This window comes from Glycine soja, chromosome 2 (genome assembly GCF_004193775.1).
Source record: "Glycine soja cultivar W05 chromosome 2, ASM419377v2, whole genome shotgun sequence".
In the NCBI taxonomy this organism is placed as follows: domain Eukaryota; kingdom Viridiplantae; phylum Streptophyta; class Magnoliopsida; order Fabales; family Fabaceae; genus Glycine; species Glycine soja.
Window position 1 is genome coordinate 29690800 of NC_041003.1, and position 72089 is coordinate 29762888.

The window sequence follows — 72089 nt, forward strand, 5'->3', positions numbered from 1 at the left end:
AAATAAAACTAATCTAAATTAGAAGAACTAAAAAGATATTTATAACTTAAATTTATCATCTATAATACTTGCAGAAGTAATACCATCATTTCAATTCATCAATTAAAAAGTCCAACAAAAGTTACATTATCGTTTAAATTTATCATCTGTAATGATTTGCAGCATCTGAAAAGCCTGTAAGTGGAACAGAAAATAGAATATCCGTAAGAAAGTTAATGTAGAACACATGATGACATATTTTCCGTAACCTACGGGAACAAAATGAACAGCAGAAATCTAGATAAGTCATTACGTCGGTCCCACGCTAGCCAAGTCAATTTATGGCTAGGCCAATATGATAAAAGACAAAAACACTACAAAATAAGGATCAATATTTATTGTTGCTGCAGTACTGTTGCCAGTATACAATATTTATTGCTTTGCGATAGAAATGGGAAAAAGATAAAAATGCAAAATAAAGAATTTAAAATAACGCCCGCCTTTAAAAAATTATAGTAGTTTGTTCAGAAAAATCATGAGAAAGAACCAACCATCTAAGTAGCATTCGATGAACAAAGCAACAAACTTCAATGATAGTTCAGTAATAGTTCGTTCAATGATTTTACAATCTAAATCAATCAATCACTTGAAAGATTGAATGATTACTATAGTTAGTATACATAGTGATAGTAATATATTAAATAAAAATAGCATACCAATTCTTCTTCCTTGCTGGCTGAATAAAATCCAGGTTTCCAACTGACTCTGACAAAATAGAGTTAGGGAAAACCTGCTGAATGTTGAGGCTGCTCAAATCATGACTAATTGCTAATACTATATTTGTTATATACACTAATAGGCTAATTGCTACTGGTACCACCACCTTTGTAGTTTCCCTTTAGAGCTCCATCTTCAACTGATTTGAATGCAGAGATACTGTATCACAATTTAAGTTGTTAAATTCAGATTCAAAAGTATTTTACCAGAATAAGAAAAAAAAATCAGATTCAGAATTGCCTAGCACCCTAAAAATTTAATAACAGATCCGCAGTTGTATATGCATATTAATTCCTTTTGTGCAATTCATAACTTTTAATAGTAAGTTAAAGTGGCTTGAGTTATTTATGAGTATTTCTCTCAGATTCGTTTATGCTTTTCAGAGATCCATGGAAATTGGAAAAGATAGATAGCACCAATTCTTGTTTATTTATGAAACCCAATGCCAATTAAAGTAGAAACCGTGATGAGATTAAATTAAAAAAAATTCTGTGTTGTCTTTTGGGAGGAGATGTGTGCAATAGAAGCTTAACTCTGATCTACCTGAATTTGCCGATGAGTCATAACTCAAGAGTGAGTTTTCTGGAGTCATGAAATTAGTGTTGTCTTCTTCCCTCCCCCAAAGGGGTTGGTGGAGTGCATCAAACGGCCATGGTTGCTGATATTGTTGTCTGTTTCCGTTCTGTGGGATTTCTGGCCACATGACAGGTGCAACTGTCGGAGGGAAGTTACAGTCCATTGGAGTCACTCCCTACAAGTTACCAACAACAATTTTATCAGCAGAAGGAAATTAAAATAAAATCAGAACTTCAATGGAAAATGCTGAACGGGCTCTATCCACAATAACACACGCCCTAGAGCCTATACCAGGTCCAACTGAACACATCAAAACACTATTTTCAAATCCATATATACCCCAGACCTTGATATAAGGATGGAGGTGTGAGGAGTTCAATTACAATGAGCCAGAGAATTTGTAAATAGTAATTAGGTAAGCAATCAAGTGCAAGAATCCGTGTGTTCACATTGTTAATTCTTGTTCAGTGTCTACAGTTTTCATGGTTGGTCTCTAAGAACATCCTACAGAATGAATGAATGACAGTTACTGACTTCAAGGCAACGCTTTCACTGCCCCATTTTCAAGTTCACCATTTCCGTTTTTGGGCAAGTATATAGGTAATGCAAAACGCAATTAGGTAGACAAGTTTTGACAGAATAGTAAAATTTTGATCAATTGCTAATCCATGTGGAAAGTGTTTGACAGAATAGTCTAAAACTACATCAGGTCTTCTTAATACTGCACAAGTGCCAATGTCCCAATAAAACTGGAACTGAAATTACTCCAGAAGGTGTTGACAAATATTATTCCTCAAATGTTTTAGAATCAAGCCAGACAAGTTCATTTGCTTCAGGAGTGGATCCTCTCATGTCAAGTATTGTGTAATCTCTCACTTGGTAGACAATAAATCGGTGGGATCTATCTAATATTTATTTCAGAAAAATGATAGATACATTATTAGAACAAGACCTATCAGGTACATGAGAGGATCCATAACCCATGTACTTCAGATTACTCCCCAACAAAGATGAGAAAAAAATTTGTACTTACTTCAGTAGCCAGTAAGCTGTCGAGGTTGAAATCAATTACTGGGTTAACTGCTGCCAGTTTCATTGATAATATCTGGAATCAGAATGTAAATCAATAAGAACAAAATCATATTGATGAAAATAACTCATTACAGCACTGCATTCCAACAAAAAGATTATGTGAAATCTTCCCAATCTTTAGATATCTTCATAATTGCAGTTCACTTGCAAAGCAAACTTACTTTGATAAAATATCATTACAAAGAAAAGTTTATCATTTTATAACTTCTAAATATATACATAACCAAGAAATGCACAATTCTGGGAGCATTCATTTTCAAGTCTCGAGTCCACATTAGGAAGATAGGAGTCAGAACCATTATTAGATGAAATCTAATCCCAAGTTTTTAGAAGGATGACACTTTATAATAGCATATAGTACAAAATAATAGGACCATGATGGCTTTAATACTTATATGTGGCAATGTTTTACTTGTTCTGATGACTGCCGTATTCCAGAAACTCACGGTAGCTTTTTACAGGGCAACATATCAATTTCGAGGGATCAGATAAAGATAATGAAGAAAGGAGCACCAGCCACTTCTTTTAAAAGTTTTACGCACTATCCACAGTAATATTGAGAAATGTCAATCAGATTGATTCTAATAACTTTATCCTTCTCATCGAGTCATTGTTTGTCAAAACAATTGGCTAGAGTACAGTATCAATGATATGAAAGTCTGACCTCCACTTCATTCTGTAGAGATTGCACATGGTTGATGATTTTATCCAGAACCAATGCCGTTCCCGATATCTGTAAAGCAAACATTGTCATGTCAGCTATCTTTGACTTGCTAGATCAATTGTTTTTGAGAAAAATCAGATACAATCTAAATGCATAAAAAAATCCAACATTTATAGTAAATAAACATAAATAGGTCCATAGTAGCATTGACAAAATTTGATCAAACAAGTATAGCAAACCAGTAATTAGGTGAAAAGGAGGGAGATCAATTTGGGGCGACATCTTCAACCAGATTATATTTCCCAAGTTGAGAAATATCCAAAACTAAAATTATTCAAAATAACACTTTAATATAATCGGAAAAGGGGCATGCAAATATCGTGTATGGTGGTTTCAGAAAATATTTAATGATTTTCATTTCCATCTTAATAAATAATTACAAAAGATACCATTTTTATTTTATTTACAAAGATTTGTTAAAAACAAGTTTTTGTTATTTCCACTGTTTATTGTACAAATTTTTGAAAGGTGAAACAAAGTAAAAACGTTATATTTTTTATTTATTCATAAAAACAAAAATGTTTGTTTCCAAATCAGTCAGGCATAAATTTCTCTTAAGGCTGAAGACAGGTGGTGCAATTGAAGTTGAAGACTCTAGGAGAGTCTTGAGGTGTGTATCTCGCTTAAGGCTGGGCAGTGTTAATGTTGATCATGTAGAATGTTCAAAGCCAGTTAGGTTTATATCCGTTTGGTAGATGCACACTGCAAAAGGAATGCTTTCCTTTTTCACCCTATTTTCGTCATCCCATAAATGATTGATGGATACCAAACTCCTAAAGAAGATGGAACCATCACCGTCACAAAAAAGGATTCATATTTCAATTGCATAGGGGACCCATGCACACTAGTCTCAATACACCCACCTATGTGTCTCTCAATTGTTTAAAGGCAGAGTCAAGCTAAAACAACCCCCCTTCCCCTTTCGCCCCACACGCCCACCCTTCTTTCTCTTCACTAAGTCTTTCTGGCTGGAGAAAGGGACGAGGGGGGATTACCTTAATTGTCCTGAACAAACCATGACTCATATTTTTGTTTGTCCTTTTCAAAAAAAACAATTACTAATTTATGGCCTAAAAAGAAAATAAAGAATCACTATGTTACTTTTGTGTAACCTTATTGTCTTGATGTCACTTTTTGTACAGGTCTTGAACAGCTTCTTTCACATTGACGTCCAAAATTCAGAGTCAGAAACCAGTTGAGGATGGAGGAAAGGCTGGCTATTACTTACCTCAAACTCTACGCAACATCAATCGAATATGTATACAAGGCTAGTAGTGTGTTTGGATTTCAGTTGATAACCTCTAGTTTACGGCTTGCCAAAATCATGATTTGGGATTTTCTTTAATGAGAAACCAACACAAATTTCTCAATATGCACTTAAAAGTTAAGAGTGTTAACATCACACACAGACACACTCCAATAACTCTTTCTAACAAACCATTTATTAACGCTATTAAAATTTATTAAGGAAAACTACAAAATCATCAATGACTCATTAAATTCGTCCAAAAAAAAAAATCAATGACTCAATAAACACACAAAATTTTGCAATTTTTAATAATTTTAAGCAACACGGAAAAAAAAGTATGTTTAGAGAGTTTGTTACTAACTTTTCTCGTAATCATTTCTAAGAAAAGAAATTAAGAACATAAATGAATCAAATTTTTTCCTTAAGTTACATAAACTTAAATTATAAAAACTCTTTCTTTTCATTTTTTTTCAAAAGTGAATTTTAAATTTTACATAAGGTAATTTTAACTTATAAAAAAAACTTTTTTCATTTTACTTTTTCATCTTTTCTTATAAATATCTAATAAAAAGTTTGTCCAAACAATTCTTAAGTAGAAGAACAAGATTGGAATGGCAAAGGCTTTATTTTTTTGTGGTGTAACGGAATGACGGAGATAACCTTGGAGCAGTCTTGTTAAGTACGTTACAAGTTGTAACAGATTCAAAAAGCAAAACCAGAGAGAAAGAAGGGAGGGGGGTGTAAAGTTACGAAAATACCATGTTCTCACACCCAGTGCAAGTGAGCACTTTTCTTGATACAAAAGCATGCACTTTTTTTAGGTGAAAAGGTGACAATGACACCCAACCCAGTTTACAAAACCCCATAATTGCACTTTTAGGAGACAAATCAGACAGATAATCATGGCATAATCATGATATTTGAACAAATCACAATTAATTAAACCCTCAAAAAGAAGAAAAAGGGACCAACCTTGTTGCAACCCGGGACCAGCTCTTGTAAAAGCTTCATCCGAGCATTTATCTTCTCTCTCCTAGCCTACAACACAAATTTTAAACAAAAAAAAAAAATATTTATAAAAATATTCATATTCAACTTAACTTTTTTGACATAATATTCAACTTAACTTTTTTGACATAATATTCAACTTAACTTTTTTGTTTCTTTTATAAATAACTGTGATTAGAATAATTAATCAGTGGTTAATTAAACAGGTTACCCTTTCTGCTAAGCTATGGCTATCAGTGGCTTGACCTCGACGAACTCGAACGTGAACGTACGGAAGCTTCTCGCCGTCGCCGGAAATCTCGTCGGCGGCGGCGACGCTCTTGCTCTTCTTCGACGACGCTTTAACCTGCGTTTCACGGAATCATCATTCAATTTCGTCAAAAAAGTAACGAGAATTGAAACCCTAATTTTCGGTCGCGATTCAATTGCGAGACGTTTACCTTCTTCTCTCGCTCCTTCCTCTTCGCAGTTTTCAGATTCTGGTTCTCCACGGCGAGATCGGAGACGGAGCCTCCGCCGCCGCCGCCGTGAGTGGAGCTCGGGTTGGAATCGGTCTCCGGCAGCTCTCGCTTCACCTCCGGCGAGTTCGAGTTCGAGCTCTGGCCGGCGAAGACGGAGAACCTGGCGGCGCGATCGATCAGCGCGGCGTTGGAGGGAAAGGTGAGGTTGGCGTTGGCGGTGGCGGTGGCGGGGGCGGATGCGGAGGCGGCGAAGGAGGTCAACGGATAGGATTTGGGACTGTGGCGCGGCGGTTTCCCGGCGCGCTCCGGCGAGTGGAAGAGTTCGACGGCCTGCGTCGGGGGAAGCTCGAGCAGCGCGGTGAAGGAATTGGCGGTTTCCGGCGCCGGAGCAGCCATGAGACCTTGGATTTCCTCGTTGAACTGAATGGCTTCGAGAGTGGTTTGCTCCATGATCCAATTGAACCGGACCGAACCGCACCGGACCAACCGAACCGGATTGGAGGAACTGTAGAGAAAATGAGGCACAAACACTGGAATTGGTTGCTTTTAAGTTCTTAAAAGAGTATTCTTTTCCTTTCAGTGTTGCCACGCTAAAGTGAAAAATTGAGAGAAAGAGAGAAAGAGAAAGGAAATGAGAAGAATATGTTTGGGAGTGATAAAAAAAAGGAAAGTGGGTTTTAATGGCGGTCAATGTCTTTTTTTTCTCTCTCTCTCTCTTTGTTTTCTTTGTTTGTTTCTCTCTCAGTTCAATTTGGCTGTCTTGTGTGTGTTTCTGTGATTGTTGTATCCGTTAGATTGCTTCTCCACCATTTCAAGTACTCCGAAAAAGCAACGCCGCTAAGCTACTACGGTTTTTAGTGTCTAGTCTTCTTTTTTTTTTTTTTGGTGCAAGCTAGTCTTCTTTTCTTTTCTATCTTTCTTGCCTCTTTTTTTCCTCAATTATTTATACGGGTATTTTGGTACGGTTGTAACGGTAGGGTAGTGTCGAAATACGGGGATATGATATGTAGCTTGTGAGCTGTGAGAATCTGACTTTGTTCCTTCGTCGATCAGTTTATATAGGACTACAGGGTCGACACGGGTATGGGTCAATTGGATTACTCATCATTGTGAAACAAATTTGATGCCGAGAAAAATTAGGATAGATAATCAATGTTCTCCCTATAGTTTTCATTCTGTGATTATTTTATTCTTTTATTATGAAAACAATCAATTTAATTCACAAATATATAAATATATTGATAATTTAGTTTAATTCTTAATTTATTTTTGTTTTTGTTAATATGGAATGTATAAGCGGACGTGACAAATTCACATGTGTAAAGGACATTCCACATTAGTTAACAATATTTTGGACTAAAATGTCAATGAATTTTTTTTTAAGTTGATTTTTTCTATTTTCAAACCTAACAACTACTTTGAAAAAAAGTTTCTTCTTCCTGAGTTCCTGCTAATATGTTATTACACAATGATACTTTGGTTCAATAAATATAGTTTAACGATAAAATGGTACATGACACTTTCATGAATTAGAAACGCGCATTCAAAATTAAACTTAAGATTATGTTCATAACATAGTCAAATAGTAACAAATTTTCTAATATGACAATACTAAAAAAAAACACCAAATTACGGATGTTAATCCATAATTCTACCAAGAAGCCTAACATAATATTATCACAACAAAAATTTCAAAAGAACAAGTTAAGAAAGTAATTAGTTCTTAATGAAAGAACATAACAGAAGGAACGACAACTTATTCATCACAACCTAATCATCTAAAATATCATATTGTTTCCATAAATCACTTAGAAGGAGGTTAAGGATGCTGGAAACGTAGTGTAGGAATGTAATTCAAGAAATCTGGTTGGTTCATTGTTGGAGATGGTCCACTTAGAAAGGGAACTCTAATCATAGGAGTTGCAGGGCGGATTGGAGGGGGTTTAAATGCAAGTGTTGGTACAAATGTTGAGACATTTACAACTTCAACATGAGGGGTAGCTTGTGGTGAAACTTCAACTGCAATTGGTTCAATGACGGGTGTACTTTGAGAGCAAATAATTCCCTCCTGCAATGGATGAATGAAATTAATATAAATTAACAAATAACAATCTTCTAAATAAAACATCAGATATATTGAGTAATAGTATATTGTTGTCTCAATTGTTGCTTGTACATTTTTAATTAATGAAAAATGTCGTGGACTATTTTGTCATTAAGTTATATCTGTTGGGAGACCAAAGTGTTGTTACATAAGACCGTATTAGCACAAAATCAAGAAGAAGAAACTTCTTGATGTAGCTCCATGTGGAGCTTGTTGGCCTTGGATCTTCTTCATTAATGGAGTCATTTGCTTCTTGAAGTTCAATGGCAACGGAATGAAGAAGGAAGAAAGATTACTGGAGACGCCACTTCAAGGAGAAGATGAGTCAAGAAGAAGTTCACCACCATAGGAAGCCACGAATAAGAGCTTGAAGGTAAGAAAATATGAGTGGAGGGAGAAGGAGAGAAGGAGCACGAAATTTTATGCCTCAAATGAGTTTTGAACTTTGAAGTGTAATTCTCAAATGATCAAAGTTGAAAAAATGCACACACATGACCTTTATTTATAGCCTAAGTGTCACACAAAATTTAAGGAAAATTTGAATTTCTAATCAAATTTCACTTGAATTTGTGGAGCCAAATTTTGGAGCCAAAATTTCACTAATTATGATTAGTGAATTTTAGCTATGGTTCATCCCACTAATCCAAGATCAAGTTCAAGATTCTCCACTAAGTGTACTTAGGTGTCATGAGGCATGTAAAGCATGAAGGACATGCACAAAGTGTGACTATATGATGTGGCAATGGGGTGTAGCAAGCAAATGCTCACCTCCCCCTCTAAAATTTAATTGGATTGGGCTTCTCCCAATTCAATTAAATTTATTTCCCAACACACACATCAAATATTCACTTAATGCATGTGAAATTACAAAATTATCCCTAATACAAAAACTAGTCTAGGTGCCCTAAAATACAAGGGCTGAAAAATCCTATATTTCTAGGGTACCCTACCTATATTATGGAGCCTTAAATACAAGGCCCAAAAATAATGAAATCCTAATCAAATATGTACAAAGATAAGTGGACCCAACCTTGGCCCATGGGCTCAGAAATCTACCCTGAGGTTCACGAGAACCCTAGGGCCTTCTTCAGTAACTCTAGCCCAATCCTTTTGGAGTCTCTTGCTCATGGCTCTGGTGATTGGTCCCTTCCAAGGGAGGATTGCATCACTTTTTCTCAAAATAGTCATTAGGTTTGAAAATAGAGAAAACAACATTTTAAAAACATTTCACTGATATTTTAGTCCAAAACATTATTGATTGATGTAGAACGTCCCCCTACACACGTTGCTTTGCCATGTCGACCTTCATGTGCCGCGTCTGCACTCAATAATTACGAAAACATAGATAAGTTAATAGTTGGACAAAATTGTCGGTATGTTTGCACATTTGTGGACTAAATTTTTCATTTCCATGGCACAGAGACAAAATTGTCATCGAGTGAAAACTACAAGGATGAAATTGGTCATTTATCTAAAATTTAGGCTAGTTGTGATCATCAATTAAGTTTGAATGTTAAAAAAAATTATAAATTTAATGGAGTATCATCACTTTCTCAAATATTCTCTTATCAAATATGTTTTTATTATTAATTAAAATCTATTGAAAATTATAAATTTTTGAGAATTTTACTAATTTATTTTTTATTCATCAGAATGTTAAAAGATATATTATACATCCTAATAGAAATAGAGCCCACTGCATAAGCTAAAATTGCTAAACTAAGAGAGGATGGGCAAGCCTCCCCAAAAAACAAAAGACAAGTGTGATCAAGATCCTTCTTTAGCGAACCAATCTGTACATGAATTAGCTTCTTGTAAGGTTTGTTGAATTAGAACCTACCAAGGTTTAGTCAGGAAGGCATGAATCATATTGATAATGACAACATGTGAATGAAACATAGGCATATGTTGGACCTAGAGTTGATAAACATTCAAGGAGTCTATTTCACAAATCAAATCCAAATAACTAGCTTCCCAAGCTATTTTCATACTATGGTTTATAGCTAACAGTTATGCATGGAGGTTGGTGGTCACTCCACAATAGCCTAAATAGCCACTAATCCATTCACCAAGAGAGTTTCAAAAAATTCCACCGAAGCCTGATCTACCTGGGTTCCCTCTTGAGCTCTGATAACTGTTATGTATAGGTATATTTTGGGATTAAATTATATAGGAATTAGTAATTTTTCTCTCTTACCTCTTCCTTTTTGTGCAAATAATTGGAATTTTAACATCATTTAAGTTTTTGTGCAGAAAACATTAAAAGTTGATGAATTTATGATGCTTGGTGAATAATTGGCGCAGAAAAACAAAGTAAAGCCCAAGAAGCAAATTGAAGATATGAAGTTGTTCGCTTAGCGCGTTTCAGGCACTTAGTGCAATGCACAGGCTTAGCGGACAACACACGCTTAGTGCCAAGAAGTATAGATATTTCTGGAAAGTGAAGGCGCGTTTAGCACGAGACACACACTGAACACGAATACCGCCGTACTCGCTAAGCGCAGTAATCGTGCTTGGCGCGAAGGTTGCATGAAAACCAAGCTGAACTGCACCTATAAAAGGAGGAGAGGGAAGAAGAAAAAAAAGACATAGAAATCCCAAGAGAATACAATTTCCTATAGAAGGCAAAATGCTAGAAGAAGGAGAAGCAAGCATTAGGAATCATTCCTTTCCTCCACTCCCTTTCTCAATTACCCCATTTACTAAATATTATCCTCTTGCAATTGTAAAGTCTCCTATGACAATGAGAGACTAAACCCCTTTGTTGAAAACTTAGCAGCCAACTACTTTTGATATAATTTCTCTTCCTATCTTTTATGAATATTATTTTTGCATTATCCTTTCTTGTGTTTAATTTTATTGTTTATGGTTTGATCACCCATTTGCATGGTAAGTTTTAGGAGTAGCATTGGGAAGCGTTATTCTCTAAGAGTGTGTTTGGATGGGGGAATTTAAAATTCTAAAGAACTTTAAATTTTAAGAATTTCAAATGCTTCAATTTAAATTCTTTCATTTTCAAAATTCTGTGTTTGAATAAAAAATTAAATTTCTTCATTTTTAAAATTTTGTGTTTGGATAAAGAAATTAAATTTGTTCATTTTCAAAATTTCTTATTTTGATAAAATAATCAAATGAATTCTTTTTTAAAATTTTATATTTGAATAAAACAGTTTTTTTAGTAAAAACAGGATTAAGCTTGTAATAAAAAAAAGAAGCAAAATTAGTTATAAAAACAGGATTGAAACAATTTCTGAAGCAGAGAAAGAGCATGAAGCAACCACTCTTTTTCTCTCTCCACTATTTTCCCCTTCGTCCAACCCAAGAACATCCCATCAACAACCCTTCAACCAAGCAAGCTCAAAGTCCCAACCCAAGCCTCATCCCTCACACACCTTTCTCTCTCCACCACCACTCCTCCTCCTTCCAAAACCTCCTTCAAATCCACCAATCCCCTCCACGCCCCTCTCTCCATTGCTCCCCACCGCCCCCGCGACCCTCCCAATGCCACCCCCCTCCGCCGCGCCGCCCTCATCTGGTTCTGCAACGACCTCCGCCTCCTTGACAATGAGTGCCTCACCGCCACCAACAACGACTCCCTCTCCGTCCTCCCCATCTACTTCTTCGACCCATCTGACTACGGCAAGTCGGCATCCGACTTTGACAAGACTGGGCCCTATCGTGCCGCCTTCCTTATCGACTCTGTCTCCGACCTCCGCCGCAGCCTCCAAGCGCGCAACTCCGATCTCATCGTGCGCGTCAAGAAGCCCGAGACGGTGCTGGTGGAGCTCGCCAAGGTGTCGTATCCTAAGTGTTGCAAGAAAGAGAAGAGGGATAAACTATTGGAAATGATGGAGGTGCGAGAGAACGTAACGTGTTCCTATCCTAAGTTCACAAAAGAATTTCAAATTCTTTCATTTTTTTTAAATAATTTGAAATCCTAATATTTAAGTTAATTAAAATACCTGAACAAAATATTGAAATTTTAATTTCTTTTCAAATTTTTTATCCAAACATCTTATTTCACTGGAAAGTAATTAAAATCCTTTAAAAAATTGAATTACCCTATTAAATTTCTCCATCCAAATAGACTGTAAGAGAATTGGGAAAGGGTATCTAAATAACTTCATCACTAGGGATAGGTTGATTTTATCTTGTATGTTATACATCTTTATTCTTAATGCAATTTAACTATTTTATCTCTTAAAGGGATTTGGGAGAGAAGATAGATAAGTTAGGCTTTTTCACTTGAGGGATATTTGTTAAAGTATATGAGTAGATGCAGGTGTAAATTAAAATAATCACTAATAGAGAAAAATCATTAATATTACATCAAGAGTAGCTCTGGTAGGCTAAGTTTCCGACATTCTCATCTTCTAAATTTAACTTCTATAATAAGATTGAATTTTCTCATCTTTTCTGTTTTAATTAATTAAATTACTTTTATATTTGTTTCCTTCTTGTTTAATTCAAATTAATTTTATGCCAATTTATTTTACTATTTTCTTCACAACCTTTTAAACCACTTTATTTATTGCTTGGAAATTATATATTCACCTACCTAAGTACAAACAAAGTCTCTGTGGATTCGACACTCAGACTTCAATTTTAACTTTACTACTTAGTGACAATTTGGTGCACTTGCTAATCGTTCAACAAGTTTTTGGCACCACTGCCAGGGACTTTGTTCTTTGTATTTGGTAATTTGGATATTCTAATTTTAAATCAATCGGTTTTTATTTTCTTAATTTTTTTTTCAATTTTTTTTTCTTTATTCACTCTTTATTTTTAATTTCTATTTTAATTCTTTGATACCCTGCACAGTAGTTGATTTCTTTCTTGTATGCGAGGTATAATTTCAGGAAACGACCTTGCTCCTTTGGATTTAGAGATTGAAACAACTTGTAGAAGAAACAATGTCGTAAGAAGAAAGAGAGAACAACAAGAGGTACAGGCCAATCAAGGACCACCATCGTTTGTATCATCTTCCTTTTTCCATATGATCAACCCACATCCGAATTTTGAAGAGCACATCATGACAGAGGACCAGCAACAGAGGATCACTCTAGAGGACTACTCTAGTTCCTCTACACCTCAGTACTTCACAAGCATAGCTCAACCTGAAGTTCAAGCTGCCAACATCACTTATCCACATTCCTTCATCCAGCTAATTCTAGGCAATCTCTTTCATGGGCTGCTGAATGAAGATCCATAAGCCCACCTTGCTACATACATAGAGATTTGCAACATGATGAAGATAGCAGAAGTTCCAGATGATGCCATCCACCTCAACCTATGTTCTTTTTCCTTGGTTGGTGAAGAAAAAAGATGGCTACACTCGTTCAAAGGAAATAGCTTGTGGACATGGGAAGAGGTGGTGGAGAAGTTCTTGAAGAAATATTTTCCGGAGTCCAAGACCGCTAAGGGGAAGGTGGAAATCTCTTCATTCCACCAATTCCCTGATGAATTGTTGAGTGAAGCTCTTAACCGCTTCCACGGTTTACTCCGGAAGACTCCTACCCATGGGTTCAATGAGCCAGTTCAGCTAAACATATCCATTGATGGCTTGTGACCCCATTCCAAGAAACTTCTCAATTCCTCTGCTGGTGGAAAGATCAAATTGAAGACACCTAATGAAGCTATGGAGTTTATTGAAAATATGGTAGCCAGCGACCATGTCATCCTTTGTGATTAAGCTTGCATGCCTACAAAGAAGATTCTTCTTGAGCTCACATCTCAAGATGTCATACTAGCTCAAAACAAGCTCCTAGCCAAGCAAATAGAGACCCTCACAGAGACGCTAAACAAACTTCCTCAATAGCTACATGCAGTGCAACCTACTCATCCTTCAATCATGCAAATTGGGGGATGCAACATTTGTGGAGGGGCCCATGAGTCAAGCATATGCATGGCTCAAGACAATGCATCCAAAGAAGTCAACTACTTGGCTAATCCCAATCGTCAAGGGTTCCATCAAGGAAGACCTCCAAGATACAATCAGGGGGGAAATTTCTCTTAAGGCCAAGGCTGGAGATCTCATCCTGGGAATAACTTCAACAAAGATCAAGGTGGTCCATCCATCCGGCCTCCCAACCAAGGGCCTAATCTCTATGGGAGGACCACCAAGCTAGAAGATACTCTAACTTAGTTTATGCATGTTTCCTTGTCAAATCATAAGAGCACAGAGTCAGCTATCAATAATTTGGTTGTATCTTCATGATTCACATATAAAGGGACTCATTAGGTAGGTTTGTTCTTATTTTTAGTTTCAATACAAACTTAGGTGCTCATATGGGACACCTTAGGTTTGTTGTACTTTTTGGTAGGAATAATCAACATGAAAATACAGAAAATGTATGTTTTATTGCATTACTTTCCTTAATTTTTTTAAATAGTAATCAAGGGGTTCCCACGAACCCTAGGAGAATAAAGGTCATTCTTGAGTGACTCATTCCACCAAGTATAAGGAAAATTTGGGGCTTCCATGACTTAACAAACTTTTACAAAAGGTTTGTCCCATATTTTTTTATACTTGTAGCACCACTCATTGAGTTGGTGAGGAACTATGTTCCCTCATGGGAAGATGCCCAGGAAATGGGTTTTCAGACATGACCTTACTCTAACATACCAAACACCACTAATATATATGTTTTTATTCTTTTTATAGGTGTTGAGAAAAAAAGCCCAAAGTTTCAAGAACCTCTGGTTTCGAGGTCAAATCCTTTTCAAGGGGAGGGAATGATGCAATCCTACCCCCCAAGGGCATTGGATAGAAGACTCTAAGAAGATTAGGCCAAAGATGCAAGAGAAGACCCTAGGGTTCTCATGAACCTTAGGGTAGATTTTGGGCCCATGGGCTAAGTATGAGCCCAATTATCTTTGTACATATTAGATTAAGGTTTCATTATTTTTTGGACCTTGTATTTAGGGTTCCATAATGTAGGTAGGGTATCCTAGAAATGTAGGATTTTTCAGCCCTTGTATTTTAGGACACCTAGACTAGTTTTTGTATTAGGGATAGTTTTGTAATTTCACACGCATTAAGTGAATATTTGATGTGTGTTGGAAAATAAATTTAATTGAATTGGGAGAAGCCCAATCCAATTAAATTTTAGAGGGGGAGGAGAGCATTTGCTTGTTACACCTCATTGCCACATCATATAGTCACACTTTGTGCATGTCCTTCATGTTTTACATGCCATATGACTCCTAAGCACACTTAGTGGAGAATCTTGGATTAGTGGGCTGAACCATATCTAAAATTCACTAATCATAATTAGTGAAATTTTGGCTCCACAAATTCAATTTCAAATTCAAGTGAAATTTGAATAGAAATTCAAATTTCCTTACAATTTTCTGTGACACTTAGGCTATAAATAGAGGCCATGTGTGTGCATTTTTTCAACTTTGATCATTTGAGATTTACACTTCAAAATTTAGACCTCATTTGAGGCATAAAATTTTATGCTCCTTCTGTCCTTCTCCCTCCACTCATCTTCTTCTACTTTCAAACTCTTATCCATGACTTCCTTTGGTGGTGAGCTTGTTCTTGACTCATCTTCTCCTTGAAGTGGCGTCTCCAATCATCTTTCTTCTTCTCCATTCCATTGTCATTCATCTTCAAGAAGCAAAGGACTCCATTGATGAACAAGATCCAAGGCCTGCAAGCTCCACATGGAGCTACATCAATGAGTAATGAGGAAGGAGAGAATAAAAAGAGAGAGAAAAGTGAGAAAGAGAAAAAGAGAGAACAGAGTGAAAAAGAGAAAAATAAGAGTAAGGAGAGTGGTGATGAGTTCTTAACCACTAAAACCAAGAGTCAGTTAGCTGGGGAGGCTAGGAAGGAGATACTCGTGGCCCCAGTGAAGGACATCCCATATCCCTTGGTGCGTCAAAGAAAGAGAGGGAGCGCTACTTTGCTTCTTTCCTTAACATATTCAAGAAGTTGGAGATCGACATTCCATTTGAAGAAGCCTTACAACAGATGCCTCTATATACTATGTTTTTGAAGAACCTGCTCACGAAGAAAGGCAAATACATCAACAATGAGAGCATCATGGTGGAAGGAAACTACAATGTTGTAATCCAGAGGATTCTACCACAAAAGTTCAAAGACCCAGGAAGTGTGACCATCCTGTGCTCTATTAGGGATGTGCCAGTGGGTAAAGCTCTTATTGATTTGGGGGGAATCATTAATCTGATGCCCCTATCTATGTTCTGGAGAATTAGGAATATGAGAATTTCTCCTACTAGGATGACGCTTCAGCTAGCAAACTGCTCTATTACCAGACCATATGGTGTAGTTGAAGACATCCTTGTTAAGGTTCGCCAATTTACTTTTTTGGTGGACTTTGTGATCATGGACATAAAAGAAGACTATAATATTCCTCTAATACTGGGCCAACCATTCATGCTTACTACAAAATGTGTTGTGGACATCGGGAATGACAATTTGGAGATGAGCGTGGAAGATAAAAAAATCACCTTCAACTTGTTCGTAGCAATAAAGCATCCCAGTGATAGTAAAACATGCTTCAAGGTGGAGGCAATAGAGAAAGAAGTCGATCTCACTATGCAACACCTGACCATTCACTCCCCATTGGAGAAGGCCCTAATAAATGTTGTTGATTGCTTGACTAATGAGGAAGAATAAGATCTCAGAGACTATCTGGAAGACTTAGACCAATTAAAGGAGATTCCCTCAAGGGAGCATGCTTTTGAAGATTTGAAGAAAGACAGTCCAGCAGAGAAGCCCAAGAGTTGAAAGCTTTACCTACTCATCTAAAGTATGTGTTTCTGGAAGAAAATGAAGCCAAGCCGGACATGATAAGCAACGACCTATCATCAGATGAAGAAGCATGATTGCTAGAGGTTCTCAAAAACCACAAAGAAGCTATTGGGTTGCATATCTCTGATCTCAAGGGAATCAATCCTTCCTAATGTATGTGCACAAGATTATAATGGAAGAAGAATACAGACGAGTGAGACAACCCTAGAGGAGGCTCAATCCATCCATGAAATAAGAGGTGCGAAAAGAAGTTCTCAAACTACTTGAGACTGGACTTATCTACCCTATTTCTAACAATGCTTGGGTGAGTCTAGTCCAAGTGGTGCCCAAGAAAGGAGGAATGATCATGATCCACAATGAAAAGAATGATCTCATTCCAACTCATATTGTCACTAGATGGAGGATGTGCATCGACTACTGCAAGCTCAATGATGCCACAAGAAAGGATCACTTTCCTTTGCCATTCATGGATCATATGTTGAAGTGGTTACTAGGACAAGTCTTTTACTGTTTCTTGGAAGGCTATTAAGGGTACAATCAGATTGCAGTAGACCCCAAGGACCATGATAAGACAACATTCACATGCACTTTTGGAGTCTTTGCTTATAGAAGAATTTCATTTGATTTATGTAATGCACCAACCACTTTTTAGAGATGCATGCTAGCTATTTTTTCCGACATAGTGGAGAAGTGCATCGAAGTTTTCATGGATGATTTCTCTGTCTTTGTTGACTATTGCCTAACCAATCTAGAGCTAGTGCTGAGACGTTGTGTTGAAGCAAATTTGGTGCTAAACTAGGATAAATGTCACTTCATGGTCCAGGAAAGAATAATGTTGGGCCATAAGATCTCAACTCGAGGGATATAGGTGGACAAAGCAAAGATTAATGTCATTGAAAAGATACCTCCACCAGTCAATGTTAAAGGCATTAGGAGTTTCCTTGGACATGCAGGACATTTATCCTAAATGATGCACAACTAAATTATGCAACCACTGAGAAGGAGATGTTGGCCATTATCTATGCATTAGAGAAGTTCTAGTCATACTTGGTGGGCTCCATAGTAGTTATCTTTACTGATCATGCAGCAATCAAATATCTTCTCACAAAGTCAGATTCAAAGCCAAGGATGATTAGATAGGTCTTCGGATTCAAGAGTTTGACATAGTGATTAAAGACAAAAAGGGCTCCAAGAATGTAGTGGCCGACCACCTCTCCAGGTTAGTCAATGAAGAAGTAACTCAAGAGGAACGGGAAATTCGAGATGAATTTCCCAATGAATCCCTTCTATATGTGCATGAAAGATCTTGGTTTGCAGACATGGCTAACTACAAAGCCGTAGGTATTATTCCAATAGACTTCAATTGGAATCAGCAGAAGAAGTTCTTCCATGATGCTCATTTCTATGTCTGGGATGATCCCCATTTATTCAAGATTGGAGCAGATAATCTGTTGAGAAGATGTGTTACCATGGAAAAAGCCATAGGCACATTATGGCATTGCCACAATTCTCCTTGTGGTGGATACTACAGTAGGGATATGACAGTTGCTAAGGTGCTACAAACTGGATTTTTCTGACCTTCTGTCTTCAAGTACGCCCATGATCATGTGCTTCATTATGATCAATGTCAGAGAACATAGGGAATTTCTCAGAGAAATGAGATGCCACTACAAAACATCATGGAAGTAGAAGTCTTTGAATGTTGGGGCATTGATTTTGTGGGCCCTCTACCATCCTCTTATGGGAATTAGTACATCTTGGTTGTTGTTGATTACGTGTTTAAATGGGTAGAAGTTGTCGCTACTCCAAAGAATGATTCCAATATTGTTATTGATGCAATCCTCCCTAGGAAGGGGCCATTCACTAGAGCCATGAGCAAGAGGCTCCAAAAGGATTGGGCTAGAGCTGCTGAAGAAGGCCCTAGGGTTCTCATGAACCTTAGGGTAGATTTCTGAGCCCATGGGCCAAGGTTGGGTCCAATTATCTTTGTACATATTATATTAGGATGTCATTATATTTGGTCCTTGTATTTAGGGCTCCATAATGTAGGTAGGGTATCCTAGAAATATAGGATTTTTCAGCCCTTGTATTTTAGGGCACCTAGACTAGTTTTTGTATTAGGGGTAGTTTTGTAATTTCACATGCACTAAGTGAATATTTGATGTGTGTGTTGGGAAATAAATTTAATTGAATTGGTAGAAGCCCAATCCAATTAAATTTTAGAGGGGGAGGTGAGCATTTGCTTACTACACTTCATTGCCACATCATATAGTCACACTTTGTTCATGTTCTTCATGCTTTACATGCCTCATGACACCTAAGCACACTTAGTGGAGAATCTTGGAATTGATCTTGGATTAGTGGGCTGAACCATAACTGAAATTCACTAATCATAATTAGTGAAATTTTGGCTCCATAAATTCAATTTCAAATTCAAGTGAAATTAGAATTGAAATTCAAATTTCCCTCCAATTTTATGTGACACTTAGGCTATAAATAGATGTCATGTGTGTATATTTTTTTCAACTTTGATCATTTGAAAATTAAACTTCAGATTTCAAAGCTCTTTTAGAGCACAAAATTTCGTGCTTTTCTCTTCCTCTCCCTTCATTCATCTCTTTCTTCCTCCAAGCTCTTATCCATGGCCTCCTATGGTGGTGAGCTTCTTCTAGACTCATCTTCTCCTTGAAGTGGCGTTTCCTCTCTCTCTTCCTTCTCCATTCTTCTGCCATTCATCTTCCAAGAAGCAAAGGAATCCATTGATGAAGAAGATCCTAGGCCTACAAGTTCCAATGGAGCTTACATCAGTTATCAAGTTTCTCAAGAAAAATATTTTCTCCCATTTTTGAGTTCCTAGAGTGCTAATCAGTTATAGAGGTTCACATTTCTGCTATGCACTATTGCAAAAAGCTCTGGGGATTATCATGTTAGACATATGGTAGCTTCACCTTATCATCCTCAGACAAATGGCCAAGCAGAGGTTTCTAATAGAAAGCTGAAGAGAATTCTACCAAAATAGCCTAAATAGCCGCTAATCCATCCACCAAGAGAGTTTCTAAAAATTCCACCGAAGCCTTATCTACCTGGGTTCCCTCTTAAGCTCCAATTAATGTTGAGCTTGATGTAATTGTCTTGAGGAGGAATCTAACAAACTAATCTCATAGGTTTGTGTAAAGTGTCTACAACATCAAAAACAACAATGAGATGGAGATTGTTAATTTTATACATATTGTACCAAAGTGTCATTCCTTGTCTTCAAACACAAAATCATTCCTAGATCTCCAAATTAAACCAACAAGCAATCCTAAAAATAGTTTCTTTTTTGCCCTTCACATTAGTCCATAGCCAAGTTGCACCTTTTAAGAGATAAAATTGATGGCATCCATCAAAGCACAATTTGTTCCAAATAATCTTTGCCTTTGGACAGTCACAGAGCAAATGGATCCAACACTCCTCTAATGCTCCACACTTGTTATAAGAAAAATCAAAGCAAACATGTTGCTTGTAGCAAAATTGGTCAATGAGAAGGTAATCAGACCTAAGAGGAACCACACCTAAGATCAATCATGATAGGTTAACAAAATAAACTTTTTTATAATTTCTGGTAATTTGAGGGACCACACCTAAGAGCAACTTTTAGTGCAGGTAATCAGATTGGCAAGTTCATGAATAAGCCACTAATAGGCATACTTCTTAGAGTATTTCCTAGTAGAGGAGGCATTCCAAATAATTTTATCAAATGAACTATTGTCAAGAAGGAGAGACGTCATGTTAGCCTTAGCATCCTCAAGTATGATTGTGCTAATAAGACCCTTGTTCCAAGTATCAATATCTTCACATATCACATCTTTGATACAAATTTGAGTATGACTAATATGAATGTACTCAACAAGACTAGCTAGAGAACCCTCATCCAATCATTTGTCATACATAAAAGAAATAGTTCCTTTACCCACTCAAAACTTAAAACCAAACCGAAGAATAAATATAACTTTCAAAATTGACCCTTAAGTACACGAACACCCACCGGTACATTGGACATAAAAAATATTAGAAGAGGAAAGGTATTTTAGATCCAACATTTTGAGCCGCAACTTGTCAGGTTCATTCATCAAATCCCAAGTGGGTTTCCTCAACAAAGCAATGTTAGCAATCTAGATTGATGAAAACTAAGGCAACCTTTTGACTTAGGCTTCGAAATGGTATCCTATCCAACCCAATGACAAGTGTTTTTTTTTCACCAAATGAAGCTACAAATATATTTATCAATAGTATCACAGGTACCTTCGAGGAGCAATAGGTTTTGCATACTATAAGGTTGAATAGCTGAAACAACAAATTGTGCCAAGGTGACACAACCTGCCCTACTAAGTATTTAGTTTTCCCACCAGGAAAGCACCATTAAATTCTATCCACAATATGAGGAAAAAAACATTGTTCTTGAATCTCCCTCTTAAAAGTGGGAAGCCAAGATATTTCCTCGAATTAGGTTTATGATGAAACTCAAGGATAACTGAGAATTGATTCACATATCTTCTAGGAGTATTCTTTGAAGCAAAAAAAATGAGATTTCTTGTTATTAACCTTAAGATCTGACACTAGGCAAAAAGTTTGCAGAACCTCTTTTAACCAATTTAATTTGGGAACACCAAGCTTTGCTAAAAATGAGGCGGTCATCTACATAGAACAGATGATAAATTGCATGCCCACCGGGCGAAATCCTCATTGTTTTCCAAGATTGATCCTCCACATGATCCTAAATAAACAAGGCTAATTTTTCCATGCAAAGAAGAAATAAATACAGTGACAACTATTGAATCCACATCCCTTGTTTTAATTATGAAAAATCATTAGCAATGCGAATTATAAGGATGATGGGTTTTATACGATGACTAACATTCTTCTTAATTGTTTCAGTTATAACATCTTTAAGAATCATATGTGTGTATACATTTTGAGGTGCTCATAACAAGCTTGGAAAGGTTATCTCAAAACTACTGTCAAGGATAAAAGCCTTAGAAGAATTCTTGAACCCCATATGCGTGATGAAGAGTGCTTCCCTCAAAGTACTTGAACTTGGAAAATTGTGTGACAACAAAGGCCTTACTTATAGGACAAATCAAAGGCTACAAATTAAGAGAGCATCCAGCATCAGAATAAAGCTACACCAGAGTCTACATCAAACTGATGAAGAACATGACTATGAAAATGGAACTTTAGAATAGAGTTCAGAATAGTTCAAGCTTGCAACTCAAAGACAACATCTTGTCTTCCATATGCAGTCATTGAAGAAAGTTGACTCATCGAAAGACAAAGTTGAAGATATCTCATCTTCCATATGAAACCACACATACTAAGGGCTCATTAGAAGATGGATGTTAAAGCATTTCCAAATTCGACCATGTTGAGAGCTAAAACACTACCCATGAGAAGAATTAATGTGCAACATCCTAATGAAAGACTAAATCCATTATGCAGTCTAACCTTGGATAATACACTAACACACCAACAATTATTCCTTCATCTTACTAAATGAAGCAGTTTACATTAGAATGCTTTATGTTGTGAAGATGTGTTAATATGATGTTGTGATCCCTCGGAAAGCCATATATTTTCTACTTCATCAAAATGATCTACTTTAGAATGGATCATTTCTCAGCTAACATGAGAGTCAACATTCTGATGTGTCTTCAGAATGTTCATCAGAAAGGTTCCTCGAAATGGGAACCTTAGAATAACTCTTCTAGTTGTCATGACTTGATAGCTGTCACTTTTTTCTTCTTCTTCTAGAAGTATGTCAGTTGTGCGGGCTCCACTTTAGTGACTACCTTTGAAGCTTTAAGAGGATATAAAGGAGCATCATGAAAACTAGTTGAAGTTATTCTAGTGAAAGAAGCTTAAGCAAAAATCTATGTGTGAGAAATCTTCCATTGTTGCTTCAACCCTCTCAAAAGATAGAGACTCACTCTTCAATTGTTTGTAAACTAATATAGACCATAGATAGTGTGAACTTGTAATTTCCTAAGTGGAAATCCCTTTTGTAAGAAGAAATTTGTCTATGCATACACATAAACCCTCTTGTTGTAAAGTCCAACAAGTGGCTGCCAAAGTGTGATACTAATGGTGTTGCTACTCTAGCAGTGGGCTAGGTGTGAAGTTTAATGGGATTGCTCATAAGTTGTTGAAATCTGGAACACACTCAAAACAACACGTAAAGGTACAAATCAAGTAAAAGACTCAAAAGTTAATATTTTAACTCTTTAGTTTGAGATGTTTAAGATGCAGGAACATGAGTCTATAGATGATATGTTCACCTGATTCAATACTATAGTGAACAAGTTGAATGCTCTGGGAGAAAGACATACAACAAACCAAAGAATTAAGAAGATTTTGAGAAGTCTGCCTAAAATCTAGAGACCAAATGTCAATGCCATACAAGAATCCAAAGACCTAAAAAATTTGGCTATAGATGAAGTCATCATGAAAGAGCTGATGGATGAGTTGCAATTACCCAAAGGAAAAGTAATAGCACTCTAGGAATCTTAGAAGACAAAGACAAAACAGTATTCCAAAGCACTAAACTCAATAGCAAATTTTGATGTTGAGAATAGTGATGATGAGTTTTCTGAGGGGGATGAAGAAGAATTGGCTTTTTTTACCACAAGGGTGCGAAGACTGTTCATAAAGAGAAAAAGGCCAAGAAGAAACTCCTTCAATAAAGACTTCCAACAAGGAGAAAGCTCCAAGCAAGTCAGATGATATGAATGCAATAAACTTGGTCATATAAGACAGATTGCCCTTTTTTTGAAGAAAGACTTCAAGAAGGCAATGATGGTCACACATGGGATGACACAAATTCATCATCTTTTGAGAAAGATGAGGAGTATGCTGCCAGCCTGTGTCTCATGGTAGATTTTGACAAACAAGAGATATTTAACTTTGAAAGTGTTTTAGATTTTCAAATTATAAAGAGTTCATGCTTTTGATAATCTACTCAATGACTCTCACATTTTGACACAAAAATATGCTCACCTAAAAGAGCAACTTTCTAATGCTTAAAAAGAAAATGAAAAGCTCATAATAAACAATGAAAACCTTTTTAAAAAAAAACCATTGTCAATAGGAACCTCATTTCAAACTTTTTGAATAATTAAAACTGAGAAGAGAGACTACTACTAAAGGGGTTATTTCTTTTAATCAAACTTAACTTGAAAATGAAAACAAGGTTAAGGAAAAAGTTGAGAAACTGTCAAAAGATCTAGCTAACTTTGTAGCATGCACAAGCAACTTGGATAAATTGATTGGAATCCAAAAAAAGCTTTTTCTATAAATTGGATTAGGTTTCAATCAAAATCCTAGAAAAAAAATTTCAAAATCCTGTGAGAATAAAGAAGGCCAGGAGAAAATGATCTGAACTATAACTAATGGGGACATTAGAATTCAGAATGTTACAAAAAGAGGAACATTCCTTTTAGAAAGGCAACTAACATACAAGGACCCCAAGAAAATATAGGTACTTAAGGTCTTCTCTATTAGATAGAATCCAAATCCCACCCATATGATCCCTGACTTCTTGGATAAATAAAGGTTTGAACCCTATCAAAAACCTGGAAAAAAAAAGGTGAAAGTGAAAAAAAAACATGTTTGTTTTAGCTGAAAGAGAGATGAACATTGTGTAAGTAGAGTGGAATGGAAGTGAATGAAAGTATGAAGAATGAAAAAAGATGAAATAGAGTAGAAAATAAGGTTATTTGTTTGAAGTGAATCTGATGTATTGGAATATCTTTGTAATTTCTCATGAATTTTCTAGTAGTTTTACTATTTTAATTTAATTTTAGACTCTCTTCTTAAAAAACAAACAATAATGAAATTTAAATTAAAAAGCTTTTTTAGAGAATGAACCTAGGAAAGTTGAATTTATGTGATATTATATGTACAATGAGGAGTGGCTCTATAAATTTCTATAAAGTTTCAAGTTGATTTGCTATGATAAATAATTTTTGGATTGTCTATTTCAAGACTTTCTAATATGTGATTTTTGGCTTAAATTAATTGTGTGGGAATGATATTTAATGGATTCTCAATATTGGCTACATGGTTCTACCCTAAAAGGAGACCCCTGCAATTTATTTTGATTAATTGACTTGATTTGTTTTTTAATGCCATTTATATTGTCATTTACTTGTATTTGAATTATTATTGTGAAATTGGGTCCAAGAGGAATTGATCCCTTGGCAAAAATGTGTTGGGAACTTGATTGTCTAGTGCATATAAATTGATATTATGTTGTTTACTTCGCTTTGTGGATTGTGGAATCCTTCAAAAGATCAAATGGACTATATGTGAGAGTGCATTTGGAAGGCCAAAACTTGGTTCTAGTACTTAATAATTTTTTATTGATAAGCAGTAATTGAACACTTAAAAATAATGTGTGGATCCTTAATTATATGAACTTGGTGAAACTAGTGAGGTGATCAGAACATCACAAGAAGGGGGATTGAATTATGACTTTGCCAATTTTTCCTGAAACTTTTACCTTTATGAATTTTACTCAATATTATCTTGGTGTTTAGAAGTCTTAACACAATGGTCTAAGTACTTAGACAACTAAGCTTTCTATGTGGTTAGTCACCATATTTATTCTTAAATGTTCTAATATGATTATAAGAACCCAATGTCAAAACACATATGCTTATAATATTGTTATTATGAAAACCTTATCTCATGCTAAGAAGATTCAACACTTAGAAAGTTGTAATGTTAAATGATGTGCTAAAAAAGTTATTGTTTAGAATGATATACTCAGAATGATATTGTTCAGAATGTTGCATGAAACTTTTCATTCACAAATCCATTTTCAAGTTTTTTTGAAAGCTTTCATACTTTGATGTAAATGAATGAACTAATATAAAATAGATCATATGATCACAAAGATTATATAGTTCAAATATGTAGATTTACAAACAAGTTAAGCTTGTCAAAAACCTTTTTAAATATACATTCTGATGTATGACATTTTGATGCTAAGAATGTTTTGATGCATATATAATATGCATAATAGTTAATACCAGAATATAAAAAGAGAGGAAGAGAAGATTCAACACTAGGATTTTATACTGGTTCACCCCAAACCCAAGGCTACTAAGTCTAGTCCTTACTCTCCCTATGAGATTTTCACTAATCAACACAACAACTAGTCACCACTGGCTTAGAACAACAACAACAACCTCAACAAGTTCACCATTACACAAAGTTCACCCAAGCATATGTAGCAACAACAACACCTCCCTGATCACCACGCCACACATAGTCTTGGCTTGGAGATAAATCATCTCAACCACAACACTACACCTTTGGTCATGGGAGAGACAAACCAAGTATTCTTCACCTCTTCCGGTGTGCTTAAACCCAAGAAATGATGCAATTTCTGGAAGGGAAGACATATTAACCATATAAACTCCTCAGTTCTTGGAAGGCATCCTTCACCTCTCCCTTGGTGTCCCTTACCATAAAACTCTTTTCAATCTTGGGAAGCAACCTACCTCAACCATGACACTCACTTTTGGTCACAAGATAGACAATCTCAGTATTCTTTGTCTCTCTCTAAGCTACCCATCTTCCATGAGTTCTCTCTATCACTTCTCTTACAACCAACCCACTTGGTTAAGTTGGGGAATATACAGATTACAAACAAGGAGAAGGTGTTTGTAGGGATTATACAACTTTACAACACCCATATGGTGACTTCATTAATGCTCTAAGTTGTACTTCACTTTGTCTACTACCTTTGACGAGGAGGCAAAAGATATTGAGCAAGCTATCTACAAAAGTCTTACAACCTTTTCCACAAATCCTAATGTTGAAAGAAAGGTGATAATCAACTAGCAAACCTGAAGTTCAAACCTTTATATCACATGGAAGAATATTTATTTCCTTATGGACAAGACTTGGCATGTGCAGGGTTAGTCAAATCTCAACTCATGGTGAAAAAGTAATTTATTGCTTATTGTCCCAATATGCACATCAAGGAATCTACAAAGATGAAGTTTCATCCTGATAGGATTTGCAACAAACTTTCTATCATGGATATGAATAAAAAGAAGATTCCCAAGCCAAAATTGCCTGCCAAAGCTCAAGTTTAATTCCAAAATTTTCTTGAGATAATTAGAGGTATATGGAGGCACAGACAAATATTTATCTTAAGCACAATGCCTTTCTACTCTCAACATATACAAGGTGTATTGAGAGCTTTTTACAACTTAGAAAATATATAAGAAAGCTTGAAGGTAAGAGAGAATATGCAATGCCAAATCATGTTTATGTTAGTTAGTTCCACTCTTCAAAGCTTTTGATATTTATAAGTTTTCTCAATAAGTGTTTGTTGTCTCTAAACATTCTTTAAATTGTGTCTGATGTTGTGTCTAAGGAAGGTTTTTGGTGGTGCATTAAATGCAAGTCCCTTCCATTCTAATAAACTACTTTGTTATCTTCTTTGAGTCGCACTCTTATTACAGTCTTCACTAGTCATGTCAACTTTAGGGCATAATAGGTCTGTTACAATAGTGGTGCATCTTCCCAGGTAAAAAGAGAGGTTAATCTTAATTGTTCTCTCACTTCAATAGATCCTATGAAGGATGTTAAAACAATATCTACAACAAGAATCACAAACACATAGCATTAACTTAGTCTTAAATGCCTTTTAGAGCTTAGCGTTTGTTTTCTATTGCTCGGTTCATTAGACGCATATTCAATGTTGTCATTTGTTGGCATATAAAATGCAACTAAACTCAGTATTTATTTTCATAAAATCAAAATTATTATGGTTCTTGATTCATCTTATGACTCAATATAATTCGTGGTGGACAAAGGTATGAAAGAGGTTGCTTATTATGAAGAACCCTAAGTAGATGCACTAGAAGTTACTTTGGACAATTTTCATCTGCCTAAGGAGTCCAACAACAACAATTGGTTGTTTCAATTGTACAAACACCTTTTATGGATGCAAGAATAAGTGAGTCAACTATCTAGGTGGACCCTATTAACATTGCTTCTCCTTTACCAGTTGCCCTTACAATTACTGTTGAGCAAGTCCAAGCTATGATACACGCTTCATGTGACACCCTCTACCCCTCACATATATACTAATAAGGAATAAAAAAAATTCAAATATTAACTAAAAGTATTTTTAAAACATTTTTTTTAAACAAGTGTTTCAAAGGGGAAAAAGACTCACATTCATTTTCTTCTACATCATATTCAAACTTGTCCAAATAAATAATAAAGTATTCTCGACTCAACAAGGTCGTCTAAGCTTCATACAATTAATATAGAACCTATATCCTAATGTCACATCCTATCAGAGCGTTGTGTTCCCGTGTCCTCTAGCATGAGGTTCTTTATAGTCATCCACCTATTCATCTGCTCCCCCGAACACAAGTTCAAGATCATCACAGGATCCAAACACAACAACACACAGGGAGTGAGTTATCACATTCCTAGCTAATAGAGAAACAAGACAATTAAATATACATATTATATAAATGAGATACCACTTGCTTAAACATAGCTCACGTAACTTCACCACTTCGTCATTCAAAATTCACTTTTCAATTATCAATCACATTACACAAGAATCCCACACTTCGATCAAGATATAATAACACATCAATTAGCAAGCATATGCAATAGTTATGCTAAGACTCAATCCTATATGCAATGTGGTACCATGTCAGTGAAAAACCACCCTGGGGCGCTTAGGAGTACATAACAAGACACACCACACAATGGGTTTGTCAGGTCACTCTCACTAAGTAAGATCATAGGGAGACCAGTCAGGGTCACAATGTTTTGCGAGAATGCTCCAACCATATGAGATCAGCATAGGCTTAAAGGAGCACTCAAACCCGGTGACCCCCAAGGCCTACACTCCGAAAAGTCCGTCAGGGCCTCTCCCTCCTGATTCAGGTCCAACCCCTAAAATAATTTTTGCATGCAGACACTGCTCATGAATTATACAATACCCACGACCTTACACTCGTGTTTTAAACACGTTCAACACAATTGCGCTACGATTTAACACTGGTTCCTAAATAGGAAACCTACATTTTCTCTTTAACACTGCGCATCAACGCTTTTCTCAAGATAACGCTGATCGGGTTATTGTATAATTCATAGCTTACAACACAAGTAATTTCACATCAAGTGTTAACTACACACTTATCCACAACTAGAACTCATTCACAATTTCACATCTCATAGTGTCACAATCCACCATCACATGTTTACACGTATCTCACAAATTAACACATGTTCAACTTTACACTTATACTCAATCTCAATAACAATATTATAATTTCAAAGCAACATGTTATTCTAAAATTCATCATATACTCACAATTTGAATTATCATTTCATATCCTCAATATAACAATTTATATAAAAGACTATCACAACATGAGGACTAAAACCCCTCAAATAATATTACACAATTATATCAAAATCATAGGTCGAAATATACAAATATCAAGAGCACAATTTATCAAGCAATTTTCATCAGGACATCAATATTTTATTTATAATCATAAAGGAAAAATTGCAATTTAACAAACATCCCAAAATAAAATCCCAATTTAATCCTCTAAGGATCCCTACACATGTTCTCACTAATCCCCAACTGTGAATAACTCATCCCTTACCTCTGAGCGGACTCACGTGTCTTCAGCAAGTGATAGCAACATCTCTAGCGGTTCCCTGAAATTCTTTCAATTATTCCTCCGACTGCTCCGATAGAATTCCCAAACGTCAGAGAGACGGAGAAGAGATTAAAACCTCCACTTGTACTGTCTTCATGCGATTCATTTTTCTTCCTCCACGAATATTATTTCGCAAATCCCAACGGTGGAAGGGTGTGGAATTGAATTTCGAACAACATATCCAACTTTCATGGAAATCCAACGGCTAACGAAACCGGGATCGTAGTTTTACCGAGACAGTTTTTGGGTTTCTGCGGGAAATTAAAACGCTACAATGCGAAGGGTTTTCCTCTAAGCTCAGATATGATTTTGAAATTCACAACGGTGAGAATGTTTGGAATTTGGTTGCGAACATGATACTCAAATTTCACGACGATCCAACGGTGAACGGTTTCGAGATCGTTATTTTTCTGAGACTGGTTTGGTGGGCTGCGGGAAAAAGAAAGGGTTTTGAGAGGAGAAGGGGAAAAACGAAAATGAGGCCAAAAGGAGGCAGCTGACTTAACATAACTATTTATACCTAGGGTACTCAGCCTATTATTTGCTCTATATTTATTTATTTATTTATTTTTACTAAAAAGCTTTTTAAATTTATTTACGAAAAATTGGGATGTTACACTTCATCAAAGAACCAAATGGAACAACAAAGGCAGACAATCTCCAACTAAGTGGCTAAACAACTTCAATTGATGAATCAAGCTTTCACAATCCAACTCCAAACCACTCTCAGACTTATTATGCATGCTTTGAACCAAGTTATGCCATTCTTTCCACAACACCTCAACAACCACCACCAACACCACTAAAAGATCCATCATAATCACCTCAACAGCCACGGTGACTATGTGAAGTGATGAATGGGGGGTTGAATTGTGTTTTCACAAACTTGTAACACTTTTTGAAAACAATTTGTTATTCTGATATTAGTTTAGAAAGAGTTAGTTTAGAATGAAGAATTGTTTGGAACTCAAAACGAAATGTAAGCATTTTCTGGAAAAGGTTTTTAACTTCTCAAATGTATGTTTAAAAAAAGTTTTTTAATCCCAGAGACTTGAAGAAATGTTCAGTTAAATATTTCTTTTCCAAGGCGTGTTCAACCTTAATGATATGATTGACTGAATAAAAAAACTGCAACAAGAAAAAGGAAGAAAATAGTGCATAAAGGTTTTCATATTTCTTAACTCCAACCTTAGGCTACACAACCAACCATTGTTGGGCCAACCAACCACTGGATTTCAACAACTTGACAGCAACCTCACTAGACTTCACACTTAGCATACTACTATACCAACAACACCATTGGTTTCACACTTTGTCTTCCAATTGATGTGATTTACATTAAGGGTTTTGTGTTTGACGACATAGAGACAAATTCTCCTTATAAGAGGGTTTTCCACTAGGAAACTACAAGATCTCACTTTTATCTATGAAAGGATTACAACACATGATCAAATGCAGAAGTAAGTCATTCTCACTTGAGAGGTGTTGAAGCAACAATGATAGATTCTCACACAAAAATGTAGCTCAAATTTTCTCTCACTAAAATAGCTCCAACAGATCTTCATAATGCTCCTTCAAGTCCTCTTAAACCTTCAAAGGTATTTGTTGGAGTGGAGCCCATACCACTAACATACTTCTAGATGAAGTTTAAAAATGATGATAGTTGTCCAAACTTGACAGTTATGCAGAATTGTTCTGAGGTTCTCATTTTGAGAAAACTTTTTTATAAGAATTCTAAAGACACATTAGAATTGTGATTCTAATATTTATTGAAAAGGGATTTGTTCTGAGGTAGATCCTTTTGTGTAAGCAAATTTAAATGGCTTTTCGAGGGATCACAACTTCATCAAACTTAACACATCTTTATAGCACAAAGCATTCTTAAGTAGATTGTTTCATAAATTAAGGTGAAGGTAAAATTGTTGGTGTGTTAGTGTTCTTCCCAAGGCTTTAGACATGGCTTTTCGAGGGATCATAACTTCATAAAACCTAGCACATCCTCACAACACAAAGCATTCTTAAGTAGATTGCTTTTAAAATTAAGGTGAAGGTACAATTGTTGGTGTGTTAGTGTTCTACTTAAGTCTTTAAACTACATAATGACTTCAGTCTTTATTCAGATGTTGCACATCAGATCTTCTCATGGACAAAGATTTAGCTTTTAGCATTAGTTCATCTTGACATGCTTTAACATTCATCTTCTAATGAGCTAGCTACCTCCAGTGATTGCATATGAACGACAATATGTTGTCCTTGAGATGTAGACTTGGAGCATTTTGAACTCCATTTTGAAGTTCCTTCTCAAAGTCATATTCTTCATCATTTTGATGTAGACTCTAGTGCAACTTCATTTTGATGTTGAATGCTCTTTGTAGCCCTTGATATATCTTCTATGTAAGGCTTTGTTGTCTTGCACTTTGCCAAGTTCAAGTACTCAGAGGGAAGAACTCTTCATCATGCAGATGAACTTCAAAAAATCTTCTGAGGCTTTTACCCTTGACAATAGTTTCGAGACAACTTTTTTTAGCACCTCAAAACGCATGCACATATCTACTTTACAAAGATTTTTAACATTGAAACAGGGATGTGGATTCAACACTATGATGTTCATCATCATTCCTTCTTTGAACCCTATGTTTTGTTTATGACAAAAGAGGGAGAAATGGAATTTTGATCCTTAGGAGCACTAATGTTGTTTGTTATGTTTTTGCTCTGATATCTTTTGTATAGTTGTTTATCCTTAATTTATAAGTGATTGGATCTTTCCTTGCATTTTTACTCTGATATAGTATTCTAATGTTTTCTCTAATACATATGCATAGTGAGAAAAATATTGTACTTAGGGGGAATATTTACATTTTTTTATCATTTTATACCCTATCACATTTGTTATGATATCTCATAATCATTATATTTTATTTGCTATTATATTTTTTAAAATGATTATGTTATATCTTGATCAAAATTTTAATATAGTTTGTCATCCTAAAAAAAGGAGAATTGTTAGAACCAAAGACATTGGATGATATCTAGTCCCCCAAAAATATTATAGTATTGATGATAACAAATCTATTAAAATTTTATGGACCAATGGATTTCATTGAGTGTTACCAGATCTATATCGTTTAAACTATGTTTGGTAGTGAAACCTTTATCAAATGCCTTTATTTGATCAGAAATTAGAGTGTCCAATATAGCTTTGCACTCTGCTACTTGTTTTATTAAATGAACTAACCAAATCCAACACGTTGTAATTGAACAAGCGTCCAAACCATTGAGAAAACCAACATCCAATATGTTGAGTTCATTTGAACATTCATATTGGAGATAAATAACTTACACAATTATTTTTTATCTAAGTTGTTTATTGTCTAATGTTCACACTGTACATGTGTACACATTTTGAATTTTCTAATCATTTGAAATTCAAGTTGCATAAGGACAAGTCAGCAAAAGCATATTCTCTGTAAACTATTGCACATACCAGTAGTGGAATGCATTTTTCAAAAAGGATAGTACTATTTGTCCTCTTTCTCTCTCAACCTCAAGCCACCACAGTGAATCATCTCCAACTGTGAGAGAACATATATTTTCATGAAGGCACTAAATTTCACAATGATCAACATTTCATTGAAGCCAACAAAAAGAAGATCAATCTCAACGGTAAAGCAACTTTTACTATTTGTGATAATGAAGTGTTGACAATTTTGCCCTGGACGATCATACACAAGTTCTTAGTGTGTCATCCTTTACTTAGCAAAGTTATTTTGTAATCTACTTTTCATAGTATATCCTCTTTATGAGAGTTTTTTATTGTAATCATTCAAACTTTTGTTTGGAAAGCCCGAAATGACTTAGTGATCAAATAATACTTGGGTATTTATCAATATCAAGGGGAGTTTAAGGGTGTGTCAAAAGTAGCCTAGTGAATACTCATGTAAACCAGAAGTGACAGGGTAGAATACTTGCTTTGTAATCAGTTTGGATTAGTAAAACTCTTCCAATCATCAAAGAAGAATTGGACGTAGCTCAAGAGTACTTTAACTGAAATAAGATAAATCAAGTGTTTATACTCTCTCTTTGAAGCTTTAACTTGTTTTCTCTTGCTTATACTTGAACCCACCTTGGACGCACAAGTTCGTAGAAATTGTTTTTGAGAAAACTATTTTATTAAGCTTCTGAGCAATTCCTACATTTAAACCAGCTTTTGTGAATTCCAATTTTTCACTATGTTGGTCTTAGCATAGTTATTTTTCAATTGTTGAAAAATGGTTTTCGATAAAGTATTGAAGATTATTCTTTTAATAGACTATTTTGACTAAGTGTCAAAATATAATCTTTTGGCTAATTGTACAATGATAGAAGAAATGAAGATTTGAAAAGCATCAAGACAATAGAAGGTATCAACGGTGGAGATTGAAGATATAAGTCATCAAGGGTGAAGATCGAAGACAAAAGCAATTGATAGTGAAGATGACGAAAGTTACTAAAAGTTATTTGGGAAGTTATGGGCAGTTAGGAATTATTGTCTATAAATACTAGTTTGTACCATTGTAATAAGGATTGAAACATGTAACACCTTCATATCCTCTTAAGTCCTCGCGATGCTCATAAGTCCACGTGACATTTACGGATTGATGGGTTAGGACAATATTTTCAACCACCATTTCAATTCCAGCATTTTACTATTTTCATCAAGTAACTTTATTTGCTTTCATTTACCTTTATTGAACATCTTCTTCTCGTCCATTTCTCATTTTTATAGTACTTTTTTCTTTCGACAACATCTTCTCTTACTTAATACATATTCATGGTTTGTTTGATTGTACTTGCAATCATATATTTTAAATCGAATTAAACATAAGAATTTAATACATAGACCCATGACGAAAGACTTACCAGGAGGATAAAAGGCCTCCAAAGGAAGAATTGTTCCCTTCCTCAACTATATCTATGGAATTATGTTTGCTAACAAAAACAAGCACAAATTTCACCGTTAGCAGTTGGACAATCTTTTGGCAACTTTGTTTTCAAGTATTTGTAAAATTTGTTTTTGACAAAGGTTCCATCTTTGCAAAAAAGGTTTCAAAATTTATACTAACACACTATTAAACGCTCTTTCTAGTGTGTTCTATTTATTTCATAAGATTGGTTTTCAAATGCTATCTAAGAAAGACTTGTTTCATCAACCAAAGATGGATTAAGAATGAGCCCTTCATATCACATCCTTATTTCTTTATTTTTTATTCATTTTCAAAAGATGATATTTGTGATACCTAACAAAGGGTCATCAAGGGTAGGAAAGTTTAGATTTTTATGACCCTCAAACTAGTGTTACACACCAATCTTGTTAAGTAATAATTTTTTTTGTCACTATGACATTAATATGAAATATCACCAACTCTCCTGTTGACTAATGTTTGCCAAGAAATCTATCTGACCACTTTTAGTGAAAATCTTCCCTTCCAACCACATTTCTCCATCTATAAGGATCAAATTTGAGATCTTGCTTAAAGGGTCCAAACCTAGTTCCACTCAAACCAACATGTTAGTAAGTAAAGTTATTTTAAAATTTAAAATTTAATCATTTAAACTAATTTTATATATTATAATTCTTAATATCATCTACATATTTTTAGATTAAAATTGAATTAGTTATACACATCATGTGGATTTAATATTTTTTTCTTATATGTTTTCTTTTTTGTTTTAATTTTTTACATTTTACCTGACATGAAAGTATCAGTGCAAATACATGATATGGTATGGTATAATATGATATAGTATAATATAATTAATTTAATATAATATTAATAAAATTAAATTAAAATAATAGTTCAACAAAAGTGACAATCATACTATATCCGTGTACAAAATTTATACACCTTTAAACATAACTATTTGCTAATTTTATTTAAGAGATTCATATATTAGATTGATATATTGCTAGTAAAAAAAATTATATTGTCCTTTTATTATAAATTATTTTATAATTGATAATTATTAATTTTTTAATAATTATTTTAAAACTTATTTTTACATAGACTTATAGTTGAATGACACTATAAAAAAATTTATAGTAAGAGTATATCACAATTATGCATTCGGAAAGGTTTATAAACGGGAAGGTATTAATTATGTGAAAGGTTAACTAACAGTGACTTAGGGTCCGTTTGGATGCAGCCCAAAAGATCTTTTATCATCTTATCTACTAGAAAAAGATCTTTTTTATTTTTTAAGAGTGTTTGGTTATTAAAATTTTTTTAGCTTTTATAAAAGTAAAAGCTCTCAGCAGAGCTTGTTCTAAAACTCCTATTTTCAGCTTGTGAAATTTTGCTTTTTGGGAATCTATTCCCTAATTTATGTTTGGACAATTATGTCCTCAAAAAAATTCAAAATGACAAAGCATGCCCTCCTCATTTTCTAAACCTCAAAATGTTCTCTCTCTTGTTCCTCACAACGTAATGTGTTGTGCCTTTCTCTCTCTCGTGTGTGCTTCAATCTCCTTCCTCATCCTTTCCGATCATCCTTGGTCATCTCTTTTGATCATCCTTCGTCATCTCTTCTTCTTCCTTTGTTAGCATCACAGGTTAACCAATTCTTCATTAATTTCTTTTTCTTCCCATTAAATTTTGAATTGTTATGAATTAGGGTTATGCTTTTGTTTGTTTCATTAAACTTGTGAAATGTCTCTCAATCAAGTTCTTGTGAAAAGAAAGAAAGAAGAATGATGTGATAAGAATACTCAAATTATGTTGAAAGTGTGCGTAGAAGAGGTGAATGCTGGAAATAAACCTCACAACCATTTCACTAAGCTTGGTTGGGCAAATATTGCAGAAAAGTTCAATAAGACAACAAATTTGAGATATGAATATAAATAATTCAGAAATAGGTGGGATTCTTTGAAAAAGGAATGGCAATTATGGGCTAAGCTTATTGGGAAGGACACAGGTCTTGGTTGGGATGGGGAGAAGAAAACCATTGCAGCTAGTGATGAATGGTGGGAAGCCAAAGTTTAGGTATGTATTATTCAACGAAAATAGAGTTTTTATGCAGGTCAATCTTTTGTTCTTTTATTTTTTTATGTGTGATTTTGTTTCTATTTCTTTTTTATTTTCTGTTGCAATCTTATGCTTCTCTAGACTTTGTTGAATGTTGGAATAATATTGGAACACACCAACACATTTTTAATTTAATAGAAAGCAACCATCTTTGAAACTTTGAACACGGTTAAGAAACAAGAAACTTAGGTGGAGGTTAATTTAACTATCATACATGGTTATTATATTTTGACTTTATAGACTTAGGATGAGAGTTGATGGTGAAACTCTGCAGAGTCTGCTCCTATCAGGCTGCCACTGCTATGGTGTAAGTTGTTATTTACTATATGGTAATTTTTTATCACCAGCTATGTGCTCTGTTATGGTAATCTATGGAGCCTACTATTTTGGGCAATTTCATAATCTTAAACATATTTTAAACCTTCAGAAACAAATTGAAGAACTTGTGCCATGATGCTTGCTTTTGCTCTGTTATGTTGTTTAGGATTTAAAAAGTCAACAAGGAAATAAGCTTGATGTACTACCAAACTAGAAAGATAGAAAATTATGTAGAAAGTAATTGTACTACCAACATATCTAAAAAGAGCACAATGCAGTTAGTCGAACGAGAATGAGGAGGTGGTGAAGGAGAGGGCAAGGGAGAAAGAGGAGGAGAGGGAGAGGAGGGAAAATTGAATTTGAAATGCATCATTTCAGTTTTAGAAGGGCAAACAGGATCACCTTTATTGCTTTAGAAGAGCCTGAGCTACAACTTGGATGGATCAAGTCTAACACTGAAGCACAAGTTCCTTAGTTTCTCCTCTATCTGATATCATTGACAATTTTGCTTGGTTATGAACCTTGGTTGTGTTATGGATCTTAGGTTTTAATTTCAGTTATGTCATGGATCTTTGATTTTAATTTTTGTTATGTTATGGATCTTGGTTATGGTTTGGCTCTTGATTTTTATTTTCAGTTGTGTTATGAATTTTTTTTCCTTCTACAGGATGTCTTCATCACTATCATCAAATGACTCTTCCTCGGGTGATGACGATCACATTATGAAGAACAAAATGTTGATGTTTGTTGTAGCTAATGTTATCAATTACTTCATGAATTATGTTGTGAAAAATCCATGTAGAGATTCAAGCATGAAAGCCCATCGTTGGGTATCTGAAATTCTAAATGGTCATCCAATACGTTGTTATCAGATGTTTAGAATGAAGAAACTTGTCTTTCTTGAATTATGTGATATCTTGGAAACCAAGTACAACTTAAAGAAAACTCGAAATGTCAGCATTTATGAGCAAGTTGGCTTGTTTTTATATATGTTGAGTCAACCAGGTTCTGTTCGTAATTGTGAAGAAAGATTTCAACATTCAGGTGAAACAATATCTAAACATTTCCATAGTGCCTTAGAAGTTGTGTGTATGTTTGCAAAGGATATAATAATCTTGTTGATCCATCATTTAGAGATACTCCTGATGAGATTCTAAAATATGCCAGATTATTTTAGGGATTATATTGGTGCAATAGATGGTACTCATATACGAGTTTGTGTTCCCTCTCATCTACAAGGAGTCTATATTGGTCGAAAAGGCTACACTACCACTAATGTCATGGTTGTTTGTGACTTTAGCATGTGTTTCACTTTTGTTTGGGCAGGTTGGGAAGGTTCTGCACATGATACTAAGATATTTATGGAGGCTTTACGTAAGCTTGCATTGCATTTTCCACATCCTCCTGAAGGTACTTAAAATTTATATATTATAAATATATGTATCATTATAATTTTGTGTTCTAACATGCTCTATTGTTTTATTCTTTAGGTAAATATTATCTTGTTGATTCTGGTTACCCTACTTTTATGGGCTTTCTAGGGCCGTACAAGAAAACTAGGTATCATCTCCCGCAATTTAGAATTGGGCCTAGAATCAGGGGAAAAGTTAAAGTTTTTAATTATTATCATTCTAGTCTTTGAAGTACAATTAAACGTGCATTTGGTTTATGTAAAGAAAGATGGAAGATATTGGGTAATATGATGCAATCCTACCCCCCAAAGGTATTGGATAGAAGACTCCAAGAGGATTGGGCTAGAGCTACTAAAGAAGGCCCTGGGGTTCTCATGAACCTAAGGGTAGATTTTTTGAGCCCATGGGTCAAGGTTGGATCCACTCTTCTTTGTAAATATTAGAATAGGTTTTTCCTTCTTTTGGGTCTTGTATTTTGGCCATTCTAGTAGTATAGGATTTTAGCCTTGTATTTCAGGGCATTTTGAGTAGTCTTTGTAGTAGGAACTTTTTTTTATTTTCATGTATTTTTGGAATGGGAGTGAGCTTAGCTATTATAGGGGGTGTGTAGCTAAGCTCTAGCTTCTCATCTCAAGGAGGTGAGCTTAACTATTAGAGAGGTGTGTGTAGCTAAGCTCTAGCTTCTTTAGGAATCTTCTCAAGGAGGTGAACTTAGTTATTAGAGGGGTGTGTGTAGCTAAGGTCTAGCTTCTCAAGGAAGTTTTCTCAAAGAAGCTTCTCAAGAAAACTTCTCAAGGAAGCTACCTAGTCTATAAATAGAAGCATGTGTAATACTTGTTGTAACTTTGATGAATGAGAGTCTTGTGAGACACAACTCAAAGTTCAACTTCTCTCCCCCTTTTCCTCCTTCAATTCCGTACTTCCCCTCTCTCTTTCTCTCTCTTTCTTTTCCTCTATTGAAGCATCATCTTCAAGCTTCTTATCCAAGACACATTCTTGGTGGCGAAGCTCCTTCTCCATGGCTTATTCCCTAGTGAATGGTGTCTCCTCTCACCTCTTCTCCTTTATCTTCCGCTACATCTCCATGGAGGAAAATCACCATTGAAGGACCTCATTGAAGCTCAAAGATCTAGCCTCCATAGAAGCTTCAGAAGCAAGCTTCCATCATAATATGCCACCTTTTGCTTTGAAGACACAAAACCAAATCATTGTTGCTTGCATGGCAATACATAACTTCCTTCAAAGAAATGACAAGAGTGACAGAGAATTTGATTCACTTGATGAAGATAACGAATATATAGATACTGATGAGGATGAAAATAAAGTTGGTCCTAGTACTACAACATGAAAGAACCGGATGCTCAAAGTACTCTACAATTGGAACGCTTTAGAGAATCTCTAAAGAATATGTTTCCAACACGTATTTAATTTCTATATTTTTTAATAATACAAGTTTGCATGTTTATGGTATGGATACATTTGAATAATTTTATATTGGAAGACATTATTGATCATATTATTACTAGGTTAATGATATTTTATATTTTGCTATAAATTATAATTACATAGACAATAATTAAATTATAAACTAGAATGTATGTGATAACATTACTAAAACAATAAATTAATTAGATTTTAAATATGAAAATTAATTATGTAGAAAGACATATAATTATATTTTTATGAGATACATTTATTTTATTTTTGTAAAAATAATTATTTTTTAATCAAAATTTCTTAAAAATATATAACAATATTTTAAATATAATGATAAAGTTAAAATATTTTTATAAATGAAATAGAAGAAAAAAGAAATTTTTATTATTTTTAATAATATTTAATTATTTAAGTAATTTAATAATTATATAATAATGTTTAAGTATTTAATTATTAATTTTAATAATGTCAAAGAATATAATATTCTTTTTGGTAATTTTAATTATGAAAAAGATTTTCTATAATTTCATTCAAATACCATATTAATTTAAATAAGTACTTAAGAGTTTATCATCAAAATATCAAATTAATTTATGTAAAAGTTACTTTTTAGATAAGAATTTCTTGGATAGGATTTTTATCTATAAGATCTTTTAGTGCATTCAATCAGACCCTCAATGGGTTTGTGGTGTGTGCAGTGCAGTGGAAGCTTGGGCCGTAAACAACTATTTCAGCCTCATAGGGGGACCAAACCCAAGCAAACCCCGACACAGTGTTTAATATTAGAACAGGACCCATCATTGTCCTCCTTCTCTATATTGTTATATTATGTTATTTATTTCATTTTACATAAATGTTTAGGTACAATATTCTTTTCAACTAGAATATGTTTAGTTTTCTTAAAAATCTATAAGTATTGCAAATGGTAAATTTATTAATTTTATAATAATTAGTTTAAAAATCGTTTCAAGAAAAATATTTCTTGTTAGTGTACATTGTAAAATATATTTACACTCATATTACATGAAAAATTAAATTTTCTTCGAATAATTTAATTTAAATGTATGATAATGTAAATGAATGCTATCATAATTATTTTAAATTCCATTCTATAAATTATTTCTAATGGATTGAAAATCACTTTTATAATACTGTTTTTTTATCAACTTGATTTTATAATAACTAAAATTTAGTGCGTATTTGACTGTTTATAAAATTGATTTTAAGTTAACGTGGTTTTATATAATTGATTTTTCATGAACATAAATTTTTTTAAAAAATTGATTTTTGTTTGAATAGTGAATATTAAAAATCAATTTTGCACAAAAAATAATGCTTGGAAACTTTGAATTAAAATTGATTTTAGATGTGTAGTTACTATAGTGAGTTTTAATATCAATACATAATTCTTTATGTAGATGTGTTTTTTATTATAATTAATTATTTTGATATTGATATATACATTACTAAAGTAAAAATTAATAGTTTTGAAGTTATTTTTTTATATAAATATAACAAACACATATTTAAAAAATACATAAAATAAATGAAATTTAATATACAAAATTACAAAAATTTAAAGTAACCTAAAATGTAAGAGTAAAAGAAGTATAAAAGATGGTATAGCATCCATGCTTCACATGTTATCGTCAATGAAGGCTCAAGATGATGGTTTGAAAATGGTGACAAAATAAATGTTTGGAATAAACATTGGTTCAGGGACAAAAATCCTTTTTTAATTTTAAATTCAATTGAAGGTTTTGAGCATTTGGTTGTTAGTGATCTGATGAGGCGGAGGCTAGTGCATTTCTCCTTGCTCTTAAATGGATTGATATTATGAACACGCAAAATGTGGCTATTGAATTAGATTGCAAGCAATTGGTTGATGCTCTATGTCATACTAGTCTTAATTACTTTAAGTTGGGTTCTATTGTGACAATTTATAAAACTCTTCTTAGTATATGTCAAATCGTCATGGTTTATTTTATTAGGAGGCAAACCAATCAAGTCATTTTTGTGTTAGCGTTTAAGTTTCATGTTAGTCATCAAATTTTTTAATATTTATCATCTTGTATTAATTTTATTATTATGAATGAGATGATATAAACATCTTTCTATAAAGAAAATAAATAAATATAGAAGAGAAAAATAAAGACTTGTAAATGCAATAGGAATGGGGAAAGATTGCATGACTTTGGCACGGTGAAGTCATCTGAACTTTCTCTATTTTCAGACTATTTGATTAATCTAATGATCCAGACTATGCCACTTGTTTTAAAAAATATTTTTAATTTAGTTATTAATTTAATTTTTATGCTTTAAAATCATAAAAAAAAAGACTACTAAGTGCATAGATTATCTAGTGCAAAGTTATTTTAGTTTAACCCCATGATATAGTGTTGTTCAAATTGTGAGAAAATGTCTGACAATTATTATTGTCAGAAATTTTTACCAAAAAATAAATTTTTAGCAATTTATTGTCACGAAATTTTTGACATTTTTTATACACATCATTGATAAATTTTTTGGAGATAATCCCGTTTGAGATGAATAATATTGTTATAGATGATATTTTTTTTTTAAAATTACTGATTAAACTGAAATAACTTTGTACCAATTAATCTATATGCTCAATAATATTTTTATGGTTTTAAAGTATAAAAATTATAAAAAATAAATTAATAATTAAATTTAAAAATATCTTTGAAACAAGTCACAAATTCTAGACCATCTAATTAATCTTATGGTCTAAATTGAGGAAATTTTCCTCTACAAAGTCACTCAATCCAAACTCATCTCTTTTTTTCTTATTTTCTTCCTATTTTTTTATTATTTTTACATCTACTATTTATATTACATTATTAACTTTAATATTATAATATTTATGTTATTTTTACTTTATAAAATTAAAATAATAAATATTTAATGTTAAATAAAATTAAATTTGTACAATTATGATACTTGAGGATAAAAGAAAAATGTAATTAACCATTACAAAAATAATGTTATATGTAAAAAAATTATGGTATAAACTAAATAATAAATAGGTTAAATGATTTAGTTGTTCGATAATCTTAAATCCCACTTCCACCACTTTTATCATCACTGTTGAAGTGTTGGGTATCCACATCTTAATTTTAAAAATTGAGAGATTAAATTGGCGCAATTTAAATAGGAGACCAAAATCTCATTGAAAATGATAGCAGATCAAAGGTACAATTAATATTTTACTACTTTTAGTTATTTCGTTTTAATTTTTTTTATTCATTCAACAAAATAATAATCCTCTTTTAAAAATTAAAAATTAAAAATTAAATGAAAAAATATCTCATATTATAGAAATAAATATCTTTGTCAGTAATTCATATACACAATATTTATTTTTCTAATATTATTTGTACAAATACAGTTAAAACATATCAGCAATGAAGTGTATAAAAATTACATTGAATTGAAAAGTATTCGAATATTTTTTTTTATCAAAACTTGTAAGAGTAAGGTTTCAAATTTTTGTAAAAAAAAGGTTTAAAATTAAAAAAAGTTAACAAATAAGTAAAATAACAATATTTTAAGTTCCTTTTATCCGGGAATATTTTTATTTTTATTTATTTAAAACTTATTATATGTTTTTAATTTATTAAAATTCAATATACTTTAATTGGTATTTATTTTAAAAATTTCAAAAAAGTGTAAACATATTAAATATTAAAAAATGAAAAGGTTAAAGAAATAAAATAACAAGAAAATACGAAGTATGAAATACTTTTTTTTTAAAATAAAACGAAGTTATATATAGTTATATATATATGAAAAAAAACTAAATATCTTTTAAGAGAACATATTTGTAAATATTTTTCTCTTCAAATACAATCTATTTTCAAATACTTCTCAAAATGTTAGTTTACATTTATTATTTATTCCAAGCATTATTTTTGTATTTGTTAGTTAATCTTTTGTGTCCATCAATGCTGTTTTTTTTTCCCCTTTCTGAATCCCATCAATGCTGTTTTTTTCCCCCTTTCCGAATCCCATCAAGGCTGTTTTTTTTCCCCTTTCTGAATCCCATCATTCTGTTACATAACTTTGTACCAATATCAATAATATTTTTATGGTTTTAAAGTATAAAAATTATAAAAAGTAAATTAATAATTAAATATAAAAATATTTTTGAAACATGTGACAAATTCTAGACCATCTAATTAATCTTATGGTCTAAATTGAGGAAAAGTCACGGTAACTTTCCCTCTACAAAGTCACTTAATCCAAATTCATCTTTTTTTTTCTTATTTTCTTCTTATTTTTTTATTCTTTTTACATCTACTATTTATATTATATTATTTACTTTAATATTATAATACTTATGTTATTTTTAATTTATAAAATTAAAATATTAAATATTTAATGTTAAATTAAATTAAATTTGCACAATTATGATACTTGAGTATAAAAGAAAAATGCAATTAACCCTTACAATAATATTAAATATTTACTTTGCCCATCAATGCTGTTTTTTTTTTCCCTTCCTGAATCCCATCAATGCTTATTTTTTTTTTTCCTTTCTGACTCCCATCATTCTGTTACATAATCTTCGATATAGCTATTTTTTTACGTAAAATCAATATTTTTTATTTAATTTTAATATACTAATATTTGCTTAGCGATCTCTTCTCAATCAATCGACATGGCCTGCTCTAGATACATGGTGCTCGCCGGTTATAACTCAACTCTTCCCCCATTCAAATATTAAATATTCTCAAAATATATCTGTTTTTCTACAGAGTATCCTCCAGGACCTCCACAATATGTTAAAAAAAATTAATGGTTAATTGGTTATGTAAAAAAAAAAGCTACTAGTTTAATTCGGCAATCCAATATTAGTTTATCTAGGTGGTTGAGAGTGAAAAATATATTATTTAAATCTCTAAAGTTTGATGTGTCATTATATTTGTGCCGTAAAATTTGTTTGTCAATTTTTCTTATAAACTGTTTGTCAAATTAATTCATTAATACAGATTACTAGATCTTTTAAAAATCATATAATCATAAAAAATTGAATTACAAGTTAGTTATTCAAGACTCAAACCTATTAAACTAGAATTGATTTATGCTCGATAATTATTTAAATATTCGAAGGTAAAATTTATTATCAATTTTTAAAAAATCACTGTGACAATAATATGATTTTGAGAGATTAAATAGATCAAAGCAAAAAAAAAAAAAATTAAATAGATCGAGAGTTGTGTATAAGAAATCAAAAGATTTATATGTACATATCACAAGAAAATGTGATTTTTATTTTCGTTGTATATAAAAGGTCAACGAATTGTTGTTCCAGCCAATTAATGCGTGTAATACATTTACTAGTAAGGTACTTTTATTATGCAGCTGGCCACCATTAAGGCGTGTTAAGGCTGTTTGGACCAGTTGAAAACAGATAAGGTTAGGATATGTAATACAGCTGTCTCAAGGTAAGATGAGTTTCTTATAAAATATGGAAAAGGAGTCAATACTTTGAATTCTTCTAAAAAGTAAAATCCATGATATATAAATATAGTGCTGATTTAAAAAGAATTTAAATTTAAATATTACGTCAACTTGTATAATTTTTTTACAACACCATCAAACAATATATAAACATTTTAAAAATATTTAGTTTTTTACAAAGTAGTAATTATTATAATAAAAAAAACTTGTTTAATAATTAGGAAAATTTTCCTTAAGAAAATGTTGAAAAAGTTAAGCATGTGGTCGGTGAGTCGGTCATACTATGCTATAAGTTCTCCGTAAATATTATGCCGTATATGTATGTTAAATCAATAAAACTTTTTTTACTGTAATAGTGTTGATGTGAATAGAAGTTAATAGAAGTTAAGAAGTTAGTGGTAGTTTCTTGTAAATAGGAGTTATGTGAAGTAGTTATATGGAGTAGTTATGTGGAGTCATTTTAAATATATTGTATCTGCAGTAGTCTATATATTGTAACTTTGTAACTGCAGTAGTTGTATTTTTGAAGATTAAGAAAAAAAGCATTCTCTCTAAAACTTGTATGTCATTGTTCTTTTTAACAATTGGTATCAGAGCTCCATTGTAGGGGCCTGATATTGAGTGCATGTGAGGAAAACAGTGAGTGTGTGAGGAAAACAGTGAGTGTGAGTCAAGAAAGAAACTGCATTTTTTCTTTCTTTCGAGTAGAACGAGTTGAGAAGAATGGCAGAAGGTGGGAGTAGCAGTTTCGTGCAACCTGCAATTCCAAGGTTTAATGGTCATTATGATCATTGGGCAATGTTGATGGAGAATTTTCTCCGCTCCAAAGAATATTGGGATCTCATTGAGAATGGGATATTGATGGTGGCAGATGGAATAGAGCCTACGGAGGCACAATGCAAATTGATCGAGGAGCAGAAGTTGAAGGACTTAAAGGTAAAGAATTACCTTTTCCAGGCAATAGATCGTAAAGTCCTTGAAACAATCCTCAAGAGGGACACGGCAAAAAATATATGGGATTCAATGAAGCAAAAATTCCAAGGTTCAACCAGGGTCAAAAGGGCTCAACTGCAAGCTTTACGCAAAGATTTTGAGATTCTTCAAATGAAGGAAGGAGAAACAGTGAATGCATATTTTTCTCGTACTTTAACCATAGCCAACAAAATGAAGGCTCATGGTGAAAGTATGAGTGAAACAGTCATTACTGCAAAGACTTTGAGATCAATGATCTCAAAATTTGATTATGTGGTATGCTCAATTGAAGAATCCAACAACTTAGATGTGATGACTATTGATGAGTTGCAAAGTAGTCTTCTTGTTCATGAGCAGAGGATGAGAAGTCGTGGAGAAGAAGAGCAGGTTCTGAAGATCTCCCATGAAGACAAAGCAAGTAGAGGTAGAGGTAGAGGTAATGGTTCATTCAGAGGAGGTCGAGGAAGGGGAAGACAATCATTCAATAAAACTGTTATTGAATGTTTCAAATGTCACAAGTTAGGACACTATCAATATGAATGTCCTGATTGGGAGAAAAATGCCAATTATGTTGAATTAGAGAAGGAAAAAGATGAAGAATTGTTATTAATGTCTTATGTTGAATTGGAGCAAGACAAAATGGAAGAAGTGTGGTTCCTTGACTCCGGTTGCAGCAATCATATGACTGGAAACAAGGAGTGGTTCTCAGAACTGGATGAAAGCTTTAGCCAAACTGTAAAACTTGGCAATAATACCAGAATGGCTGTTGTGGGAAAAGGTATCATTCGTATGCAAGTGAATGGATTTACTCAGGCAATTTCTGGTGTCTATTATGTTCCTGAACTTAAGAATAATCTATTGAGCATAGGGCAACTTCAAGAAAAAGGCTTAACTATTTTGATTCAACATGGGAAGTGTAGGGTATATCATTCTGAGAAAGGATTAATTATGCAGTCAGATATGAGTGGAAATAGAATGTTTTATGTGTTGGCTACCATGATACCAAAAGCTTCCTCGTGTTTCCAAATTGTATCAGAAAATGAATCTCATCTTTGGCATTGCCGCTTTGGTCACTTAGGCTATAACGGATTGAGGACACTTTTTGATAAGAAGATGGTAATTGGGTTGCCTTCAGTCAAGATTCCAAAGAAGATATGCATAGAATGTTTAACTGGAAAGCAACACAGAAACTCTATGCCTAAGAAGAGTTTATGGAGAGCATCAAACAAGTTACAACTTGTGCATGCAGACATATGCGGGCCTATTAAACCAGAATCAAATAGCAACAAGAGGTACATCCTAAGTTTTATTGATGATTTCACTCGTAAAACTTGGATTTATTTCTTACATGAAAAATCAGAAGCTTTTTCCATGTTTAGAAATTTTAAAGCTCATGTTGAAAAGGAGATTGGTGCATATATTGCTTCTTTGAGAACAGATAGAGGTGGTGAATTTACCTCAAATGAGTTTGTAGAATTTTGCAAAAATCAAGGCATTAGTAGACAATTGACTGCAGCCTATACTCCTCAACAAAACGGAGTTGCAGAGAGGAAAAATAGAACGATAATGAACATGGTGCGTTCTATGTTAGCGGAGAAGCAGGTTCCTAAAATGTTTTGGCCCGAAGCTGTAAAATGGAGTGTGCATATCCTCAATAGATGTCCTACTGTGGCTGTGCAGAACAAAACTCCAGAAGAGGCATGGAGCAATGTGAAGCCAATGGTTGATTATTTTCGAGTTTTTGAGTGTGTAGCTCATGCACATGTCCCAGACCAGAAGAGAAGCAAATTAGATGAAAAAAGCAAGAAGTGTGTTTTCTTGGGAGTAAGTGATGAATCAAAGGCATACAGATTATATGATCCAGTTTCCAAGAAAATCATCATTAGCAAGGATGTGATTTTTCAAGAAGATGAATGCTGGAATTGGGGCAAAAGCAATGAAGAATGCAGATCAGATGTTTTAAAGTGGAACGATGATGGTGATGAGAATAACATGGAAGAAGGAATAGAAAACAATGAAGAAGAAGGTAACATTGAAGGAGAAGGCAGTGATGTTGATACAAGAAACTCAAGTGAAACTAGTGTTTCTTCTAGTGAATCAACTGAAAATGATTCACCAATTTTGAATGAAGGGAGGGTAAGAGGACCACCATCTTGGGCAATAGACTATGTAATAGGTGAAGGTTTGTCAGATGAAGATGGTCTGAATGCTATGATAATGCTCACTGAAGATGACCCACTTACATTTGAACAAGCTGTCAAGAGTAAGAAGTGGAGGGATGCAATGATGGCAGAGATAGAGTCAATAGAAAAGAACAAGACTTGGGAGTTAACTATTCTACCGAAAGGGGTGAAGCCAATTGGAGTTAAGTGGGTTTTCAAAACCAAACTTAATGAGAAAGGAGAGGTAGACAAGTACAAAGCAAGGCTAGTGGCGAAGGGGTATGCACAACAATATGGAGTTAATTATACTGAAGTTTTTGCTCCAGTTGCTAGACTTGACACCATTCGATTAATACTTGCTTTGGCAGCACAAAACAATTGGGATGTTTTTCAACTAGATGTAAAGAGTGCATTTCTTCACGGTGAACTCAATGAAGAAATCTTTGTGCAACAATCATTGGGATATGAGAAGAAAGGTGAAGAAGGCAAAGTTTACAAGCTAAGAAAGGCATTGTATGGCTTGAAGCAAGCACCAAGGGCGTGGTATAGCAAGATAGAGGCTTACTTTGTTCGAGAAGGCTTTGAAAGGTGTTTATGTGAACACACACTGTTCACAAAGTCGAAGGAAGTAGGTAAAATTTTAATAGTAAGTCTTTATGTTGATGATTTAATATATACTGGAAATGATAAAAGTATGTATGATGATTTTAAGAATTCCATGATGTTGGAATTTGACATGACTGATTTGGGGAGGATGAGATATTTTCTCGGGATTGAAGTAATACAAAGTTTAGATGGGATTTTTGTGTGTCAAAGAAAGTATGCTCATGAAATTCTAGGAAGGTTTGGAATGGATAAAAGCAATCCAGTGAAGAATCCTATTGTTCCAGGCACGAAATTGTCAAAGGATGAAGCAGGAACCAAAGTTGATGAAACTTTGTTCAAACAGGTGGTTGGCAGTCTGATGTACTTGACTGCAACTCGACCTGATTTGATGTATGGAGTGAGTCTTATTAGTAGATTCATGTCTTGCCCAACTGAATTTCATTGGCTTGCAGCAAAAAGAATATTAAGGTATTTGAAAGGTACAACTGAGCTTGGAATTTTCTACAAAAAGAATGGTTGCACAAATTTGGTGGCTTACACCGACAGTGATTTTGCTGGTGATTTGGATGATCGTAGGAGCACTTCTGGCTTTGCATTCTTACTTGGTTCTGGAGCAATTTCATGGTCTTCTAAAAAACAGCCTATAGTGACATTGTCTACTACTGAGGCTGAGTACATAGCTGCTGCGTTTTGTGCCAGTCAATGTATTTGGTTGAGAAGAGTTTTAGAGAAACTTGGTCATAAGGAGGAAAATAGTACTTTGATTCAATGTGACAATAATTCTACTATACAGCTATCAAAGAATTCTGTTTTTCATGGCAGAAGCAAACATATTGATATAAGGTTTCATTTTCTTAGAGATTTGACCAGAGACAAAATTGTGAAGTTGAGTTACTGTAATTCTCAAGAACAAGTTGCAGACATAATGACAAAACCTCTCAAGTTATAACAATTCTTGAAATTACGGAGTATGCTGGGAATGGTTGATGCGTCAGTTATAAAGTAAATGTTTGTTATTCTTTTTAGTTTAAGGGAGGGAATGTTGATGTGAATAGAAGTTAATAGAAGTTAATAGAAGTTAAGAAGTTAGTGGTAGTTTCTTGTAAATAGGAGTTATGTGAAGTAGTTATATGGAGTAGTTATGTGGAGTCATTTTAAATATATTGTAACTGCAATAGTCTATATATTGTAACTTTGTAACTGCAGTAGTTGTATTTTTGAAGATTAAGAAAAAGAGCATTCTCTCTAAAACTTGTATGTCATTGTTCTTTTTAACAAATAGATCAATAAAACTTAACAATTCATTTGATGTATAAAACTATGTCCTATAAAATAGTATATTGCTTTTCTGGATAATATGGATTGTCAAGTAACATTTGGAGTGCAGATGTAACCTTCTGGATGTTGAGAGGCCGGGGACTGATCTTCGTTGTAAAAAGACATGAGACATGAATAAAAAAGTTAGTGGTTCCTAGCAGGCGAATAAGGGATCTAGAGGTTTGTACATATGAGATGATTTAAAAATATTAAGTTGAATTACTTATACTAATAAAATATTTTACAGTATATTTGATTTAAAGTATTTGGAATAGGTGATCAGTGAGAAGTTTTTTGGAAAACACCATTGATATTAAAAGCAATTCATGTCACTCTAATAAAAAGAAAAAAAAAACAAATTAAAAAAAATCCAGTAGAGCTGCTTGAATTCATCGGCGTCGTCATTGGGTTGTTTTTGGACAACTCAGTTTCTGGTTTGTGCTTTTGTCGATTATTGTCGTTATCGAAGTTGGAATTTTGACGTTACCATCCGACGTGATGTAGGCCGGCGGGCCGCGGACGCTGAGGCTTTGGAGGAGGAAACGCGACGGAGGATCTTCGAGGAGGACCAGACGCCGAGGAGAAAGGTGGTGTGGGCGCAAAGGAAGGAGGAGATGACGACGATGACCACGGAGGAGTTGAAGGCGGCGAAGAAGGAGGAGGAGGCCAGTAGGGCAAAGATGAGAGAGAACCACACGGCACCGAGGTTGAAGAGAAATAGAGCAAGGGGATCAGGGCGTTGTTGACGATTGTTGAGGGTTAAGGATGAAGGGTGTTTCAGACATTCACTATTGTAATATTTTTTAATTAAATTACACAATAAAAAAAAATAACGTGTCAGATCTCAACCGTTGCTTTTTCTTAATTATATCCAACGGTCATAAAATGATGGAGCATACATGAACCATTTGAAAAATTTATATAATCATGGTTTATCTGTGGACCATTTAACCTAAGGGCAACATTATTTGAAAATTTGAATTTTTTTTGAAGCAATGGTCTAAAGTTTTTAACAAACTTATTATAAACTTTTAAATGAAGAGTAGAAATCGAGATGGACAACATATAGACACGCATTAGATTTATCTTGATTCACTTTTAAATTACCAAGAACTAACTATATCCAATTCCTAATATACAAATAAGGAAATTTCACGATATAACCATGGAGATCTCATATTCAGGTGTCCTTTCTATAAACTTTCTTAATTAGTTTAACTACTATTCTTTCTTAAAGAAGTCTCTTTAGACTTACTTTGGCCCAATTTTTTTAAAAATATATTAAACATAATTGACAAATTTAATACTTTAAGTAGATATATAATAAATATTCAATAATGATTGAAAATGTGATCTAAACACGGTTGGTAAGAACTAATACCATAAATTTCAAAGAAACGAGTAAAGAGAGAAAGAATATTCAATAGCTTGTTTATTAGGTAGAAGATATTCTTTTTCTTCATAAATGACTACTTTATATAGAACTTGGAGAACATCAACATTTTGATTTGATATTCTAAAATTGGGTGAATGTTTTGAATGTTACTCAACAAATGTTAATCTAATTAGTAAGGAATAGCCTCATATCTTATAAGGATAAGAATTCAATTTTCGCTGCAGATATATAAATTTTGTTGATAGATAATCTATGAGTATTTTTGTAAGTGCTTATTTTTTAAGGCAAATATATTATTATGTAGCTAAAGATAAAATGTATACATTTGTTGTACAAGATGTACATATCAACAAAAAAATGGAAACCTATTAGCCCTTCAAAACAAAATATAATTGAAGTGGCCTTTATAGAACGTGTTTGGATCTGCGTCGAAGGCCCTTGACGCGTGTATTTCGTGGTCAAACGTGGGAAAATCAGTTGATTGTGATGTTTGGCTTCTTCGCTGTACGCGATTCACCTCGTTGAAATTGATTTTGAAGTGAAACAAGGTCAGGACAGCTTCCACGTCAAGGTAAAATCGATTTCTACATTTGGGTCTCCGATTTCTCTTATTTTCCCTTCTCCCAACATATGTCTCAATGGATCTCTATCATTCATTCAAATTAAACTCTTCACCCACTGATTAATGTTGATGGGCATTTGATGTTGCGTGTCTGTGTTTTGTTGCCTTACAGACCAGCGCATTTGACGGGCATTAAATTTTAGTTTAGTTCCTTTCGTATTGGACAATGTTGGGCAAATTTGTTTCAATTAATGTTGATAATTCCTTTTGTAGTATAGATTGCAACCTATCTCAACTGGTGAACCTATGATGGAAGCTTGCTTGTGGGGCTTCTATGGAGGCTGGATCTTTGAGCTTCAATGAGGTCCTTTAATGGTGATTTTCCACCATGGAGATGCAGCGGAAGACAAAGGAGAAGAGGTGAGAGGAGGAGCCATCCACTAAGGAATAAGCCATGGAAGAAGGAGCTTCACCACCAAGATGAGCCTTGGATAAGAAGCTTGGAGAGGATGCTTCAATGGAGGAAAAGAAAGAGGGAGAGAAAGAGAGAGGGGCGAGCACGAAATTGAAGGAAGAAGAAGGGAGAGAAGTTGAACTTTGAGTTGTGTCTCACAAGACTCTCATTAATCAAAGTTACAACAAGTGTTACACATGCTTCTATTTATAAACTAGGTAGCTTCCTTGAGAAGTTTTCTTAAGAAAACTTCCTTGAGAAGCTTCTTTGAGAAAATTTCCTTAAGAAGCTAGAGCTTAGCTACACACACCCATCTAAAAACTAAGCCCACCTCCTTGAGAAGCTAGAGCTTAGCTACACACACCCATCTAAAAACTAAGCTCACCTTCTTGACAAAATACATGAAAATACAAAAAAAAGTCCCTACTACAAAGACTACTCAAAATGCCCTAAAATACAAGGCTAAAACCCTATACTACTAGAATGGTCAAAATACAAGGCCCAAAAGAAGGAAAAACCTATTCTAATATTTACAAAGAAGAGTGGATTCAACCTTGACCCATGGGCTCAAAAATCTACCCTAAGGTTCATGAGAACCCTAGGGCCTTCTTTAGTAGCTCTAGCCCAAGCCTCTTGGAGTCTTCTATCCAATACCCTTGGGGGGTAGGATTGCATCATCCTCTCCACCTTGGAAAGGATTTGACCTCAAATCCTGAGGTTCTTCATACTCTGGGCTCCTTCCCTTGACACCTGTAAAAAGAATAAAAACATATGTATTAGTGGTGTTGGGTATGTTAGAGTAGGGTAAGGTCTCAAAACTCCTTTCATGGACATCTTCCCATGAGGGAACATGGTTCCTCACCAAATCAATGAGTGGTGCTACAAGTATAGAAAAATATGGGACAAACCTTTTGTAAAAGTTTGTTAAGTCATGACAGCCCCAGATTTCCCTTATACTTGGTGGAGTGGGCCAATCAGGAATGATCTTTATTCTCTTAGGGTCCTTGGGAACCCCTTGATCACTATTTTAAAAATTAAGGAAAGTAATGCAATAAAGCGTACCTTTTTCTGTATTTTTATGTTGATTATTCCTACAAAAAAATATGACAAACCTAAGGTGTCCCATATGAGCACCTAAGTTTGTATTGAAACCAAAAATAAGAACAAACCTACCTAATGAGTCCCTATGTACATGAATCATGAAGACGTTGGGTGCATGATTGATTTTACAAAAAAGGGTTGCAACACTCAACAAATTCATCATATCACTTATTGTAGGGATTTGGTGCCTAATAATACCTATTTTGGGCACCAACAAAGCATAAGGATTTAAGCTCTTATGAAGCAAACCTTCATCCAACAACTCCTTTACATGAGGAATAACCTCAAGCCCAAGAGGTGTGACAGTGCTAACAAGTGTCTTTTTACAAAAGAGAAAATGTGGAGGTTGTCTAAGAGGGAAAGTTTCTTTAATGTTTGTCTTTATTGTAAAATGAGTTTCCTTCTTAGCTAAACTCTTGGAGGAGACACTTACCTCCTTACACTTCTCTTTAACCACTAATGGTTGTCCTTCTTCTTGGGGGTAGATTTCTTCACTAGATTCTTCCCCTTTTGCTTCTTCACTTTCACTAAAGGAAGGTGAAGTAGTAGCCTCATCTTGGCTACTATAAATGTCTTGGCCCCTCATAATCATGGTTTTTGTGGTGGGGCATTGAGAAGTAATGTGTCCTCTTCCAAGACATTTAAAGCACTTTATAGAGCTAGTTTTCTCTTGCATACTAGCCTTAGGGGCTTGCTTTTCTATTGTCTTCCCCTTATCATCTTTGGGCTTAGAAGGTGTCACCCCTAAGATGCCTTGACCTTGGTCTTTCTTTGGATAAGAGTGAGAGCCATAAGATTTTGAAGTAAAATTCTTTTTAAGTTGTTGCTCTACCCTTATTTCCCAATCTAAGTTAGCCTCTACATTGTCCTTCCCATGGAAGTATGAGAGGTTAATGTTAGCCTCTTGAGGCTTTCTTTCCTTTTCTCTTCTATGGGAGTGAGGTCTAAGATGTGACCTATGCCTTCCTTCGTAATAGTCACAAAGTTCTTCACTTAGGCTCTTGCAAGAGTTATGACTACTATAGGAGACATGTTTTTCTCTTTTTATTTCTTTCATTATTTTTCTTCTTTCTTCCTCTCTTATTTTCTTTCTTTCATCTTGACTTATTTCTTCCACTTTTTTTTCCTTTTTCTTTTCTCTCTTGTTTTTCTTTCCATAACTTGAGGGAACTCAACTCATCTAAGATTCTAGATAAAGGTTCTTTATGACTTGTACCCTCGCCATTAACACTAGATGAATGATGACTCATGTTGGTTCCTAAGTTGTGGTTCTTTCTTGTTGGAGGTTTGAAAACAAAAGGTAAAAGAAACTATGGTTGAAACTAGCCAAAATAAACACTAAAAGAGGTGTGAAAGATAAGGTAAAAAAAACTAATTGGTAAAAGGAAAGCTATCTAGGTGGTTTGACAATGGAAGGTAAAGGAAATAAGCTATGAAAGTAAGCAAGAAATGTAAACTAGGCGAATCCTAAGAGTGTTTGGATGACCACATTCAAGGTTCCCAACAAAACACTCACTATCCTAAGGAAAAAATGCCTAAAATTATTACACATAAATGGAAGTTTGGTAACCTATTGGAGGCTCCCAACACACTTCCAATGAAAGGCCTTTTTGTTACAAAACTTGAAAGCAATGAAGGTAAGTAAATTGTAAATTACAAAATTACAAAACGGTCCTCGATTTTGGTAGTTGTTCTCTCTTTGGTGATTCACTCAATTTGGAGTGCTTCTTAGTCTAATAGCTCTTAAGGTGGTTGGTCCCTTGCTTCTTGACTCAAATTCTTCAAGGGATGGCACCAATCCTCCTTCCAATTCCCTATATGGCAACCCACAAACAAGGAAACAAAGAGACAAGCAACAACCAAAGACCAAAAAAAATGAAATGAAAGCTAAACCAATGGAGTTTTAACAAGACAATTTTTCAAGGATTATTCAACAATTAAAGCAATGAAAAGGACATAGAAGCAAGCTAGGACTCAAAGAGAAACTTAGAATGGCTCTAGAGTAGAGTAAAAAAAAAAAGACTCAACAAACCTCTAGATTTGGCATTTTTTTTCACAGTAATTTTCAATTGAAATTTAGGAACTAAGATTGATATAACATAGGCACCAATTATAGAATAAATTTTGAGAAGCTTCCTTGAGAAAACTTCCTTGAGAAGCTAGAGCTTAGCTACACACACCCATCTAAAAACTAATCTCACCTCCTTGAGAAGCTTCCTTGAGAAGCTAGAGCTTAGCTACACACACCCATCTAAAAACTAAGCTCACCTCCTTGACAAAATACATGAAAATACAAAAAAAAAAGTCCCTACTACAAAGACTACTCAAAATGTCCTAAAATACAAGGCTAAAACCCTATACTACTAGAATGGTCAAAATACAAGGCCCAAAAGAAGGAAAAACCTATTCTAATATTTACAAAGAAGAGTGGATCCAACCTTGACCCATGGGCTCAAAAATCTACCCTAAGGTTCATGAGAACCCTAGGGCCTTCTTTAGTAGCTCTAGCCCAAGCCTCTTGGAGTCTTCTATCCAATACCCTTGGGGGGTAGGATTGCATCAACCTATTTCGTTACATTTGTGAGAGAAAAAATTGTTGGCTATTTTGGTTTGAATGATGTGAATCAAAATAGATTGTTCATGTTGCAATTAACAGGTAACCAACTACCATTTGTCTCAGAGTCTATTTAACTTTGCTTATGTTCATTTGTCTCTACAGAAGACTCTCATCCTTTTTTGTCTCTTTGGTAGATCTTTGCTTTGATATTTTTTGTTACTTTAAAGTGTTTTCTGAATTTTTATGGTTCTGAGTGTCATTTTAATGCATTGGTTTCAACTTGTTACATAGGTTCAACTTGGTGTAGAGGCTGTTGAAAGAGTTTATTGAAGGAGAGTGTAGAGGTTAAGAAAACAAAAGGGAAGTTAAAAACTATTACAATGTGAGTTTATTTTATAGATATATATGGTTTCTATTTTGTGTTGTGACAAGCATTCACCTCTATCTCTGATAGTAGCATCAATACTATATATATGATACTAGTAACTCTGGTTTTTGTTCTGATTTGTTGGTCTGTGTTGTTATACTGTGATGTTGTGTTATTATTGTCATTAATAGTGTGGCTGTTCGTTTTTGTTTTTAACCATGAGAATTGATGGTGATTTTACAAAAAGTGGTGATATTGTTGGAACATACATGCAATCTAGATTGACCAAATGTATTGAGGAGGGACAATTACTAGAGCATCAATCCTATTTTAATTTTAATGATAATGATACTCCCATTAGAACTGTGGTGGCGGCTATGTACACAAATTCTCTATTTTCACTCCCTTGTGACAGGGGGCAAGATGACTAACAATAGTCAATGAGAAAAATTAGGTTTCTATCTATTTTTTGATACCTTTATTGTTTTTCTTGTTATTCATCTTATATTGCGATCTATGATTTCTTTTGGTATATTGAAGCAATAAAAAGAAATAAACTTAATTATATTATGTTCTATGATTATTTCATCATGACAACATTATCGTGTTATAGTTTTCAATTTGTACACTAAATTTTTTGCATTGCTAGGATGATAGGTAGCCAAATTTTAAATTGGGACAACCAGTTGATTCCTAATGACACCATTGATATGAACGAGATAGAAATAGTGCTCTATCATTAATGAATGATGTCTAATTTAGTCTATAAGCTACATGCCAACATTTTTTGAAGTCAATATTATCAATCTTGGCTTTCATGCCAAATTAAAAGTGTTTATTTTTATATTCATGTCTTGATTAACATTATTTTGATGAAGTCGTATTCTACTTTATTTATTCTAAAACAATATCTTAGTTAGGACACTGGCATCTTCTCCTGAATTTGTTTCCAACAAACTTACTCAACTCGTCAAGTTACGTTTAATTTCATCCTTGTATTTTGTTCTGTGTTACTTTTCTGTATTGCTTATTTTCTTTTCCTATTCTCTTTTCTCCATTTCTCCAAGCCTTATTTTAGTCTCTCATTTTTCATCTTTGAGCTTCTCATTTCTGATTTCTATTTTAAAGTGTTTTTATTAATTTGATTTGTGATGGTATGTGTAAAAAGTTGTTCCCAGTCCATTTGGTTTTTGCTATGTATGAAACTTTCCTTTGTTAATTTCAAAAGTTTAAAATTCAACAGTAAATAGGTTTTTGACATATAAAACATTTACCAATATAGATTTATCATTGATTTTATGTGAAAAAGAAAAGTAAAATTTATATATCCTTTTTTAATTTATTTTTTCATTTTTTCCTCTTCCTTCCTCAACACTGTTAGTGGCATTAGTGTTATGTTTTATCTCATCTACTATCATATAAAACAATATATATTTAATTATCAAGTACCTGGGATGCAGGGGTGTAGTGTCACTGTCATGGAGGTGTTGGGCTGCATCAAACTCTGGGACTTGACATGATCACTTCTTGTGCTTCAATTCAAGTAATTTTTTTCTTATTAATGTTATTCTTAGTTGATCACAATAGGGTATTATTAACATTTTTTGGCCAAGCATGGAAATTCTAGGCCAGTCATTGTCAATAGGGTAAGCACTCTAAACTGAGTGTAAACAAATTATTTATCACAATATATTTTGAGCTCACATAAGAGTGATTGAAATGACCTTAATGCTATCTTTTCCAAACCAACAAGACTAGAGTGTTATTTGTACAATACTATGTAACAATCTACACTACAAGATTTAATTACCAATGTCCTCCTTAGGTAATGGAGTCTTGGCACTTCCATTGATTTGTCATACTTGGAAATATCAAATAATATGGACTAACATTAATTTAATTGAGCCAAGAATCTAATTAAAAAAATTACAAAGTCCCCTCACTTTTTCCACCTTAGTCAAGCACATGCACTTTTTGTCAAACTTTCCTATCAGGAAAGTTGACAGTCGAAAAAAATACCATGCTTAGTCAGCATGAATGATTGAACAAAAAAACCAAGTTAAATTACAAGTGACAATAAATAATGTTCACTTGTGATTATGGTGGTCGGTGGATGCTTCACTGGCCACTTTAAAGTCATGAAAATGATATTATCAATTCTATCTTTTTTATTGATGAATGAATTTTATATTGGTCCTACTAATAAATAATAGACCAGATTATTAACTTTTAATAGTGGAGTAGCTTTATTTTGTTATCATGATTATTGGCTTGTTATTAACAATCTTTATGGTTCTAAGAGGTGATCATACTAAGAATGTGCCAAATAGTATTGTTGCAATGACATATACCATTTACCAATTCTGCATGTTAAAGTTTTGTTAATCACACATCAAGAAAATTCTTTAATGTAGAACTATAAGTACTGAGAAAGAAAAAGCTTATTGGGACCGTAAAGTAACTGAAGGCTTTATCATAGAATGCTTGGAACAAGTGTCCAAAGGAAAACGACATGATACAAGTTTTACCAAGAATGGGAGTTGACTAGAAAAAATTATGACAAATCAAAGTTTAAGAACAAGTTTCATAACCTTAGAAGACAATGGTGAGTATGGTATAAATTATTTAGTAAAGAAACTGGTCTTGGATGGGATAATGCCAAAATTACTGTTGATTGAAGTGATGAATGGTAGGAGAAAAACAATTGGTATGTGTTACATAAATGTGTATTGTTGTAAGTCTAAGTTTTTTGTATAGTGTATTTATCCTATGATAAATTCTAAATGTGCAGGAAAATCCTTTATATGGAAAATTTAGGATCAAGGGACTTCCATTTGCTCACAAGTTGATTGAACTTTTTAAGGATGTAGTTGCTAATGGAGAGTTCCAATGGGCTCCCTCGTCTGGGATATTGCCCGTTAGTGTTGAGGTTGATATGAATGATGGGTACCATCCAAGTCTTGAAGGCATTGGCCTAGATTTAGAGGAAGGCTCAAGTGATAGTGAAGATGCAAGTGTTGGTGCAATAGATGCTTTTGAGGGAATTCATATGAATGATTCACAAGGAACTATTAGCCAAGGAATTGTTAGTCAAAAGAGTAGGAAAAAGAGAAAGGGAATCAATCACACTAAAAAGTTAGCAAGAAGAAGGCAACTACCTCTTAAAGAATAGTTTATATAGTTAGTGAGATTGCATAAGCATGTAAGTGACGCAATGAAGTTGTGGCAAGTGCATCTATTCAGGAAGTGATCAATGAGCTTAAGACACTACCTGAATTACAAAAGAATTTACTATTTCATACACAATATTGCAACCTGAGGATGTTAAAGCCAACAAGAGAAATGTTTATTGTCATGCGAGGTTTATATATGCAAAGGATGCATTGGCTTAGGGATGCAGTTAAAAACCCCTTATTGTTCAAAGTTACTAACTAGATGTGTGTATTAGGGATGTAATTAAAAACTCCTTACTATTTTGTACTAGTGCTTAGATGTTTTCTTGTGGTGGTATAAGTTATGTTCTGTTGAACTCATATTATGTTTTGCTGTCAAATTTGGTTATGTTTCTTATTTGGCTTGTAAAGAATCATATTATGTTTGGTAGTGAACTTATATTTTATCATGTGTATCTTGATATATTATGTATTTTGTAATATTGTTTTTATACAAGTAAAAATTGAATGACTTGCTTGAACAATTTGAATCAAATACCAATGAAGATGATGAACTTTTGGAGCAAGCATCTTATGTGTTTGTGTTTATTGGTGAATATGCAATAAAACATCTATGTAAAGAGCCGTGTAGAACCAACAAACAAATAAGCCATGCATGGGTGTAAGAAGTATTGCAAGGTCATCTTATTCGTTGTTATGAGATGTTTCGTATGGAAAAACATATTTTTTACAAGCTTTGCACTAAATTGGTTGATCATGGTTTAAAGCCTACTAACCGCATGCAAGTTGAAGAAATGGTTGCAATGTTTTTAAACGAGGTTGGCGTAACGCCCTGAAATTTTGCTAACTATAAATCAATGTTTAATTGTATTTATCGTGTTATTTAATTATATGATTAACTTGAATGAGTTTAGATATGGTGTGAATTAGTCATGTGTGATTTGATTGATGTGGATGTTGAGTTATGTGGAGTTTTATTGACCTAAGTTGAAATTATGAGATTTCAAAATTTATCTAAACCTATTATGGTAAAACCGTGATCCTGGATTTGTTAACCATTGGATTATGTTCAAATTTTGACTGTAGGTTCCCAACACATGTCCCCATGGTTTGACTGTTGGGATTTTCAAAATAACAATGTTTTAAAATAACAATGTTTGACCTCTTGCTAAGCGTAATTCCAACCCGAGAGAGAATTACGCTGAGCGCAAATTGTTGCGCTTAGAGTGATAGGAATTGCGCTCAACACGAATTGTCACACTTAGCGCAAATCCTAATCCGAGAGGAATTTCCCTAAGGATGAAAAGTCAGGCTTAATGCCAAAAGTGGACTCCTGCTTAGCGAGATGAGCTCGCTAAGCGAGATCTGTAGATTATAACTATGTTCTTTAGTGTGAAAAACATTATTTTTTCACTCATTTTCTCTCCAAACATCCATCCAAACCCTAACACCTCCTGCTCCACCACCCACAACAACCAGTGGCCACCATGAGCTGCTGTTGTTTGCCACCGAACCACCACATTGAGATGAACGTTTTAATTGGAGTGAAATCCTCATAATCCACCTCAAGGATTTGGTGGAAAACATTCCCTCAATCCTTTATTTCGTAGCTTCTCTGAGGTAATCTTGACTTCTAAACCTTTCTCCTAGTTAGTTTGAACTTTTTTTAGTGTCTCTTGTGTTTTGGATATTGTAATAGGGTGTTTTTACACTTCCTTTAAAAAAAACCTTGAAAATGAGATGTTGTAAAAGTTATCTTTTTTATAAAATTGATGTTATTTTCGTGACCTTCGCGGAACCCCAGTCACATTGGCATGATCAGAATTTCAAAAGGACGTCTCCTTTTAGTAGAATCCGAAATACCCCTTAGCCCTTTATGTTTTGACATGGGTAATTGATTCTGAATGTTGTTATTAACCTTGTTTTTGAAATCTATACTAAATTTCCTTCAATTTGGTATATAGAACGTTGCATTTGGACTAACGAATGTGAACGAGAGAGGTCTTTGAGCGACCAAAGAGGAACTAACGGAGAGCTCAAGACAGGTGAGGGGAGTTTATTATAATTTACGACATTTTATACCATAGTTGGGGTCAGGGAACCTAACTACGGGGATGTATGTCTGTCCCTGTTGCATGCTAGTTTTCAAGAAAAATAATGTTTTTGACTAATTGGATGCAATAAGTCTGTTATTGTTAAATGACATTATTATTTTTATTAGACTTGTGTTGTCTGAAGGCCTAGGGAGTGTGAATCTCAAACATGAACTATATATGTATGTATATGCGGAATATGATTTACTGATGATATTGTTATTGATGATATTAATTGATATGAGGTGATGTTGATGTTTATGATGTTGTTATTGAAGATGATATTGATAATAATTGATATGAGATGATGTTGGTGTTTATGATAATATTGATATGAGATGATGTTGATGTTGAGAATGACATTGAGATGAGATGATGTTGTTGTTGTTGATAATGTCATTGAGATGAGATCATGGTTATCAAACTTTCAAGTTAACTCACTAACTCTTACGAGTTTACGAGTCCACTTGTCCTCTGTGAGTTGACTCTTGAATAAACTCTTTTTTAGTAGACTCTGGGTAAACTCTATAAACTCTAAGTAAACACGGTAGACTCTCGAGTTTACCACCGAGTCAACGAGTTAGTAAGTTAAAAAAAATTAGACCAAAATGTAAGTCATTTTTTATTGTTTTTTATTTGTTTAGCATTCAACATACCTTCATTTAGCGTGTTATTCTCAAATACAAAATTCTCACCTTTAATAATATAAAACCCTTGTTCTCTAATAACATCAAACCCTCGATGAGAATGATCTACCACTACTATAACCTCTACAAGTTATTGTTTAGTTGTGATGTATTATTACAAGACTTGGTTATTTAAATATTCTGAACTTTATAATTTACTTTTTTGCTTTATTATATTGTTGAAATGTTTAATTAGTATGTTATTTATATATATTTTGTTATTATTTTTATATAAAGTAGACTTTTACGAGTCTACGAGTTGAATCTACGAGTCGAGTCTATGAAACTTTCACGAGTCTGCGTAAACTCTCGAGTTTGATAACCTTGGATGAGATGATGTTGATGTTGAGAATCTTTAATTATCCATGGTCAGTGCATTAATGGTGTCCATGTTTCATACTTCATATTGCATGGAAATAGTATAAACTTTGTCAGTAAGTACTTGTAGTTTCTCATGAGTGGAAATACTTGTACTTGAGGGCATGTCACTTGGTTTGAAACTTCCTTGAGACTCAGGCTGATCACTATTGGGGGGGGGGGGTTGCCTGTGCACGATAGGGTGACCTCGACATTTGCTGCCTAGTTTTCCTAAGTGAGAGTGTTGTGTGGACACACGTAGGCTATTTCCTGACGAATGATACTGCATTGCATTTGAGAGGTAAGGTCAGGTGCATGCATCATACTAAGCATGATTGTTTGGAATTTTGGAAGGTTGATGACTACTTATTGAGTGTATGTTGGACTAATGAATGTTTATGTATGATTATGGTATTTGTTGATGTTTTCTTACTAATCATGGTTATTTGATTTTTGTGTTAATTTCTTTTATAATAAACTCACCCTTGCAATTTTTGTATCGTGTGGTTGGTACCTGTGATGATCACAAACATTGTTCGTGGGAGCAGACGGACAGCAATAGAGTGCGTGAAGTGAAATTCTTTTATGGAGCCGTCAAGCCAACGTGATGACGTTGGGATTATTTTGGGAGAGATTTGTGTTTTGTTAATCAATTCCTCCGTAGCTAGTTCTATAATTCTTTTTGAATTGAGGATGTAAATCACATATTTAATTATATGTATGAATTAATTTACTTTCCATTATATGAATGATGCGTATTGAGTTTATATATATATATATATACTCATCTAAGTAATTATGCGTTGTTTGGTGAATGTATATTGCGAAAAATTTACTTTCATTTTTTTCATAAGAAAATTAATAGAGTTTTCATTTAAAAAGTGAAATTTATGTGGTTTAGAGTGGTGGTATCGTAGCGACAAGGCAGATCGTTACAATTGGCCACGTGGAAGGAAATAGGAACATTTAAGAGAGGTTTCAACACTCTGGAGAAACTATAAGTAGACATCTCCATAAGGTATTAATTGTTCTCTTTAAGTTGTCTGTAGAATATATTAGGCTACTAGATCCTTTGTTTCGTGATAGTCATGCCAAAATATAAAATGATATACGATATTGGCCATTTTTTAAGAATGCCATAAGGGTAATTGATGGTACGCATGTTCCATGTGTGGTTACTCCTAGTGAGCAAGCTAGATTTATTGGAAGAAATGGTATTCTAACACAAAATATAATGGTTTCATGTGATTGGAACATGTGCTTTACTTTTGTATTAGTTGGATGGGATGGTATTGCCCACAATGCTTGAATCTTTGATCATGCTCTCACAACTTCTATTATGAATTTTCCACATCCTCCTCAAGGTATTAATTTTTTGTATCACTATAATTGAATTCTATTCTCATTTAAATTTTATTTATACAATTTTTACCTTTCTCAACAAGCAAATATTATTTAGTAGATATTGGCTATCCAACACCCATGGGTCCTTACAAATGTGAATGCTACCACTTTCCTGATTTTAGACGTAGATTTGGGTGTGCAAATAGTAATGAAATTTTCAATTATTATCACTCTAGTTTAAGGTGCACAATTGAAAGAACTTTTGGAGTATGGAAGAATAGAATTGCAATCTTGCGATGCATGCCTAAGTACAAATTTGAAACACAAGTGCAAATAGTTTGTACAACGACAACTATACACAATTTTATTAGAAGGTGATGCAATCCTACCCCCCAAGGGCATTGGATAGAAGACTCCAAGAAGATTGGGCCAAAAATGCAAGATAAGGCCCTAGGGTTCTCATGAGCCTTAGGGTAGATTTCAGGCCCATGAGCTAAGTATGAGCCCACTTATCTTGGTACATATTAAATTAAGGTTTCATTAATTTTGGGCCTTGTATTTAGGGCTCCATAATGTAGGTAGGGTACCCTAGAAATATAGGATTTTTCAGCCCTTGTATTTTAGGGCACCTAGACTAGTTTTTGTATGAGGGGTAGTTTTGTAATTTCACACGAACTAAATGGATATTTGATGTGTGTGGTTGGAAATAAATTTAATTGAATTGGTAGAAGCCCAATCCAATTAAATTTTAGAGGGGGAGGTGAGCATTTGCTTACTACACCCCATTGCCACATCACATAGTCACACTTTGTGCATGTCCTTCATGCTTTTCATGCCTCATGACACCTAAGCACACTTAGTGGAGAATCTTGGAATTTATCTTGGATTAGTGGGCTGAACCATAACTAAAATTCACTAATCATAATTAGTGAAATTTTGGCTCCACAAATTCGATTTCAAATTCAAGTGAAATTTGAATTTCCCTCCAATTTTGTGTGACACTTAGGCTATAAATAGAGGTCATGTGTGTGCATTTTTTTCAACTTTGATCATTTGAATATTAAACTTCATATTTCAAAGCTCATTTGGAGCACAAAATTTCGTGCTCTTCTCTCCCTATCCCTTCATTCATCTCCTTCTTCCTCCAAGCTCTTATCCATGGCCTCCTATGGTGGTGAGCTTCTTCTAGACTCATCTTCTCCTTGAAGTGGCGGCTCCTCTCTCTCTTCCTTCTCCATTCCGCTGCCATTCATCTTCCAAGAAGCAAAGGAATCCATTGATGAAGAAGATCCTAGGCCTACAAGCTCCAATGGAGCTTGCATCATGTGGTATCAAGAGCATCTTCATCTAGGTGATGTTCTTTTGCTTCCTCTATCTTTTTGTTCGGTGAATTCTCTTTAATTCCTTGTTCTTCATCTTATTCTCCATGTATATCCTCCATTGTCTTGTGGTTTGGTGCTGTTTAGAGTAGATTAAAAAAAAACCGATTAAATCTTAGATCTACACTTGTTCTTGCATTTCTATGGTTCAAATTTTGTAGATCTACTCTTGAATCTTGTTTTTGTGTTGATTTTAGGTTCTATCAATTTTCATTCATAATATTCTTGTGCTGAACCTTAGATCTAAATTTTCTTCCAAAATATTGATTAGAAAAAAAAAACACAAAAATCTAAGTGTAAATCACTTAATCCATGTTGTCTTAGAGTCATGTTTAGTCACAGTAATTGTCACATTATGTTCTAAGTTTGTGTTGAATTTTTATTTTGTTGATTGAATTCTAGATACATTTTTTCATGTATTCTTGTCATTCTTAGCCTATCTTTTGAATTTTGAGTCTAATTCATGCATGTTATTTAGTTCATAACATGTTCTAAATCAATTCCTAGAAGTAGTCTTGTTCTTGAACTTTTTTGTTTTGTTTTCTAAGTTTCCTACATGATGCCTATGATGAAGTTGAGTTGTGGTGCTGAGTTGTGGCTAGATTTGTGAATCAAATAAGTCTTAAGCTCTCTTGAATTGTTTTATTCAAGATAATTGAGCATAAGCAAACACAAATTGTAACTATCCAAGCCTTAAGCAACATAAACACTACTCTTGATTTCTAGGTTGAAATCGCTGGTGCTGGCAGCTTGAACATACAAAATTGTATAAATTACTGGGAATTGGTCACTACGAGTTTTGAGCTGAACTTTTTACTTAATTTTCTAGACATCTGGAAAAAAATTATAAAAAAAGAACCAAGCGATTTGGATTAAAGGAAAAAATAAGAAAAATCACACAAGTTGGCAGAAAAATCAGTGTCCAGGAAAAAAAAAGTGAAAGGGAAGTGTGCTTGTTGTTTTGGCTCAAAAATTTGTTCTATAATTGGTGCCTATTTTATACCAATCCTAGTTCTGAAATTTAAATTGAAAATTATTGTGAAAACAAGTGCCGAAACTAGAGGTTTCTTGAGTCTTTTTTTTTTTTTATATAGTTTTTCTACTCTACTCTAGAGCCATTCTAGGTTTCTCTTTGAGTCCTAGCTTGCTTTTTTGTGCTTTTCATTGCTTTAATTGTTGAATAATCCTTGAAAATTTGTCTTGTTAAAACTCTATTGGTTTAGCTTTCATTTCATTTTTTTTTGGTCTTTGGTTATTGCTTGTCTCTTTGCTTCCTTGCTTGTGAGTTGCCATATAGGGAATTGGAAAGGAGGATTGGTGCCATATCTTGAAGAATTTGAGTCAAGAAGCAAGGGGCCAACCACCTTAAGAGCTATTGGACTAACAAGCACTCCAAATTGAGTGAAACACTAAAGAGAGAATAGCCACCACAATTGAGGACTTTTTTTTCTTTGTAATTTTGTAATTGGCAATTTGCTTTGCTTTCAAATTTTGTAACAAAAAGGCCTTTCATTGGAAGTAAGTTGGGAGCCTCCGCTAGGTCACCCTACTTCCATTTGTGTGTAATAATTTTAGGCAATTTCCCCTTAGGATAGTGAGTGTTTTGTTGGGAACCTTAAATGAGGTCATCCAAACACTCTTAGGATCCGCCTAGTTTGCATTTCTTGCACTTTAATTTCTTGCTTATTTTCATAGCTTATTTCCTTTACCCTCCATTGTCAAACCGCCTAGATAGCTTGGCTTTTACCAATTAGTTTTTACCTTATCTTTCACACCTCTTTTAGTGTTTATTTTGGCTAGTTTCAACCATAGTTTATTTTACCTTTTGTTTTCAAACCCCCAACAAGAAAGAACCATAACTTAGGAACCAACATGAGTCTTCATTCTTCATCTAGTGTTAATGGTGAGGGTTCTACTCCTAAGGACCCCTTGTATAAGATATTAGATGAGTTGAGATCCCTTAAGTTGTGGAAAGAAAAACAAGAGAGAAAAGAAAAAGGTAAAAAAAGAGTGGAAGAAATAAGTCAAGATGAAAGAGAGAAAATAAGAGAGGAAGAAAGAAGAAAAATAAGGAAAGAAATGAAAAGAGAAAAACATGTCTCCTATAGTAGTCATAACTCTTGCAAGAGCCTAAGTGAAGAACTTCATGACTATTATGAAGGAAGGCATAGGTCACATCTTAGACCTCACTCCCATAGGAGAGAAAATGAAAGAAAGCCTCAAGAGGTTAACATTAAACTCCCATACTTCCATGGGAAGGACAATGTAGAGGCTAATTTAGATTGGGAAATAAGGGTAGAGCAACAACTTAAAAGGAAGTCTACTTCAAAATCTTATGGCTCTCACTCTTATCCAAAGAAAGACCAAGGTCAAGGAATCTTAGGGGTGAGACCTTCTAAGCCCAAAGATGATAAGGGGAAGACAATAGAAAAGCAACCCCTTAAGGCTAGTATGCAAGAGAAGACTAGCTCCATGAAGTGCTTTAAATGTCTTGGAAGAGGACACATTACTTCTCAATGCCCCACCAAGAAAATCATGATTATGAGGGGCCAAGACATTTATAGTAGCCAAGATGAGGCTACTACTTCACCATCCTCTAGTAAAAGTGAAGAAGCAAAATGGGAAGAATCTAGTGAAGAGATCTACCCCCAAGAATAAGGACAACCTTTAATGGTTAAGGAGGAGTGTAAGGAGGTAAGTGTCTCCTCGAAGAGGTTAGCTAAGAAGGAAAGACATCTTGAAATAAAGACAAATATTAAATAAATTTCCCTTCTTAGACAACCTCCACATTTTCTCCTTTGTAAAAAGACACTTGTTAGCATTGCCACATCTCTTAGGCTTGAGTTTATTCCTCAAGTAAAAGAGTTGTTGGATGAGGGTTTGGTTCGCAAGAGATTAAATCCTTGTGCTTTGTTGGTGCCCAAAATAGGTATTATTAGGCACCAAATCCCTAAAATAGGTGGTGTGATGAATGCTTTGGGTGGTGCAACACTCTTTTGTAAAATCACTCATGCACCCAACATCATCATGATTTGTGTACATAGGGACTCATTAGGTAGGTTTGTTCTTATTTTTTGTTTCAATGCAAACCTAGGTGCTCATGTGGGACACCTTAGGTTTGTCGTAACTTTTTTTAGGAATAATCAACATGAAAATAAAGAAAAAGGTATGTATTATTCCATTACTTTCCTTAACTTTTTAAATAGTGATCAAGGGCTTCCCATGGACCCTAAGAGAATAAAGGTCATTCCTGAGTGGCCTACTCCACCAAGTATAAGGGAAATTTGGGGCTTCAATATCTTAACAAACTTTTACAAAAAGTTTGTCCCATATTTTTATATACTTGTAGCACCACTCATTGAGTTGGTGAGGAACTATATTCTCTCATGGGAAGATGACCAGGAAAGGGGTTTTCAGTCCTTACCATACTCTAACATACCCAACATCACTAATACATATGTTTTCATTCTTTTTACAGGTGTTGAGGAAAGAATCCATGAGTTTCAAGAACCTCTGGATTTGAGGTCAAATCCTTTTCAAGGGGAAGGGAATGATGCAATCCTACCTCCCAAGGGCATTGGATAGAAGACTCCAAGAAGATTGAGCCAAAAATGCAAGACAAGGCCCTAGGGTTCTCATGAGCCTTAGGGTAGATTTCGGGCCCATGGGCTAAGTATGAGCCCACTTATCTTGGTACATATTAGATTAAGGTTTCATTAATTTTGGGCCTTGTATTTAGGGCTCCATAATGTAGGTAGGGTACCCTAGAAATATAGGATTTTTCAGCCCTTGTATTTTAGGGCACCTAGACTAGTTTTTGTATTAGGGGTAGTTTTGTAATTTCACGTGCACTAAGTGGATATTTGACGTGTGTGGTTGGAAATAAATTTAATTGAATTGGTAGAAGCCCAATCCAATTAAATTTTAGAGGGGGAGGTGAGCATTTGCTTACTACACCCCATTGCCACATCATATAGTCACACTTTGTGCATGTCCTTCATGCTTTTCATGCCTCATGACACCTAAGCACACTTAGTGGAGAATCTTGGAATTTATCTTGGATTAGTGGGCTGAACCATAACTAAAATTCACTAATCATAATTAGTGAAATTTTGGCTCCACAAATTCGATTTCAAATTCAAGTGAAATTTGAATTTCCCTCCAATTTTGTGTGACACTTAGGCTATAAATAGAGGTCATGTGTGTGCATTTTTTTCAACTTTGATCATTTGAATATTAAACTTCAGATTTCAAAGCTCATTTGGAGCACAAAATTTCGTGCTCTTCTCTCCCTCTCCCTTCATTCATCTCTTTCTTCCTCCAAGCTCTTATCCATGGCCTCCTATGGTGGTGAGCTTCTTCTAGACTCATCTTCTCCTTGAAGTGGCGGCTCCTCTCTCTCTTCCTTCTCCATTCCGCTGCCATTCATCTTCCAAGAAGCAAAGGAATCCATTGATGAAGAAGATCCTAGGCCTACAAGCTCCAATGGAGCTTGCATCAGAAGGAATGCTAAGAGCGATATTGATTTTACATGTTGTGAAGATAAAAACATAAGCGTTGACTCAGATGATAATTACCCCAATGGAGTTAACTTGGACCAAACCCAAGTTGTAAACGTCATTTCTTCACCTCAGATTGATCATGTTCGAGATTCAATACTAGATGAAATTGTACAAGTCTTAAATCAAAATTCATATTGTTGTGGTAGGACAAAGTTGTGTTATATTAAGAATTGTTGATCTTTTTTGTATTTTTTTGTCACTACTTTATAAATACATTGTTATGTTAATTTGGATTTCAAGTTTTTATTTAGAAGATGCACTTTATTTCTCAAGCTAATATTTTAATTAATAATTTTATTATAAAAATATATAAACCTACCTATTTATTTTAAATTAATAATCAACATATCAATATAATAATAAATAATAAATAAGAATACATAAGACATGTATAAATAACTAAAATTCATTTTAGTAATTACATACTCAAAATAAATTTTCATTCAAGTATCCAAACAACATTCTCTTAAAAAATAAATTTTTTGATATTTGTTATCCAAACAAAAATCACGTTATCGTATAATCAATTCTAACCATAATCAATTCTATAAGTGAATACACACACACACACACACACACACACACACACACACACACACACACATATAGGTATAGTAACTCAGTACACATCATTCACATAATAGAAAGTAAATTTGTTCATACATATAATTAAATTTGTGATTTACATCCTCAATTCAACAAAAAGAATTATGGAACCAGCTATGAAAGAGTTGATTAACAAAACACAACTCTCTCCCAAAATAATCCCAACGTCATCACGTCGGCTCGGAGACTCCACAAAAGAATCTCACTTCTCATACTCTACTGCTATTATTCTGCTCCCACGAACAAAGGTTCGCGATCATCACAGGTACCAATCACACGACAAAAAATTGTGAGGGGTGAGTTTATTATAAAAGAAATTAATACAAAAATCAAATAACCACAATTAGTAAGAAAACATTAACAAATATTATAAGCTTACACAAACATTCATTAGTCCAACACACACTCAACAAATAGTCATCATCCGTCCATAGTTTCAATCAATCATGCTCAGTATGATGCATGCACCTGACCTCAACTCTCAAATGCAATGTGGTACCATCCCCAAGGAAATAGCCTAAGTGTGTCCACACGACTCTCTTACTTAGGAAAACTAGGCAGTAAGTGTCAAGGTTACCCTATCGTGCAATGGCAACTCCCCCCTCCCCCTCCCCCCCCCCCCCCCCCCCCACGGTGATCAGCCTGAGTCTCAAGGGAGTTCCAAATTGAGTGACATGCACTGACCAAGTTTATACTATTTCCATGTCATATGAAGTATGAAACATGGGCACCATCAATGCACTGACCGTGGATAATTAAAGATTCTAAGCCATCTCCCTCTAGAGATGCTTAAAACTCTTTAGCCATTCTATTTCCCCCACTAGGGATATCCAACAAAGTCAATGCACCCCCATGTACATACACAACATACAACGTATAAAACATGGGCACCATCAATGCACTGACCGTGGATAATTAAAAATTCTAAGTCATCCCCCTCTAGAGATGCTTACAACTCTTTAACCACTCTTTTTCCCCCACCAGGGATGTCCAACAAGGTCACTGCACCCCCCATGTACATACATAACATACAACATATGAAACATGGGAACCATCAATGCATTGACCGTGGATAATTAAAGATTCTAAGTCATCCTCCTCCAGAGATGCTTAAAACTCTTTAACCACTCTATTTCCCCCACCAGGGATATTCAACAAGGTCATCGCACCCCCCAT

The 72089-nt window shown here is 34.2% G+C and overlaps 4 protein-coding genes across 4 annotated transcripts; 3 read left to right on the plus strand and 1 right to left on the minus strand.

The window, feature by feature from the left end:
- Positions 1–515: 515 nt before the first annotated feature.
- LOC114392328 (transcription factor bHLH48-like) lies at positions 516–6956 on the minus strand. Its single transcript, XM_028353412.1, has 7 exons — positions 5846–6956; positions 5617–5751; positions 5370–5435; positions 3089–3157; positions 2366–2437; positions 1300–1507; positions 516–915 (listed from the first exon to the last, which is right to left on the minus strand). The coding sequence occupies exons 1-7, from the start codon at positions 6314–6316 to the stop codon at positions 878–880; spliced, it is 1059 nt and encodes a 352-aa protein (XP_028209213.1). The 5' UTR covers positions 6317–6956; the 3' UTR covers positions 516–877.
- A 4286-nt stretch (positions 6957–11242) lies between these two features.
- On the plus strand, positions 11243–13539 carry LOC114374789 (blue-light photoreceptor PHR2-like; the record flags this gene model as incomplete). The annotated part of the gene is made up of 2 exons (XM_028332482.1): positions 11243–11824; positions 13225–13539. Coding segments are annotated over 2 exons (897 nt in total), but the record flags the coding sequence as incomplete, so codon positions are not given.
- Positions 13540–15966: 2427 nt separating this feature from the next.
- On the plus strand, positions 15967–16620 carry LOC114374799. The gene has a single exon (XM_028332495.1). It carries the CDS (start codon positions 15967–15969, stop codon positions 16618–16620), a length of 654 nt encoding a protein of 217 aa, XP_028188296.1.
- Positions 16621–59399: 42779 nt separating this feature from the next.
- Positions 59400–59885, plus strand: LOC114374814. The gene is made up of 2 exons (XM_028332513.1): positions 59400–59420; positions 59505–59885. Exons 1-2 carry the CDS (start codon positions 59400–59402, stop codon positions 59883–59885), a joined length of 402 nt encoding a protein of 133 aa, XP_028188314.1.
- The last annotated feature ends 12204 nt before the right edge of the window (positions 59886–72089 follow it).

Coding starts and splice junctions, on each gene's coding strand:
- LOC114392328 (XM_028353412.1), bottom strand. CDS start 6,316: ATGGAGCAAACCACTCTCGAAGCCATTCAGTTCAACGAGGAAATCCAA. Junction 5,436..5,616: donor GCCATAGCTTAGCAGAAAGG/GTAACCTGTTTA, acceptor TTTGTGTTGTAG/GCTAGGAGAGAGAAGATAAA. Junction 2,438..3,088: donor CTCTACAGAATGAAGTGGAG/GTCAGACTTTCA, acceptor TTCTGATTCCAG/ATATTATCAATGAAACTGGC.
- LOC114374799 (XM_028332495.1), top strand. CDS start 15,967: ATGTTTTTGAAGAACCTGCTCACGAAGAAAGGCAAATACATCAACAAT.
- LOC114374814 (XM_028332513.1), top strand. CDS start 59,400: ATGGTAGGAGAAAAACAATTG. Junction 59,421..59,504: donor TGGTAGGAGAAAAACAATTG/GTATGTGTTACA, acceptor CTAAATGTGCAG/GAAAATCCTTTATATGGAAA.